Source organism: Amblyomma mixtum, chromosome 10, assembly GCF_055824585.1.
Source record: "Amblyomma mixtum isolate Tamu chromosome 10, ASM5582458v1, whole genome shotgun sequence".
Lineage (NCBI taxonomy): Eukaryota > Metazoa > Arthropoda > Arachnida > Ixodida > Ixodidae > Amblyomma > Amblyomma mixtum.
This window is the reverse complement of record NC_143021.1, coordinates 149,995,177-150,067,042: the sequence shown is the minus strand read 5'-3', so window position 1 is coordinate 150,067,042 and position 71,866 is coordinate 149,995,177. Positions and strand designations below refer to the sequence as shown.

Below are 71,866 nucleotides of genomic sequence, written 5' to 3'. Positions count from 1 at the left end.
AGCCATGTCACCGAAGCAGCGATGCTTCAAAACGAGAGACGCCTACTAGCGGGAAGGACGTCAAGAAGTGTCCACTGCAACCACCGCCTCCACACGGCGGCCAGGAGAAGCAAGCCCGCTCTCAGGAAAAGAATGGCGCGGCCGGTTCCTGGGCCAGCGTCGTCAAAAATGGCAAACAAATGAGCGGTTCAGGCAGGGTTGCCTCCTCCTCCCACCCCATCTCCCCTCCCCCTCGTTCGGCGGCAGACGCTGAGCTCCACAACCTTGTAGCTTCTCTCCGGGCACAAAACAAGATGCTACTTGCCAAAATTGAAGCCTTAGAAGCTAAAACAACTCCCCCTCGCCCTAGTACCCCCGACGCGGACGCTATGGAGAGCGAGACGGCGGTGGCGCCGGCTCTGGAACCTTCCCTTGCCGAACTTGAAGCCCTTCTTAATGCGAAATTTGACACCCTGTTGGAAACTGCGATGGAACGCCTCATCGCTAGAGTCATGGAGGCCATCCCCTCTATGATCGCTCAACACGTCGCGACTAACACCCGCCTTTCTCGCAGAACCGGTCCTCTTAAGGACGTATCTGGTCGGCCCTCCAGATTGTCCCGCCGAGTAAATGACCTTGACGATGACGAAGACAGCTGCCCCCTTCCAGTTGCTGAGCTTCAGCCCCTGGTATCTGGCTCGGGGGCAACCTCATTTCCACCTCTCACCTCTAAATCTGATCATGGCGGGACACCACCGGTGTAGGCGCTCCCCTCTTTCGAAATCGGCTTCCCCCATTACGATTACTCAATGGAACTGTCGGGGGCTCTGGTCCCGTTCCAAGCGGGCCGACCTCCGACTTTTCCTTTCAACCTTTCAGCATTTGCCTGCCGTAGTTGCCCTCCAAGAGCCAGGGAAAGGCGCCGTACTAACAAATTATACGACGTTCCAGCAGGATCCCTCGTCTTGTCTATTAGTCCATAGAAATTATACAGCCAACCAGGTCGACTTAGACATGCAACTTGAATACTCCTATGTAATGGTGACCCTCCTCCCACTCCACAAACAGGACCAACCGCTACACATACTCAATGTATACTGCAATCCGAAATTGCAGAATGTATCATTTGCGGACCTCTTTAGCCGCGCACTGAGAGTTGCGGGTCGAGACCCCCTCCTGATTGTGGGCGATTTCAACGCTCCCGCTCTGATGTGGGGTTACTGCCGTGAAGAGAAGCGGGGACGCAAGTTGGCGGAGCTTGCGTCAACGCTGGGCCTCACTCTTCACACTGACCCAGTCCACCCAACTCGTATAGGCAACTCCGTGACTAGGGATACATGTCCGGACTTGACCTTCACCCGCAACATTCAATATGCAGACTGGGTCAACACCGAGGAAACCCTCGGCAGCGACCACTGCCTCCTGAATACTACGATTAGGACCCTTCCTTTCGCGCGACCAACAACACAAGACCGACTTCAGATTGGACCAAGTTCAGGCAGAATTATAACAATATCACACCCATACATGAGCAGGGCTACCAGTCTTGGTCACAACAATTGGTCTCTGGCCTTCGCTCCTCCGAAACTCAAATTCAGCTCTCAGAGGCGGTCTCGGATGTGGACAACCACCTGCTCCATTTCTGGTAGTCCCGGCATTGCCTCGTCCGTCGGTGGCGCCGGCAAAAGCACAACCGGAAACTTAAAGCTCGCATCGCCGAGCTCACTCAACGAGCGGCTGAGTATGCAGCCCAACTCGCCGACTCCAACTGGGTGGCCCGATGCAATACGGCGGCGCGGCAGATGTCCAGCCGGAACACGTGGCGACTCTTTCGCGCCCTAATTGACCCAACGCAAACACGCACGGAAACTCAAAAACACCTCCAAAGAGCAATACACAGCTTTCAGGGCAACACAAATCAATTGGCGCACAAGCTCCGGGACCAGTACTTGTGCACCACCCAGGACTCCCGCGGGCCGGCGTACTCTTATGCAGGTTCTGAGAACGTTGAGCTGGATCAACCGTTACAGCCCCACCACCTGAAGGCGGCCCTGGCAAAAATGAAACGCGGCACCGCTCCGGGTCGGGACAAAATTACAGTCAAATTGTTAGCCAACCTCCCCGACCCAGCATACCTGTCTTTATTGAATTACATTAACTCAATCTGGCTTGGGGAAGTGCCACTACCCATCGAGTGGAAGACCGCCCTGGTCACCTTCATTCCTAAAGCTGGCAAGGCCATCAACACGGACAACCTCCGCCCCATCTCTCTGACTTCCTGTGTGGGCAAACTCATGGAGACGATGGTACGTGACAGGTTGTCCGAGTTCATGGAATCCAAACACCTTTTCGCAGACACCATGTTCGGGTTTCGCCCACACAGATCTGCACAAGATGTCCTGCTACAACTCAATCGGGCTGTCCTCGACCCCGTGGAATGCCCTCACAATGACAAGGTCGTACTGGCCTTGGATTTGAAGGGTGCATTCGACAACGTTACCCACGAGATCATTCTCACCCACCTTTCTCAAACTAACTGCGGCAGAAATGCCTTTCAATACATTCGGCAATTTTTAACCGACAGACAATCTTACATTCGGATCCAGGATAAAGAACATGGCCCTTTTCATTTAGGAACCAGGGGTACACCCCAGGGCGCGGTGCTCTCTCACCTCTTATTCAATTTGGCTATGATGCGCCTACCGGCCCAGCTGGACGCTGTCACCGGTGTGCAGCATGCGCTGTATGCTGATGACATCACCCTGTGGGCCACGCAGGGTTCTCTTGCAGACATTGAGGCTAACCTGCAGGAGGCGGCGACCATAGTGGACTTTTATGCTCGCCGCTGCGGCCTCCAATGCTCCACCCAAAAGCCTGAATTTGTGCACATACGCCCCTCACCAAAGTGCACAGCCAAAATTTCATTGTCTCTGGAGACAGGTCCAATCCCTGAAAATATCGAAGTCCGGGTACTGGGGCTCTTTATATATCAAGACAGACGGTCAGAAACAACATTGGCCAAACTCCGTCAGGTGGGGGACCAGGTGGGCCGCTTGGTCCACCGGGTTTCTAACAAGCGCGGGGGGTTACGATGTAAGGACGCCTTGCGGCTGCCGCATGCATTTGTAACCAGTCGAATTCTATATTCGACTCCATACCTCCACCTGCGGAAGCAAGACGAGGATTCACTCGAGGTCATCCTCCGCAAAATTATTAAGCGGGCTCTAGGCCTCCCCGTGACCACCTCCAACAAGCGCCTCCTGGGGCTAGGCATGGTGAACACATTTCGGGAGCTCCGGGAAGCCCACTTGATTAACCAATACACACGTCTCTCGAAGACATCGTCGGGTCGCCGCCTCCTTGCCCGACTACACATCCAGCATACCACTCTCATGGAAGAGCGCGTACGTATTCCATCCCAGTGGAGATGCGCCCTCCACGTGCGCCCTCTTCCCGCGAACATGAACCGTGAGGACCACAATGGCCGGCGCCTGGCGCGGGCGGAAGCCCTGGCCCGCCACTATGGATCGAAACCCGGCGTATTCTACGTGGATGCCTCAGGCCCCCACCATGGGGGATGGTACACAGCCGCAGTCATCCACCAATCCAAAACAGTGAACGGCCTTACTTTCCGAGCCCGTGACATAACACACGCGGAGGAGGTCGCCATTGCGTTGGCTGCATCTGATTCCAATTCAAAAACAATTATTTCCGACTCGCGAGGGGCATGTCGGAACGTCGAGCAGGGCTGGGCACCGTATCTAGCCTACCGCATTCTTCAAAACAGCGCAGCGCGCAGCCCGCGAAAACCTCGATGTCGCGCGCATGGAGCAGGCGGATCAGTACAACAAAGGTCGCCGTCACGTCGTTTTCAACACGGGCGACTTAGTACTCAAGAGAACGCACCCACTTAGTAACGCAGCGCGCGGTTTCGCCGCGTCGCTAGCGCACAAGTGGGCTGGGCCGTACGAAGTTACGGCACGGACTACGCCGCTCACCTACCAGCTGCGGTTGTTGACAAACGGCGAAACCGCCGGTCCGGTGCATGTCGCTGATTTGAAGGCTTTCCACCTTCGCAAGGACGATGGCTGCGAAGCGGTGGAAAATCAGCGCGATGCGGCGATCTCACCCCCGGGAGGACGAGCAGGTAGCGGTGCGGTTCGCAACCGACGCTACAACCTGAGGACCAGGTAGCACCCGTGTCTCTCGATTAATAATCACTCGCAATGCTCTCGCCCTCTCAGTATGTCTTCTAGGAAGCTCCAGCGGACCGACGCCCGTGGCTCGGACTCCAGAAGGCAAGGCAGACCACCGTCGAACGGTGGCCGCCATCAAGGCGCGCCACCCGGCTGGCGGCAGTAGCCGCGCGAGTGGCGCAGGTTCCACGGCCGCGGTGGCCCCCACCGCCAGCCTAACCACGTGCCTAACCACTGGAGAGCACCTCCAAGTGTTGCAGGCCAACGCAAGGGCGCCAGGGATCATCAAGCGCAGGGCACCCCTCAGCACCCAGCCGGCGCTTCGGCCGCCGAGCAGCCGCAACCCAGCCGGTCCAGGAGCCATCGGCCGCTTGTACAAAGACGAGGAGCGGGCCGGCCTGTGTTCCCTCTGCGGCTCACTTGTGCACCGGCCCCGCCACGAGGCCGGTGCGCTGCATAGAGCGCGCAGGGAGGCGGCGGAAAAGCGCTTGGCGGCTGCAGCACCTTCCCCCGCTGCGCCACTCCAGAGGGGCAGCCCGGAGGAGGCGGCCCTCCGCATCCTCCAGTCCAGCCGCCCAGACCTGCTGTCCCCGGCGGCCGAGGAGCTTTGGAGGGCGCTGCCGGCAGGGCCCCCAGTGGAGCCAGGCGCCTCGCTCCCCCAGGCGGCTCGTGAGGAGTCCATCCAGCTAGCAGTGAGCGGCCCCCCGGCGAGCACCCCTCCCCCCTGCGACGACTCTATGGACCCGGACCCGGAGGTCATCGAACGCCTACTGGCGGACCCCGGGACGGACGTTTGAGGCGGGGCTAGATGTAGGGTCTGCTCGCGGGCAGGTCAAATCTCGCGCCGCTCACCGCGGGTAGCCTCGGACCCCTTCTTCCCGAGTGGTGGGGCGGGGGGAGCGAGGCTAGGAGAAAGCCTTCATAAGGCACGACCGGGAAGGCCTGCGCTCTCTCTCTGCTCTTGGACCAGCTCTCCCGACACCTGACCCCGCTGCCCCTGCGGCGACCGACCTGCCATGTGAGAATAAACCGTTTTGTACAAAGTCCTGCCTCGAGTGACTGCCTGTGCGTCCCCGCGCAGAGGAATTGCCCACAAATAATGGCGCCCAGCGTGCGGCTTTAATTAACACCTTGTGGACGATTTCTCTGCCGATTTTGGGACGTGCAGCCGGACTCGTGGCAGGCCCTCTTTGTTCGGGGCCACGCCGGACCGATAGGGTTAAGGAGCGGGTCAGGCGGAATGTTCGCGGGGTAGCGACTTGTGTAGTGTTGTAAATTTGTTAGGGGTTTTGTGTTATTTATGTAGTGTCTGGGCGTTTTCTGTTGTGTATTTCCGCGTGTTTGTAGATAGATTGTTGTGTATGTGAATGTTCTTGTTGCCATGAGCAGTTAGCCGGTGCGGCTGGACAGTTGGCGCGAACTATGCCTCCCAGAAAGGATGTTTCAGCCACGGCTTTGGATGGCGGGGCAGCCGGTAGTGAGACGGCCGACGCGGCGGCCGTAATGGGGCAGGTGACTGAGATGTTTGCCGCATTATCCCGTCAGCTCGGTTCGATGGCTGGCGCCAACAAGGCCGCAGCATCGGTAGCATCGGCGACAGCATCGCGTCCGCGGATAAATATGGAGGTCCCCTCCTTTTCCGGGTACACGGACGCGAAATCAGTCCACGAGTTTCTACAACAACTCGAGGACTACAAGATGGCTCTGGGCGCCCCAGATGACGTAATGCTAGGGCAGGTCCTGCCTGTAGCACTCGTCGAGAGCGCGGCGCGATGGAGGCGCTGCCAGCCGACTTTCCAGTCGATGGCGGACTTCAAAGACTGTTTCCGCGCCGAGTTCTTGCCGCCTGATTATGAGCGCCGGATGCTGGAAGAGCTCGCGTTGCGCACTCAACACCCAGAGGAAAGCCTCCTCGAGTATGTACGCGCAATGCAAGAGCTGTACAAGAGGGCAGATCCGGCGGCAACCGACCGAGATCAGGTTGCGCGTCTGATCAGGCAGTGCCATCCACGCTTCAAGCCGTATCTGCGGGGCCGCAGTTTTACAAACCTCGAGGCCCTAGCACAGGAGGCCAAGACCGTGCAGGCGGATTTACTGGCCGAAGTGCGCTACCAGCCGCCCCCCAGGCCGGCCGAATCGCTAGAACCGGGATGCGCATGGGATGGAGGCCGAGATGCGCGATGAGGGCTCGGCGCGCCGAGGTAATGGCCGTGGAAAGGCAGGCGGAACTCCCTGTTGTCCCTCGCGCGCTGGACCCGTACGCATTCTAGCAGCGGCGTCGTGCCGGCCTCACAGGCCGCGCGCCGAGCGAGCGTCAGGAAGGCGCGGAGAAACGGGAGAGTCGTCCCCAACCGCTTCGTGGAACGAGGGGTCCTCCGTCCATGCGGCGGGTGAACGACCGGCTTTGCTGGAATTGCAACCAGCCCGGCCACATGGCACGTGAGTGCCAAGCTAGGCGTATGCAGGGAAACGCCCGACGCTGGCGGTGATGTCTGGTGGCACCGGGCTTTCACCGTCAGCGGGAGAATTTCATGGTTGTCAAGGCGCTAGTCAGGAAAAGAACTCCCGCGCCGGCGACGGGGAGGCCTTTGTCCCGCTTGCCTGCAGAACTCGGGGAGTCGTTCCGTGCTCAAGCCCATTTATGCTAGTGCAGTTAGCGGGTCGATGCTACTCTGCACTCGTAGACACGGGCTCAACGCTGTCACTGGTCGGTGAAGAGGTGTACGAGGCCTGCCGGATAGGTAACATCCGTGTCAGACCGGCCGAAACCCCGTTAAGCTTAGCAGCTGGGGCGGCAAAGGCAAAGGGAGCAGTGCGTCTTACGATGCGCTTTGACGGCAGAAAGCGGAGACATCGCTTCGTCTATCTGCCTGGCTTGTCGATACTAGTAATTCTGGGAAGGGATTTTCTCTCGAGCGAAGGCATTGTGCTCGACATGGGGGAGAATGGCTATCGTTACAGCCAGCTCGCCCCCCTCATTCCCTTCGAAAGCGCATCCTTGCCCGGCTGTCCTGCACAAAAGGTGGGTGTCCACACCTGTGCGACAGAAAGGCAGGGGAGCTCCCTCGAGATGCTGAGAGACGGTCGCCCGTTAGAAGCGATTATTGCGTCTTTCTCAGGACCCAGTAGTCAGCGCCGAAGGCTCGCGGAAACTTTACTCCCGTTTTCGGATTGCTTCACGGAGAAACCGGGCAGAACCGACCTGCTTCAGCACGAGATTCAGAGGGGTGATACGCGCCCTTTCAGGTGTAACCCGAGGCCGTTAAGTGCGCATAAGAGGCAGCTTCTCGACTGTGCCCTTGACGAGATGATTGACACCGGTGCGGTGAGACCCTCACAAAGTCCCTGGGCGTCACCAGTGGTTCTAGCACCGAAGAAAGATGGATCGGTCAGGCTGTGTGTTGATTATCGTAAGCTCAACTCGCTGACGCCTACGGTTGCGTACCCTTTTCAGTCGATCGAGGCTGTGATGTACGCGTTAGGGAACGCGAGGTTCTTCACAGTCCTAGATGCAAGCAGAGGGTACCTGCAGATTGAGGTGGCCGAAGGTGACATTGAGAAAACCGCATTCACCTGCCACCGCGGGCTCTTCGAATTTACTCGACTCTCGTTTGGTTTGTCTAACACCCCGAGCACGTTCATGCGACTGATGGACATCGTGCTGGGCGATGCAAGGTTCAACTACGCCATGGCGTACCTCGACGACGTTGTGATATTCTCACAGTCGTTCGAGGAGCACCTCATTAACCTGAATTCCGTTCTCGATAGTATGAGACGTGCCGGTCTAACCATTAATCCAAAGAAAGTGCAGTTGGCATCGAGGAGAGTGAACCTCTTGGGCTTTGTCGTGGATGATGGCACACTGAGACCGAATGATGACAAACTGCAGGCAATTCTGAACTACCCCTGCCCCATGGATGTGAAAAGCTTGCAGAGGTTTTTGGGGATGGTTGCGTTCTACAGGCAATTCATCCCGCGCTGTTCGGAGCTTGCAAGGCCGTTGAACCTGCTGTTGCGTAAAGGCTCGAAGTGGGCCTGGGGCAAGGAACAGAGTGACGCATTTGTTGCCTTGGCTCGCGCGATAGCGAATACCGCTAGTCTGCGCCTCCCCGACCTGAACAAGCAGTTTGTCTTGCAGACAGACGCTAGTGACTACGGTGTTGGAGCTGTTTTGTTACAGGAACACGAGGGCAAACTGCGCCCTGTCGCGTTCGCTGGTCGCACGCTCACATCGGCGGAGCGGAATTACTCCGTGACCGAAAAGGAATGCCTGGCGATCATGTTCGCATTGTCGAAGTTCGACATGTACCTAGACGGAGCGGTCTTTACCGTGCAGACAGATCATCAGGCATTGTCTTGGTTAAAGAGGCTCAAGAACCCCGCAGGCAGACTCGCGAGATGGGCGCTGACGTTGCAACGTTACGCGTACGCCATCGAGTACCGCCGGGGCAGCTTGAACAAGGTGGCCGATGCTTTATCGCGCGCACCGTGGAATGCTGGCGGAAGCGCTTCAGAGGCGCAGCCCAGCATTGTAAAAAGCGGCGTCACCGCTGTTGGAGAGGAGGAGAGGGCGGGCGGGAGTGTCGCGCCCGGTTTGGAGAAAGAGGAGACGGACAAAGGTCCCGCACGGTGCTGTGACGGAAGGGAAACACAGCAGCTCGTGGCGGCGACCGCTCGCCTGCCTAGGAGCGAGGCAGAAAGAAATCTGTCTTGGGGAGTAGCGGTCAGTAGAGAAGAGCTGATCGAGGCCCAGAAAGCAGACGGTCTTTGCCAGCGGGTGCTGAAGGAGCTTGCGAGCAGCGCAGCTTGCACCGCGAACGCTGAGGGCAAGTACGACGCGTATCTGCTGGGCGATGATGGCTTGCTGCTCCGCTATATTCCCCAACTTGACGAGGAAGAGGCGATAGCATCCCCTTTCCGAGTCGTGGTCCCGAGAAGGTTGCGGAAACGGTTCCTGCAGTACTTCCATGACTCAGCGCTGGCAGGCCATGGCAGCGGCAGTAAGACTTACGACAAGTTATGCCGTGTCGCGTCCTGGCCAGGCATGAGAAAGGATGTGCTGGGATACGCCCGTACCTGCCCGGTATGCCAGGTAGCCAAGCCTCGGGCGGGCAAGCCCGCTGGCATGATGAAGGCGGTAGTTAGCAACTACCCGCGGCAAGTGGTCGCGTGCGATATCATGGGACCCCTCCCTCGGTCCGCGCGCGGAAACCAATTCATCCTGGTAATAACGGACCACTATTCCAAGTGGGTTGAGGTTTTCCCCCTTAGGAAGCTTGTGTCGGAACGAATTTGGGAAAAACTGTTGGAGACTTTCACTCGTTTCGCTTTCCCTTCCGACCTGATTACAGACAATGCTTCTTATTTCACAAGCAAAGTCTTTGTAGACTCTTGTCGGGCGCTTCAAATCCGCCACAGGAGAACGAGTCCCTACCACGCTCAGAGCAACACAACCGAGCGGGTGAATCGAAATCTGAAGAGCATGCTGGTCGCGACGACCGAGCAGCACAGAGATTGGGACGCGCGGCTGTCCGAACTGGCGTTCGCTACAAGGACAACCGTGAACAGGTCAGTGGGTATTACACCCGCTTACTTGAATTTTGGGAGAGAGATCGCTTTTCCGCTAGAGAATGCCCTACTCGACGCGGCGGGGCCTGCGCCCCCCTCCGCTTTCGCAGAACGCGGCAAGGCTCCGGGAGCGCCTGGAGGCAGCGCAGCGCGCAGCCCGCGAAAACCTCGATGTCGCGCGCATGGAGCAGGCGGATCAGTACAACAAAGGTCGCCGTCACGTCGTTTTCAACACGGGCGACTTAGTACTCAAGAGAACGCACCCACTTAGTAACGCAGCGCGCGGTTTCGCCGCGTCGCTAGCGCACAAGTGCGCTGGGCCGTACGAAGTTACGGCACGGACTACGCCGCTCACCTACCAGCTGCGGTTGTTGACAAACGGCGAAACCGCCGGTCCGGTGCATGTCGCTGATTTGAAGGCTTTCCACCTTCGCAAGGACGATGGCTGCGAAGCGGTGGAAAATCAGCGCGATGCGGCGATCTCACCCCCGGGAGGACGAGCAGGTAGCGGTGTGGTTCACAACCGACGCTACAACCTGAGGACCAGGTAGCACCCGTGTCTCTCGATTAATAATCACTCGCAATGCTCTCGCCCTCTCAGTATGTCTTCTAGGAAGCTCAAGCGGACCGACGCCCGTGGCTCGGACTCCAGAAAGCAAGGCAGACCACCGTCGAACGGTGGCCGCCATCAAGGCGCGCCACCCGGCTGGCGGCAGTAGCCGCGCGAGTGGCGCAGGTTCCACGGCCGCGGTGGCCCCCACCGCCAGCCTAACCACGTGCCTAACCACTGGAGAGCACCTCCCAGTGTTGCAGGCCAACGCAAGGGCGCCAGGGATCATCAAGCGCAGGGCACCCCTCAGCACCCAGCCGGCGCTTCGGCCGCCGAGCAGCCGCAACCCAGGCGGTCCAGGAGCCATCGGCCGCTTGTACAAAGACGAGGAGCGGGTCGGCCTGTGTTCCCTCTGCGGCACACTTGTTATGCACCGGCCCCGCCACGAGGCCGGTGCGCTGCATAGAGCGCGCAGGGAGGCGGCGGAAAAGCGCTTGGCGGCTGCAGCACCTTCCCCAGCTGCGCCACTGCAGAGGGGCAGCCCGGAGGAGGCGGCCCTCCGCATCCTCCAGTCCAGCCGCCCAGACCTGCTGTCCCCGGCGGCCGAGGAGCTTTGGAGGGCGCTGCCAGCAGGGCCCCCAGTGGAGCCAGGCGCCTCGCTCCCCCAGGCGGCTCGTGAGGAGTCCATCCAGCTAGCGGTGAGCGGCCCCCCGGCGAGCACCCCTCCCCCCTGCGACGACTCTATGGACCCGGACCCGGAGGTCATCGAACGCCTACTGGCGGACCCCGGGACGGACGTTTGAGGCGGGGGGAGATGTAGGGTCTGCTCGCGGGCAGGTCAAATCTCGCGCCGCTCACCGCGGGTAGCCTCGGACCCCTTCTTCCCGAGTGGTGGGGCGGGGGGAGCGAGGCTAGGAGAAAGCCTTCATAAGGCACGACCGGGAAGGCCCGCGCTCTCTCTCTGCTCTTGGACCAGCTCTCCCGACACCTGACCCCGCTGCCCCTGCGACGACCGACCTGCCATGTGAGAATAAACCGTTTTGTACAAGGTCCTGCCTCGAGTGGCTGCCTGTGCGTCCCCGCGCAGAGGAATTGCCCACACCCTCCAACCCTGCTATCCCCCCTCACCCCAACCCAACCCGGGAGGACTGGGAGGCGACCCTGCTCGGCTTCTCTGACCTGCAGGCCCAACGGGCCTTGGTCGCGCGAGCCTTGGCGGCGGCTGATGCCACTGGGGTCCCGAACTAGGGACCTCCACCTAGTATTTGTAAGGGCTGGCCCCCTCTTGGTCAGCTCATGCATAACCTCCTGTATTATACCTGTACATAAATGTTTTCCACCACCACCACCCCTACGCAGAGTAGCATGTCAGCGAATATACATGCCGGCTAAAATCTGGTTTTCATTAAAGAGCACCTCACCCTCTCTCTCTCTCCTCTCCCTGTCGGGTTTATTTATTTACTCAATGTAATTTTGCTAATTCTCGTTCTACAGAGTTCCACTGAGCACATCCTATTATAGTTTATAAATAAGATCATTTAATATTCTTTAAACGAGTGAATGGCGCATCTATTGTGGTTTACTAGGTACGATCAACCATTGGTAAATCACTTAACTGAAACAGACTTATGAGGTGCAATGAGAAGGCGCTTGGAAGCCTACAAGGCAGAGATGATGCAGGCTGATGTAAAAGACAGCTTAGTGTTCGAATCGCATTATTCAAGAATACGTCCAGGGTGTCGGAACTAACTTCTCAGAAACGTCGTAAACCCTTCGGCTTTCTGAAACTGTGCTAGTTAAATATCTTATGTAAAATGCAAGCTAAGATCGTTCAAATAAAAAGCGAAGCCACGGCAGGCAAAACTACCAACAAACAGGGTAGCTTACCGAAAACAACGCCGGCCAGGAAGCAAAGGAGCACAGCCTGTTTCATCTTAGGTCAGTTCGAGCTGACAGAGTGCGAGTGAAAGTGTGAAAACGCCTTGGCAGTTTTCAGCTTGGTTGTGCGGCGTGCTTTATATACTCTGTGCTACACTTGGGAAATGGTGAGAGTGGACGCAGGTGTAGCGAGAAGTGACTGGGACTCGAAGGGTGCAATGCCTGCAGATAAGACCACGGGGAGATCAATGGTCCCGACAACCGCTACAAAATACATACACAGCGGTGAGAATGAGATAGACAGGGGCAAACACGAAGGGGACAGCGAGAATACTCACAAGACAGGTGTGTACACAATTACACTTTACTCCATGCAGCTGCTCAGGATATTGTGATAACTTATTTATATTCATTATTTGAAGCTCCTCGAAGTTCGAATCCAAGACAGACTTACAAAAGCGCGCAAAAAAACTGCACGAATTCAAGTAAATTCGAGCCATGGTGGTCTCGACACTTCTTTTGTTTTGTAAATAGATAAAAAATGGTTCCAAAACCGGTGTGAACTTGCTTTCAAATTTTTTTTCAAAATTAGCGCTGTTTATTGAAAATACAACAATGTATATGATGTACAGCAGTACTGCCGGCGGACCAGACAAAAGGTCTCTAAAGTACGGCCCGCGATACACAACCGGCCCTCGGAGTTGTTTCGACAGACCCGCATCGGGACACAGTCCCCACAGCGACGTACGGCCTCATGCACGCCGTGACCGCGAGGCCAGGTCTCGCGCAAACATTGCGTAGGGGCTCTTTTGGGTCTTTTCTATTTTTATGCGACCATTCAAGCCCAGTTGTGCCTCTTTTATTTACATAATTAGCGTGGGTCGCACCTGCAATCGTAACTCGAGAAAGAATAAGTTCGCTATAGGGCAGTGGAAGAGAAAGAGAGAAAGAGAGACAAGAAATACAATGAAGAAAAAGGAGGAGAGGTCGTCCGGTGGTAACGTGGACCTGCCCTGCTATTATACACGGGCTAAAGGGCAGGGGAGAAAAGAGAAAGTGCGAATGTGGATTGATGATAGCAAATTCCACGCGTTTCACGGGTGATGTCCATACACAAACACTGGCTGGCACTCGCAACGCGGTGAGTAGACGCACGTGAAACTCATGTCTTGAACACGCGCACCGACGCATGTCATTAACACATACTGGAGTAGGGCCTCCATGAAAGCACAAATGTGCGCTCTCGCGCATGTCAGACCGTAAACTGAGTAAACCGTGTAGGCAGTGCCCAAGGGGAGTGGTATGATGACAAATTCCAAGGAAGGCGTCAAGTATCGTTCCGAAACATGCTGTCAGCTTTAACTGGAAGCGTAAAGAGAGGCTTCATGATTTGATGTTTGTGAAGACTCGTCATAAAATGACGAGCAAGAACACCTTAATTAAGACAGCGATAGCAGCGCTGCATTAAGCATGGTCCGCGTGGAGAGTCTGTTTTGACAATTCATAGGTGACTGTGAAGTATTTTAATACTTCCAGTGCTATAAAATTATGCAAAGTCCTGGCGTGCGCCATGTGCTATATTACTTCATATTATAATGATAAGCTGTATACAAGACAGAAAAATAAAGCAAGAACAGCCGTTTACACATTAAGCCTGTAAATATTTATTGTTATTTTATTTATTCTTGTTTATATTCATGTAAACAGTGGGCACGGGAGTAGTCCTCGGATCATAGCTCCTAACCGTCATCCTTCTCCTATGTAGTTGACTGAAAAGTTTTCTGTGAACATTAATGGTCAGATGATCGTTGTTTGTTTCGGCTCCATCGCCTTCTTTTTTTCCAGTGACACCCTGTGCATATGTTTTTCGATAGTATTGTTGCTCCCACGCTCAGGGGACGTGGAATCCAATACCGGCCCTGGACGTAGTATGCTCTCTGAATCCTTACTCCATATTGAATCTTGGCGGATGACTCTTCTGACCAAATGAGCGATTTGTTTAGGCGTTTGTAAGATGTTCAAACTCGCTTTGCTTCAGAGCTCGAAGTGCCAAACGGAACTAACCACCGACGTAGAAATGCCAAAAAGAACGGTGAGAAAGCATTTGAAACTAAAAGGAAACGCTTTCAAAAATGGCTGGACGACTTGTAAAACAGGACCAAACTCATCAGCCAATTTCAGCATGAAATAACCACCTTGAAACATCTGCCACGCAACTAAAAAGCTCTAATGACGAGCTTCCATTCCGTTTGGACTAACTTGCAGATCGGGCGCGTCGCAATAACTTGATCTCTCATGGGCTCCCTGACACTATCGAAGCGAGGAAAGAAAATTGGCAGTAGTTTAGCTGTGATTAAACCTACTTGTGTTGCGAAAGCAACAGATTGGCTGCGCTTGTGGAGTTAACTTGTTGTAATTGGAGGGGGCACTTAGCCTCCGCCTTAGGGATGTGACATGATATCTTTAGTGGCTTAATGCCCATGTATGCTGAATTGGTAATTCCGACTTAAGATAGATGGCGGCGAGTCCTCACATACCACTACCAGCGCAGTGGCGCAGCGGTTAAGGGATGCGACACTGCACTGGCAGGCGGCTGTTTCTATCCCAGCCACCCGTCGGGATTTTGCGATCCATGTTGCTTTTCCTGAGCAACCTCGACGCTCGTCCGAACTTACCCGAGCTTACCCGAGTAACTCGTGCAAGCTCGGATAGTAAATCGGGTTGCTAGGCAACATCACATTCTTTGATAGCGGCACCACCACGAGCATAAGCGACGAGCCGAACTGGGCTGCAGTAATGCTGCTTTCGCAAAAATAACTAACTATAATATCTGCTCTTGCTTCCGGCATTGACCCCCTTCTTACTGAGGTGATTAAATTTGTGCATCGCTTATGCACTTTTTGGTCGACTAATACCTGCCCAATCATCGTTAAATTTCTAAAGTGCAAGGCTAAAGAACCAGTAATTTCCTCGCGGCAAAATCTGAAGAAAAATAACGCATCTGTCACCAAAGACTACTACTCCATTTCTACTTGCATAGCTCGTAAAAAACTAATTGAGTTCGGCAATAGTCAACCAGCGTCTACTTTTTTAAAACTGAATTTCAAAAAGTTAATTGTAAATGAGAGAAGCTACGCGCAAACGTGAGATTGAGGCGCGTAAGGTTGAGTCACGGGATGAACGCACCGATACCTACGTGACTGAACAGCCTGTTACACTGTAGGAAAAGCCTTTGTTCATTTCCATCCAGATCGCGCGTATCAGTCCTTTTTGACACTCTAAGAAGCACAATAAAGAAACGTGACACTCTTTCATCCTGACTGAGACATGTCCCGCTCACATTATCGCTTTAACAGAAACCTGGCAGTCCGCCATTGTTCTTGAGTCAGAAATGTTTACGAATGCCCCAGTTTTCACAATTTACCGTTGCGATAGAACCTGGCACCTTGGAGGGGGATAATACTAGCTGTATGTAAAGACATATCAACCTCGTGTATCCACAATAACAAAGCTTTGGGTATTATATGGGTTTCGCTTATTCTCCGGCATAGAAAAATAATCCTGGGCGTCTGTTATCATGCACCCTCATCCCTAGCTACTTTCTCTAACGACCTTTACGGCGCAATAAAGGTAGTTCGTACACGTTTTCCCTCTTCAACCCTATTTCCTCTCGGCCATTTTAATTTCCCAAATATTACATGGAAATCACAGCTATTTCAAATGACATCTTTCGCTTCCAAGGCCAACAAATTTTTTAGACCTATGTTCTACAATCTCGCTCTCTCAGTTAGTATAACAGCCCACTAGAATAACATCTAACAATACGAGCAGTCTTAACCTAATACTCCAGCTGCCATTTTGATAACGCATCTTTTGTTTCATATCTTCCTGGCATAAGCGCTCATTGCACACTCTCATTTTTCATAAATGCCCACGCGTCAAAGATATGTCAAGAAGTAAAGATGTTGCGTGATTATAAGCGCGCTAACTTTCACACCATAAATAACGAAGGTTCTGCCTTTATAGACTTTCTGTTTGATGGTATTGATGAGCGGTCTGTGGAAACTAGCTGCGATAGTTTTGCGCCGAAAGTTCACGAACTTATCGCGGGAAACGTCTCTATCTCGGCGCTAAATTTTCACCTGCTGATACCGGCTAGCCCGCGTACAAAATAGCCCCTGAAGCTTACGTCATAGCATTAAAATGTGCCAGATTAAATTTTCTTTCTAACACTCTTCCTTTCATTCCGGAAACAAATGCTAGGAAGTTTACAAACAGTTAACCCGTCGACACCTCCCGGCCTGTCGAAAGGGCACATACCCAGTACGGGGGAGTGGGCAAGACACAGGCTGTGAAGTGACGGAAAGAGGAGAGCTTATAGAGGAAAGGGAGGGGGGAGGGAATAGGCTGACAGATTGTACGTCGCAACGAAAGGAGACCTGTTAGCTGGGAGATCGAACACGGGACAATGGCTTTTTGTGCAAATTCGAATGCAATGCATATAGTGGTTCAGTTTTGCACTGACTGAGAGAGCAAAAAAAATTAATGAAATAAATTTTTGAAAGTTGTAAAAAAATATAAATAATAATAATAGTAATATTAATAATAATAATAAAATTAGCATGGGAGCCGCTGCTTTTCTAGAAGAAAATTTTGAACAGCACAGCGCACACTCCTGTTGCTTCGTCCAAGCGATTAAGCGCCAAAGGAATGAACAATCGCAATGGACACAGGCAGACCCAGTTGGTGAAACGGAATTTCTAATAGGCGCCTCCTCAAAGAAGAGAAGCGGCGGCAGAACAGCAGGTAGTGATCCGCTGTCTCAGGCTCGGCACGTGCCATTTTTACTGGGGAAAGAAGAAGAAGAAGAAGAAGAAGGCGCCTTTCGTGTTCCAGGCATCAGCTTGCGGACGTCCCACGGATCGTGCTTCATTTCTGCCCGCCTGCGTCGGTTCCCGGTTGTGCTGGACGCTTCTTTTTGGTGAGACCATTCCACGTTTAAGGGTTTTTGGCCAGGTTTCAGGGTAGCTCTACTGCTTGAGTGATGTAAGGTTACCTACGTTGTGTTTGCAGGGATGTCTTTCACCTCCCTGGGAGGGGGCTCGGCAGCTTGTTTCCCCAGCCTACCGGTCGAAAGCTTGCCTCCGATTTCATTTGGAGAAAAATGGTGTCGACGCAATTCTGGTGCCGCTTGTACCAATATGCGATGGAATGCTGAAAATGAAGAATCCTAAGACGATCCAGCAAAAACTCAAGTGTCTAAGGCATCCCTATCTAGACATATCTGAAATGCGACTTTTCGGGAGGCGTGGTATTGTTTGCATATCAGCAAACATTGAGTGTCTGTCGGATGTGCTCTAATGAATGCATTCACTTCTATTCTGGTTAAAGCCTCCACTCCTGAACACCTCGCGTGCTCTAGAGGCATTGTAAGAGTAGTGGACCCGTCATCTACCACTCTTGAAATTTTGGAAGGTTTCCAGGATGCAGGAGCGGGGGTTATTTCTGTGTACCGCTACTCTTGCGAGGTGGCTAGAAATGCGTGTTGCTACGGAGTCAGTTATAACAACGTTTGCTCGTCACACATGCCCTGCGGAGTTGAAAATTTGGCTAATTGTGTATCGCGTGGACCCACTGCATTGTTGTACCCTGCAATGTACTAACTGCTGGCGATTCGGACACAATGGTAGAGCCTGTAAGTCGGCGATTAGATGCCGGGTGTGTGGTGAAGGCCACTTTTCCTACAGCTGCACCGCTGGACAACAAAGCTGTTGCTTATGCAGCAACGTTCACGGCGCCGATGATGCCCCTAGCGAAAAACGGTCACAGGTGCGAAGTATATTGGAATTAAGTGAACAAAATAGCTGCTCCCGAGCAGATGCTCATGCATTCCTTAAACACAGGAAGCATACTTACGGCAGCCTTGTGCATTCCTCTGTTCCTGTCCTGGACCCCACAATGTCTACCTCAATTGCGTCAACAGTCGAAAAAGCTGTTTCAGTTGCGGTCCAGCGTATGGTCGGCAGCTTCATTCAGGCATTGTCTGATATTGTTACGACTCAAGCAATTTGTCCACCTCAGCCTGTAGTGTCAGCAGCATCACCTTCACTTCAAGCCTGTGCTGAAAGTTTAATTGGAACGTCATCATCCAAAGTAAGGACTCACGTGCCGCTTCTCGATATCGTCCCTGTCAGTCTTCCTCGCAAAAGTGTTTGCAGTAATGATGTGGAAATGACTTTCCCTACGCAGAAGCGTCGTATTCTCATCTCTCCCTCGAAGTCCTCCGTTCCTCAGGTCTAAACTAAAAAAGGACCTTAGAGTCACTTGCAAGTCTGATATCCTTTCAAGGAGGTTGTTACAGGCTCTATACTCGAATACTGATCATGTCAGGGTTAAACGTTCTCCAATGGAATTGGCTCTCTATTGTATCTTCTCTTCCTGATTCAAAACTTTTATCTTCTCATAACCTTACAAGAACTTGGCTCTCCCCTGGAAAGTAACTTTAATTGAAAAAGGTTGCGTGTTATTTTAGTGGACCACAAAAATGGTAGGGGCGGCAGGTTACTGACCCTTACTTCTTTAAAACTGAGTGATTGGGCATTATTAACTAAAAAAGTAATGCCTGCTCAGTGCGAGTTTTTAGCAGTAGATCTCAGTTTACAGCAGTGCGCCACTGTGAGTCACTAACTTCTATTTTCAAGCACGAGTATGCAGAACAGACTGCCTAGATAGCTAACCTGCCAACTCTAATATATTCATCACTGCAGAGGACTTCAGCTCACATTAAGTTGTCTGGGGGTAACTATACTGTGACTCCTATACGCAGGTGTTGTGGGCATGGATGTCGGTAAATGATGTGCGATGCTTCATTTCTCGGGCCATAACCTTCATCGGAGATATTGGCGTTCAGTTATCGATTTGTTCTTGGCAGAAGGTGGGGTAGGTATAGGGGCAAGGTCCACATTTGACAGTGGTACGTCAAGTGACCACTTGCCAATTATTTTCACCATCTTGGTGCGCCCACTCCGAGACCATGGCTCTGCTCGAAAACTAGTTAATCTGGCAGCCTACAAATCATCGATGCGCGCTTCCCTAACATCTGATCCAAGGTCATATAGGAGCGACGGGGCTCAGCTAGTTTTCTCTTCAGTTTTGAAGGCTGCTGAGAGTTCCCAGTTTAGATTGCGGTCCGCTGTTTGTAATTAAACGCCATCCCCATGGTGAAACGATGCATGTGAGACAGCCTTTCGCCGCAGGAAAGCAGCACGGAGGAGCCTTTCGCATAAGCAGAGTCCGGCAAATTGGATCAAATACAAGTTTTACTCAGCCTCGTTTAAAAGAATCATAGGAAAAGCAAAGTATGACTGCAATAAAATTTGAATGCATTTTTTCAAACCCAGACAACAGGAAGCCTTTGTATAGTATTATGGAACAGAATATAACTCCTGAGCCATGCGGTTAACAAGCTCGGTTGTGCTGTCTCCTCATGATGCGAAAGATGAGTTAGAGCGAATGGCACGTTTCCAGGAACAGCGTAGAGTCTCACTGTTCGCCTTGTACTCCTGTTCAGCCTGTTGTTGCGGTTGACAAGTCAGAGCTACTAACTATAGTTTCTTGGATGAAATCCTCGGCTCCGAGTTGGGACGGTGTCACGGTTGGCATGTTGAAAACCTTAGCTCATAAGTTCGCTCAGGAACTCCTCGATCTGATTAATGAATCATTGGAAACTGCGTGGCTGCCACACTCCCTGAATGTGGCTAAAATATTATTACTCTTAAAACATTCAGGTAAAGATTTCGATATTGGTAATATTCGGCCGATAACTCTAACATCAAATGAGGTAAAGCTTATAGGAAGAGTTGCACATAGCCGTCTACCAAAGAATGTATTTCCGAAATCAACGCATTCAGCACTGCCCAAATTGGCTTTCGCAGCGGATGCTTAATATGGTCTGCCCATGTCGATTTAGAGAGCAGAATCCGCCTTGTTATGCGCAACAAGGAAGCATCAGTGTTAGTGACGCTTGGCATTGCTAAAGCGTACGGCAGTGTTGCAAAATTCACCAAATTTTCACAAAATTGTCATCACCACAAATGTAGTTATACAGCTATGTCTGGATCTGTTGATTTTTAGCAGGACGGCAGTTCTGAGACGCCTCTGCCTAGACCAGAGGTGAGCCGCAAGGGTCTGTGCTTTCGCCACTTCTTTTCAATATGCTTATGCGGAACATTCGCGTACACCCTGACGTTACAATTTATGTTCTCGCATATGACATAGCCTCTTATGCCTCTGCAACAGATATTCATGCCCTATATCTTCCTCTCCAGGCTTACCTCAGTGCACTCCAGGTTTGGTATTAAATTTGGTAAAATTTGGTATGGAATGCGCACAAACTTAGTACGCTGCTTAGTCAATCCAATATGCTTTATATACGTAAATCGTTACACTGAGAACCACAGGTGGTAGAAATTACCGCAGCATTTCACTACGGCAACCCTAATAGCCTGAGTCGCTTTGTGACTTTAAACCCTCATAGACCATAAACACTATTGCTTGGACAACGTACCACACGGGAAATTCTTGAGGTGTCTAGGCGTTATTTATGATGCTAGTATGGACTGGCAGTCCCACATCAACACTAACGTTCAGAAAGGTGAGCTTGCCCTCGGCACGGTACTGGAAATAACAGGAAATTTGGCATGCACCGGGACACACTTCTACCTCTTTACAAAGCCTATTTCAGACTGATTGTGGAATTCGGCTGCGTACTCTTTTTCTGGCTCCCGTAAATACAAGCTTCATCCGTTGCTGCTGCTAGAAAGGCATGTCTTTCGCCTCTGCCTAGGTCTCCATCAATCAGTCTCCACCATATTTCTGTACCTGGAGGCTCGTGTTGGCGACCCTAACTCCCATTTCCACCTTTTAACTGTCAGGACTTTCTTGCGGGCATTTGAGTCTGGTCCTGGTGTGGCTACACTTCTTTGTTTTCTCCCACCCGTCCCTCTTTCTCACTCATCATTGGCCGAGTTTCCGCCTCCCTCAAGTTGTTTTTACTCAGAAATTTATATCGAACATTGTTGTAGATCTAAATTTTGGTACGTAGAGTTGGTTACGCAACGTCAACTGTGAATATTGTTTTTAGTTATATTTTCACACCTAATGAAAAGCTTATGCCTGCCAGGGCAGTAACTTGTCTACTCTGTGATCACCTTCACAATTTCTCGCACCACGCTGTGGTTGCTATAGATGCGACCGGAGCTGGCCAAAAGGCTGCGGTTGGCATTTTTTCAGAGGGTCTCTTTTGGAGTTTCTTGGTTCAAGTCCAGGATTACACACCCACACTTCTAGCGGAGTTTATGGCACTTGGCCTGGCTGCTTTGAAAATTCCTTCCGTTGTTTCTCAGGTCATATTACTCTCGCATTGTATCTCTGTATTGTTTGCACTGGAGCCCACATGGGACGCTCTTTTGTGCCGCTCACTAAAAACTCTTATTTCTAGACGGGTGAAAGACAAGGTGCTTCGTTTAGATTCCAAGTCAGTGAGGTATTTTTCAAAAAGATGCAGCAGACTTCACTGCAAAATCAGCTCTCAATGCACCGGTCGCCTGTAGCGTCCCTACTCCCATCCTATTCGGCATGTCTGGTTTTCAGCGTTGCCATTATGTAACAAACCATGTGCAACGATCCCTTTATCTCTACCGTTGACTACCAACATCTCTTGTACCCATGGGAGGCTCGTGCGTGTGAATCCCGGCGCTGTGACGTAGCGGTGACTGTCATGCGGTGCAGGATCCCCCGCTTAAATCTTTACTTATGCAGATGCGGGTTCAGTCCGGCAAACCTTTTGCGCTGCTTGTGGAGACAGCAGCAACATTGGAGCATTTACTACTAATCCTACTCTCTTGTCGAGGATTTAGGCATCTAGAAAATCCCATTACAAAGTTAGGCCTCGCTTTGTCGGTCCCGCTTGTTCTCTCCTTCGGTGCGAGCTCCAGAGGTGTTGCTTTGCATCAAGTTTGCGAATATCTCCATAATTACGTAATAGCTACCGGCAGATTCCCTTTGTAAATGTATTCAAACTGGCTCCATTTAAAAGATCACTCAGTAATTTTCATGTATTCAATTATCTGACCTTGTCTCCCGTTTTTCTTGTTTGTTTCTTTCCTCTTTAGTTAAACTCTGACTAATCACCCACACCACAACTGTTAGCTTGGCACCAATTTACCCTCTTCTTTTAGCCCCCTCACTGAAACCTGGCCAATCTTCCTTGTGGGTATGTTGCATGTTACTAAGTCAACAATAACAACTCACCGTGGCGGTGATGTCATTTGTTTATGTAGGAGGATAGAACCCCTCCATAAATTTTGACCAGAGACCAACACGATGACGGCCGACCACCGCTGTTCCCGGCAGCTGCGTGACCAGTGGCGACGTGTCGTGCTCGTCGTCGTGCCGGTGCTGCTGACCCCCATTTTCATGTACCTGTCTCCAGTTAGTACGCGCAGTTTTCCTTACTTAGCAGGTCGCTCGTCAAACGCCTGTTAGCACATGTGATTCTTGCCTGGGTCTACAGATTTAGTCCACATTTACGCCACGGCGTATTTCGTACACTTGGCAGCCCATAACGATGTGGACGTGGAAACATGGCGAGAATTATTCGTCGTGCATTGCAGCGAACGGCGTTACGAGCAACTGCTCATATAAGCGCTCATTATGGTAAAGCCAAGGTAAAATCTGATACCTCGACGACTTGGCATTCCGGTGCCGTTGCAGCCGTTGCTTAGAAAAGTGTCACCAGAGGCTATAGAGAGCATATCACGCGGGTACAGCCTTTTTGACAACTGTAAAGGCGGAAGTGTTTGCTTTTGGTGCGTGCTGTAGGCCTTTAAACTCCAGCGTTTCAAGTGTCCTGAAGATGATGTTATTCTTTGTTATAGCACAAAACTTATTTGTAGCATCCACTACTATAGTTTCACCAGAACAAGCTTCTAAGTGGTCAAGAGGTGACATTGTGCGACCATAGCATTACTGCCGTGGCTGATTACACGATATGAAGCTATATTTTACACAGAGTTAGCGGCGCGAAACTCGTTTCAAAGTTCAGTTTACTGCTCATCCGGTGTCCTGAGAAACGTATTTCGGCTAGAAGGTTCAGATATGGAATTTCCCTCACCCCTTTTCCTCTGGTTATTCGCTTCTTTTTCTTTGTCGTAATTTTCCAGCATTCACTGGGTATTATACTTTATTCCTTTTACCTAGCCTAGCTTCCACGTGGACACCTGCCCCTGGTTAATGTGTGCAGGAGCTGCGGTGTGCGTTCGAGATGTGCCTGCTCAACTGCTACCTGTTGCTGAACGAGATACCGACAGCCATCAGCGCGCTTCTGCCGGTCTGCCTGGCGCCACTGCTGGGACCAATGTCCACGGAGGAGGTCTGCGCCATCTACTTTGGGGTGAGGGGCCCTCAGGCACTAGGCTTCGTTCCGTAGTGTTACCTGACTGATCGGTTTCTCAAAGTCCCAGGCTATCTCGTACGCGGAAGCATGCATAAGCGTGAGGGAGAGGAAGCTTTTGCATTTCGTGTTGGTGCGCAACCAGCGGGTTGTTTTCTTACGCAATACGAGAGATTTCCTGAAGTGCGAGAGTTTGAATGCATAAGAAGGAAAAAAATTGATTTCTGGTTTTCTGTTATTGCAGCGCTTGTTGTCTTGGCTTCGTTCCATGGTTTCAACTAGTCGCCGTCGGATGGAGCGCGCTTGAGCGTTGGAACGCGGCCCCTGCCTCGCGCCAGCTTAGCAGGGGGGCACGCGGTCAGAAGAAGACTCCGTCAGATTCCAAGAGACGCCTCCCAGCAAAAGATTCTAAAGACATGAAGGCGTGAAATTCTGCGCACGTAAACAATAGCGACAGCCCCTGTGATAAAATTGCCCCCTGTTACGTAGCACATAAGTCGTACTTCGGAGAGGCCATAAATGCAGCCGAGGCGGTGCACCCTGCTCGGAACGGTACACGTTAGCGGTAACTATAATTAGGGGAAAACAAAGGCGCAGTAAAAGTCACACTCCAAGTAATTACCTCAACCTTACCTAAAAGATGATGGAGGCTATGCAAAAAAGAAAGAGGTGTCGTAGTGGAGTGTATTCGACAATTCACTGCCATCGCCTGCTTAGCATTGCGCTCCATCGAAACAGCCCTGGTGCTGCTGCTGCTGCGAGCAAATGTGAAAGTAAAATTTTCGCGGGAGACTTAAGCCCCGGCCTAAAGGTATGACGCAAGAGCGTTCTGAGCGGCCCTAGGCCCACTTTCCTTATAACTTTGAAGGAACGGAGACTGTTCTTTATTTTATATTAGTTCTCTGTTCATGTTTGTTTTTAATTTACCACAAAGCACACGAGGCCTCCGCATTCAAAGAACGTTCTTCACTGGTCGAGGTGTACCACGTCCTGCCCACGGCCCAAGCGGCAGCTCTTCGAGTCCATGCTCAACCATTTTTCTTATCAGCGCAACAGCCTTTTTTTTCACCATAGGAACTACTGTAATGAAGGTGAAATGACTAAGCGACCCTGCACACCACTCAGGTGAATTGTGTAGTAAAGTTACTCATGTGGCACTGTGTGATTGATTTTGGAGGTTTGAATGACCCACATGAGGAGATGTGGTTGCGAGGCCACGTCCCACTCGACCAATCCCGATTTTCTCGGCAAGCCGACGCTTTCGTGGTCCGCAAACTCTATCGGAGACCCCTAACACTATCGCGGTAAAGTTGCAGTGGCCCGACGAATGGCTCCAGCTGGGCCCCTATTACTGCCGACATAGAAAGAAACTGAAGGAACAAGATTAGAAGGAAAGATAAAGAAATTATTCACGCCACTGCAACCGCGGCATTTTTCACTGCATTGATTCTACTTGACAGTGGTCAGGGCTTTGCAAAGGCGGCGCATATTCTTGCTTGTCCCTCGAAGAACTAATACCGGCTGCTTTCTTGTTGCCTTCTTGTGGCAGCCCTCGCAGCTGTACTTCATCTCAGCCACTGTGATCGCCGTGGCCGCAGCTGAGTCGACGCTGTCCCGACGACTCGCCCTACACGTGCTGGCCCGTCTGGGCCCCGGCACCGGAAGGTTTGTACTCTGTTTCTTAACACATGTTTCTACCACGGCGACTGACGATAATGCACAAATATCTCCCAGCGCAGCGTACATGAAAAAAATTAACTGCGGCTAACATTTACCCACCTGTGTCCTTTCTTCTGTGGTTGCATGCTTAGATTCAGAATGCACCAACTAGAACAAAAAGAAGTCTTGATGAAGTATCACTTAACCGAGGACAAGAACACAACTTACAGCTACGAAAAATACCCTCATTAGTCCTGATTGCCTTTAACCAAGTAGCCTTGCAGTATTCAACTTACGAGCTTTCGATCTATTCACTCATGACTATTCACTCATGCCTTGGCGTCTGCAAAATTGATGTTCCCTCTATTGGTGGTTTTAAGTTTAAATTTTACGTGCTGGCGGTTTTTTCTTTGTCGCGAAATATTTTTGGTAGCGTTTTTTTCTTCCACTGCTAACCCCAACTAGCGTTATGTGAACTTAAGCTTTTTCGCCCTGTTTTTTAGTCACCATGGCGCGTTTCGCTTATTTGTTCTCTGCTTAGAAGAGGCTAATTTTGTAGGCCTTATGTTCAGTTTGAGTGGACGTGATAGGTAAGATACATATTCATTTAATATGATTCTGCATTTAATAGCTTGATGGTGCTAAGTAACATCCTGGTTAATGACATCCTATATCGAAAGGAAAAAGAAGAAATGGGCGCGGGCAGGGCATGTAATGCGAAGCCAAGGTATGCAGTGGTCGTTATGTACAACAGGCTAGATTCCGAGAGAAGGCAAGCGTAGCAGGGGCCGGCCGAAAGTAAGGAGGGCGGATGAGATCACGGAGTTTGCGAGTATATGTGGCCGCAGCTGGCGAAGTACAGGGTTAGCTGGATGGACATGAGAGGGGGCTCTGTCCTGCAGTGAGTGCAGTTATGGAGATAATGATGGTGAGAAAATAACAAAATGTCGCCTTTTGCAGCGTTAGTTTGCCGATGATCTAGGTGCACTTGAAATGATTTTGTTGCAAAGCGGTACACTCCCATGAAGAGTTATCGCTGTAGGCTCTGCCGGGCTGAAATTTCGGGGATCCTTCTAGGCCAGGAGCCCGGGAAATTTAGTAGCTATATTATTTTGTCCCACCTTTTATTCCGATAATCAGCAGCATAACCGTGGTGTACAGCTCGATTCTGTGAGCACTGTCATGTCGCTCCCGCTGACACTCTCGTGCGATATTCTTGTTGCCTGTGGTCTCGAGGGCAATACCGTCAAGTGAATGAGAATATAAACAAGTACCCAATGCCTGCACGACGACGACTGGACCACTCGGCTTGGCCTTCCCCGGTCACCTCTAGACTGGTGTGCGGCACTGTGCTGGGCAGCGTGCTGCTATGCTTCGTCTTCAACTCGGTGGTGACCGCGCTGCTGCTTGTCGCACTGGTGGACAGCATCTGCGACGAGCTCTGCCTTGCGCTACTAGACCCCGTCATCAAAGGTGAGTTCCTCCACACTGCCCGCCCAATCTTCGAGGCTGTGAATTTCAAGGTTAAGCGATAGAGCACGCCGTTCAGGGTTGGATGCTAGTGCGTCTACATCACTGAGTTTTCGGTGTGCATTCATTGCGCTCTTAACCGACTGAAAAGCTATAACGGCCAGCTTGCCGCCCTAGTCTTTATTGCTAAAGAGGGATAGCAGGTCAGGCTTAACATAATTATTTGGCTTTGAGAATGCTACGAACGTTCTTTTTGCGCAAAAAGGTTACTCTGGTACTGACAGAACAGTAAATGAAGCTCATAAGTTACAAATATTCCGTTGTTATGACGTACATGCAACCGGTTTCCTCAATTTCTTCAAGTGTTCTTTCGCGTACACCTTCTGATGACGTCACCGAGAGCATGGCTCCGATCCAGAGCCGTGCTGAAGCAAGCCGAAGTAAACAATGGAGACACCTGACGGAAGGATGCGCTTTGTTCATGTACTGTCGCGCTCAGTATGAGCTACACTGCGCGGGCATGTAACCACGCGCTCTGCAAAGTTGTACAGCGGCGCCGATCGTTGTGTGTTTCCGAGTTCTCAAGAGGCACAGTGCAGCTGTTCTTGAAAGCGCGCATTGTGTTTCAATGACAGCCGTATATTGACGCCCAAACTTTGTGCTGAGGACAATCTGGATTCACACAATCGGTGATATTTAGTAAGCCACTTTGCGATTCATCATCGACTGAAAAGGGAATGCTGGAAGGATCCGCTGCAGACTAATGTCCGTGAAAGCGGCTTATATAAGCGTATATACTTTATATACGCGGCATATATACGCTTATATACTTTATATATGCGTTGCCGTTGCAATTTATTTGCCTCTAATCGTATGTATTTATGTACAATTCGTAACTTATTAATTTCATGCACAATGTGTACGCTTGCTGGTGCCTTTCTTGTTGCGTTAATGCAACTGGTATGCATTATACGCATTATATTCTGTATTTTAAGGAAAACTTTGCGCAGATTGGCACAAGACGGTAGAGAGAAACACGCACACATACACGAGCAAAAACTTGCCACTGTATTGTCAGAAACGACACATCGCCTTAAAAAGCAGACAGTGCGCAAGCGTACAAAATCGAGTGCAACACGTGTGGGAAAAAACAGCGAGCACATGGGTACAGCAAATATTGCGTCAGTCATAGGCACAAGCAATGTCATACCGGAACTCATTGGAAATTCCCAGAAACCAGGAACGAAAGCGGGCTATCTGTCACGACGAAAATCAAGTTATTTTTTGACAAGGCCTACCGATGCCTTACTGACGCAGCCTTCGGTATTACAAATATCGAGGGCCTCCACAATTTCCCGGGTCAGCATATTGGAAGCTCTCCCGATATCAAACGTAGAACGGAGGAAAGAACGGCACTGCTCTTCCTCCTTCTTACTCCTGTCCGTGTAGCGTTTGCATTTCAGGCAATTCAATGACAAGTTCCAGCCGCCATTTGAGCCCAGTGAACTGGCGTGCTCTCTGAGCCTATCATTAAGACAGCGCCCTGTCTGGTCTATGTACACACTCACAGTTGAGTTTAACCTTACACACCTCACCAACACTGCAGGGCACAAACTCAGTTTGGTGTTTGATGAGGAATTTTGCTTCTTTCCTCTTTTACCTTGGCACATTCTGGTCATGGCTACCGCATCTGCATTTTGCCACTGCGCCATTGCTCACCTGCCCACCGCGTGACCTACTTCCCAAGGTTTAGCCGGTGGTAACCAGGCGAGAGCCTAAGGTGCTAATTCGGCGGCACCGCCCCTAAGCGCACCCAGCTAAGCGGAATGAGCAGCAGCGGTTAGAAGGAGAACGTACATCGAATGATGCTTGCACAGTAGCTAAACGGAAGAAGTTGGGGTGGTAATAAGTGGCAGCCTGGTACCACCAAGTAAGTCGTAGCTCCAACCGACAACTGATGTCATGCTAGCTCACATATCCGCATTCTGGTCTAATTACCCAAATCGACAGACTTTTTCTTTCTTCAGAGAGGCATGAATAAAGAAGCAGTATTTGTCCTTGCCAACTGCAAGGTATGCAGAAGGGTTCAAATGCGGGACAGTTGGTACATTGTAAATTGAAAATAAAAACAGTCAGGATTGGGATCAATTGTTTCCGCAATGCACTCGAAAAAAGCTGTCACCACGCTATCAAAAGCAGCCTTGACAATCAATGCACAGATTTGCAAGCCGCGGGGTTCCTTAAACCCCTTTTGAAGCCAGTGGAGGCTGCTTCAGAACCTTAAGAAAGGACGCACGAAGCGGTTAGACGTTGGGGCGACTGAACGCAGGAAATTCGAGGTCGTGCCATACGTGCATAAAGTGAGCCACAACATCAAAAAAGTTGCGGCCAAGCAGGGAGTGAGTGTGGTATTTTCTGCTCCTTGCAAGCTTTCGGGTCTCTGCTCGCGCATTTCTCGAGGCAGGGAAAGGCACCGCGTTTGCACAACGCAGCACGAGAATCGTTTCACGGCGTGTGTCGCACAGGTCGTGTAGGAGTTCCCCCTCACAGGCGAGAGTATACACAGGCCAAACTAGTCGGTGTATTAATGACGGGCTGCGTGAGCACCAATCCACCCTGGGGTCCGATGGCGGTGCAAACTTGCCTCGCCATTGCAATGAATGTGGCTGTTATCCTTTGTTAAGCAATGTAATGATTCTTGGTAGAGGCAAGGGAAAACAAGAGCGAGAAATCATGGAAGCGTACCATATCAGTTTGCCAGGCCATGATTGTACTAATACAGCCTCTGTGCGCTCACTCGAGGAAGAATTCGATTTTTTAGATCGATCATGGTAGATGGAATTCTTGTCTCCTTTGCCCTGTGATTTGTGATGCTGCGTTTGCGCATGCTCTGCGGGCCTTGCTGGGACCATGTATTTTCTATTAAATTTCAGTTTATAGTCCAGTCGCTGTGGCGTGTACGCTCCTTCTCTTGTCCCTTGTCTTGTGTGACTGTTTTTTTTTTCTATTTGCAAGGTTTTGAATCCGTTTTCGCTCCAGTGGATCGCGGCAGCGACGTCTAGTGTACGGAGGCTGCGTTATACTTCTATCGCGATGCGCCCGCCCGCAATTGCGGTGGTATTTTGCATAAGGTAAATCTAATTTTCAGTACTCATTGTCTTTCTGGACCTTTTTACTTCCAGTTGTATAAACACATTTAATTGATCTTGTCTGTTTATCCTGTTACTTTTTATCCCCATCCGTAGTGTCCGTTAAGCCTAGACGAAAAGGTGTTCACCTAAAGCATCGCCTTGAATCATGATTAGGCCAATTCGCTGTCACTCTCGTTGGCCTTGACACATACAGAGGCCAGAGATGGTGCCGTTAACCCATGGCCATGCCCTTTGAAGGGATAAAAGGAAAAAACACAAATTTATATCGCTTTCAGTGGCTTGTTGTCTTTTAAGTGAATCTGCACTTTCAGTTTAATTACCGCCTAAGCGTACTCGAAGCTTTGAGTTTGGATATACGCTTCGTTGATGCTTGAGATGCACCGTGGTTCAGAATTTATTTCAAACGAAACGGCACCCTATCGTTACCAGCGAACTGGGTGCAGAAGAGGAAAGAAGTGACAGTAACAAAAGCCTCAGCGTAGTCAGCACTCTCTTATCCCCAGTCTGGGTGCAGGGCTGCCGGACGGGCGCAGCGAGACCACGCCCGACATGGCGCGCACCACGCGCACTGATAGCAACACTGGCAAGTCCGGCCCCGACGGAATTGTGCCGCGGGACCCCTCCGTCGTCACGCAGGTACGCCGCGCAGCCTTTAGTTTTGGCATATACAGTTGCGGTCAGTTTAAACTGCAACACAAAAAGAGGAAGCAGTCAGAGTTCACGTCAACGGACACGGCGAGTCCTGCTGTACGGAGCACCGTAGAAGCCGTGCTCCTTGATGCGTTCCCTCTCTACAAAGCACAAGCGGCTGTGGTGTTGCCGCTGGTGTGTTACAGGTAGAATCAGCATAATTTTACAAGGCCCCGTAAACGCTCATGTTCAAAGGTGCTTGCGGCAACGGTACTCCAAGTCATTAATAGTGTATTTTTTGCTAAGATCACAGTATGCGAAATTTCTTAGTTGCTTCACGGTACTTGCTAAAGAATTCCATAGTGCTCAAAGCTGCTGTGGACCTGACATGGGAGTGTTGCGCTGTCTGAAAAGTGATATCTGCTCTCCCAGTTCAGCATGGACGGTTTGCACTGAAGCTACCGCCAGTGTTCGCGAAACAGTTGTAACACAAGTGGTTCAATACGTCCTTCACTTACTTCAACCCTGCGGAACTCAGGGTCACCACGTTTTTTATGTTCCTACTATGTTTAGCCCTGCTTTCTGCGCTGAAAAAGAGTAGAAATCGACGGATAGCTGACTTGTCCACGAGTGCCCTGCACCGACTATCCTGCAACATAAAATACGCTTCCACAATTCTGCATCAGTTTTCCTGGAATAAATTCTTAACCGGGCGAACCGCTATGCCTGGGCGGATTCGCCCTCATGAATGACCGCACCGCAGGCATCCGGCGCTACCATTTCGGTCGGTGGCGCCGCCCCGTCACCCGCTCGTTCTCCCGTGCAACGCCGTGGCGCTGATGAGCCGGCCAGCTCGCTCTACGTGACGGCCGAGGACACCACGCTGGGAGAGGGACAGCGCAGTGCCTTCCGACAGCGCATGCGCGAGTGCTCCCTGGTGCCCGAGGGTAACCTGCACATCCTGTGAGTGCGGAAATGGAGGCGCTGATACTGTAGGCTTCGAAATGAACATGTGGACAGCGATAGCGGGCAAATGACATGGGGAGCTTAATAAAAAAGAAGCAACGTGAATTAAACAACAACGAGTACATGACATCCAAAGCGAGAATAAAGAAAGTACTGGGGAGAGGATGGAAGAGAGGACTCGATTTTACTGTAGCGTTATTGATACAGTTGTCCATGACATTATCTGAGACAGTTTTGTCATAAGTATGAGTTAATTTCTGAAATGAAAGGGACGTTGATTTCTCAACAGAGCGCACAGTTCGAAATAAACGCAACATGTAGCCTATATATATGCGAAGCGCAGGGAAGCAAGACCACTGCATATCCAGGCGAGGTCTTCAAGTCTTCAGGTGTGCTTCGTTCTGAGGGATATTTGTATTTTGTTGGCTGGGGGAGGTGGGTATGAAGACGCCTAAGAGCGCCAGTCTCATGCAAATTCAAAACCTTCTTCCGCGAAAAAAATAAGAGACTAAAGGGTGTCGAAACTGCTATTCCGGTCGTAATTTGTCGTACTGGACCATCTCAAGATTACTCGGCAGTTGATCACTTTTCTCGCTCTTGTGCGATACTCAGCAGAACAGGTAATACCACTGCGCTGCAGTAAATTGTTGGATTCTTCACGCCCACAAACGACTCGGCAAGGCGAGATGGGTAAGCGATGACTAAAAAAAACGTGATAGCAGCAAAAGCCCGAGGCGAAGCTAGTGCGCAACGAAGAAATACCTAGTAGGCAGAAGAGAATACTTTCAATCCGTTTCAAATCGTGGATACGGGGAGATGCCTGCGCAGAGTTTTGGCTCGCTGGACTACGATCTCTCTGTAACTAGTGGTAAGGGTTGTATGGGCTCGGGTTGTAAAGTCGCACGCAAGGCGAGTTTCACACGGTGGCAGGAGCTGATGACGCCTGCCACGAGATTACGAGATCGGCAGTCCCAGGGAACAAACTCGTCTTAGTAGTGGCGGGTAACAAGGCCGTGAAGCTCAGCCTGGGAACATGGCAGCAAAATGCGTTCACAGTGTGTGCCCGTGATACATTAGCTTACCATACAAGTGTTGTCACATGCATGCCAAGCAGTATGTGGTTAACAATAATAATAACTGGTTTTTGAGGAAAGGAAACGGAGCAGTAACTTTCTCCCATATATCGGTGGACATCTGAACCGCGCCGTAAGGAAAGGGAGGAAAGCGGGAGTGAAAGCAGAAAGAAAGAAAGAGGTGCAGCAGTGGAGGTCTTCGGAATAATTTCGAACAACTGGGGATATTTAACGTGCACTGACATCCCACAGCACACGGGCGCCTTTAGCGTTCGGCCTCCATCGAGACGCGACCGCCGCGGTCGGGTTCGAACCTGGGTACTCCGGCTCGGCAGACGAGCCCCGTAACCACTGAAACACTACGGCGTATCAGTATGTGGTTCCCAGTCGTCGTTTGTTGCTGATCGGGAATGCAAACTTTATAGAAATGCAGTCTTAACGTTGTCTTTGGCTTGCCTCAGAAGGGTTTGAAGCTCTCGAGTCTGCGAAGCATGCTTATCACGAGCGCGGCTGTTAAAACAGGAGTAGTTGCGCAGATATTTTCTACGCGGCTGCCTCCGCACCATGTGAATATGTGCGCATACTTGTCCACATGAACTTCAGTAGGGAGGCATGCGATAAACGCACATGAAAAGCATACGAAGTTAAGGCATTAAAGCTCGTAGCAATGCTATCGTTCTGAATGCCCTCACAGGCTTGCAGTGCATCAGAAACCCAGCAGTAAATTACGAAGTGACCGAATTTATCCGCCGTTTAGAAACCCGTAAAAAAGCATAGGACTGGTCAGATGTTTCTGCTAATGAAAAACGTGATGCTGGATTCATGTAGAGCTTGCTCTGGTCCTTCGACATTTCCTCTGCGGAAGGCATGACGTTTCTCAATATATAAAGGCAGCCATTCCGCTCTACCGCCGCCTAGTTTCAATTGTGTGAAAAAAAAAACGAAATTCATAACTAAACGATGCTTTCTTTTAATCGACATTGAAAGGCGTCTGTGGTGTCTAAGCATTGAATAGAGAGTGAAATTTTTGTTTATCAGTGAAGTGGTTGCTAAGAAGTTCTGGATGCTAAGTGTTTAGAACGTATACCGCATACATAGGTATGTAAAAATATTGCATCTACTAAAAGCTCTTGAAGAATGGAGTAACAACCTTGCTGAACTGGTCTTAACCTATTAACAATCAAGCTGAACACCAGCTCAGTCTGAATGATGTCTTATACCAACTTCCTCAGTCCCTCTATGCGCACACAAATGGTAGTAATGTAGCATCCGCTTAAACTCCACTTATTCAACACATTTAGCTGCTAAATAAGCATGCTTCACACGATGCTCGAAGCGCTGTTCAATGGAGATATAGTCCAAAATATTCTTGCGTATAATTAACGTTGTATTAATGCAGATGCAACTGGCGAATCACACTGACTTTAGCTACAGTAGAATTTAAGTGACGCACGATAGCAAACAAACGATAGAAACTGAACCAGAGTTCGAGCCACCAGGCTGTAGAACACTTAAAAACAGCTGTAACCAACACAGAACATATTCTTGCTCTTTTCAAGTGCTCGAAGTTCACAAGTAGTTCGTGGTATTCCATCCCAAGTATTTAGTGATTACAAAAAAGTCACCGAAAGACATCCATGCAAAATCTGTGGTAGAGCCTATTTGCAGCTAGGAGATATTGCCCCCTGTGACTAACGCTTTCACGCAACGTCGCGGTTGCATCAGCAGTACCTCGAGGTCTTGCCGACGCCTTCCCTTTTGAAATGGTAACCCACCTAGTTGTCCATTCCGCCATAGAAGCAAGTAGGCTTCGAGGGCTGAAAAAAATATCAGCTAATTCAAAATTTATCCCGAGCCTGCCATGATGCCTGCTTTGTTTCTGAACTATACCTTCGGTTCATAAAAAGTTCAGGAATTGCAATTCATGCTTTCAGAAAAGCCAGTATTATGCTTTAACAGGCACATGCTGTCAGATGGAATATCAGAGTGGTTGATGAGAGATCCAAGTGATCTTTTTGAGAACAGCGACGTTTGCTTTCAATGCGGTTAATATTAGTGGCGCAACGCCTGTAAGCTGAAGGTGCCAGTAAGGTAAGGAGGAAAGAACAAAAATTTATACAGAGGGTTTTCTGCGAAAAGCACACAGCCAATGGAAGGTACTAAGGCTCAAGAACAGTTTGTTAAATCCTCACAAATGCGTAGCTATGGGTCTCAGTTTTTTTTTTTTTTAGGGTCCTCATCTGAAACTATCTATTTCGGCGTCTGAAAAATAGAGGCATTCCGTTTCGTGTTCTTCCCATTTTCATGTTTAGTTTACTTCAGGGGAAGGATTCCATTCTTCAAGGCTCAAGAATAGTGCGACAAAAAGGCAGTGATGCTTTTCGGATTTTTTTTAGTTCATAGAAACCATTCATGGCCTCAAGGCTCAAGAATATTTACAGAAATTCAGAGCCGTCCCTAATGGATTTTTATTTTGTTTAGATCAAGGAAAAGATTAATTTTCTGAAATCTCGCAATATTGCGACAAATAAGTAGCCAAGATTCATGGATTATATTTGTTGAGTTAAGGGGAACGATTCATTTCCTCTAGGCTCAAGAATATTGGGAGGCTACGTTTTCTGGATTTGCTTTTTTAGTTCAAGGACTAATTTTTTTTCTCAAGGCTCAATAATATTCTTTTATTTAGTTGGTGTGCTTTCTTGCGAAACTATTGATTTCTTCATTAATTCGCTAACTATTTTATGACTGGCAGCTACTGCCTCCAGCATCAGATATGATAGCTGGCGAGCAATGTTGCTCAAGGGTTGTGGCATCAAAGGAGGATATGAGAATTGCAGAAGACAAAAAAAAATCACCCCGAAAAATAAATGCTTATCGGACACGGCCCCAAGTATACACTGATGAATAAAGGAGCACCTGTGACATGTAAAACCAATTTACCTAACTGTTTCATGGAGAAGAAACTGGAGGCGTTTCTGGAAAATTAGTCACAATGTTTCGATTTTCGCACTGTATAGATACGTTCTCTCCCCGGCTGCCAACATGGTTCGTTATATGGAACTAGCGTGGGCTGGGACGCCCTTTTAATCTTTTTGACAAAGTATCGCCTTGCTTAAACTAAATTTGCTCAAAGTACAGGGCAGCAGATTTTAGACAAATAAACGTTCTTTACTTTTTGACAGTATTTTCACCGATTGTTCTGTTTTGTTCAACTTTAATGATGATGTGGATTGCTTTCATCGTAAGGGGTAGGTATAGGCGAATAAGAGTATTTATGATGTGTTCATGGCAGTGTGATGCAATCAGATAGAAAATTTCATAACTTGCTTCTGAGGCCGCTTCCATATCGTATTTGCTAGCGCTTAGTAAACACACGGGACAAAAACACAAATACACAGGAGAGGCGCTAGTCCTGTGTATTTGTGTTTTTGTCCCGTGTGTTTACTAAGCGCTAGCAAATATGATTTCAAACGCTTTCCAACTAGCCCAAGTTTCCGCCTTAATAAGTGCCCCTTCCATACTACGGCGGATAATGCTTCAATCTCAGTGGGTTACAAGAATTTTAGAACTTAATTCCATCTAGTCCATGAAAACATTTTGCAGAAAGTGCTGTATTTACTCGCTTAATGAACGCGCTTGGTTAGAGAAGCGCAACTTTCGCTGCCATATCGCATCATTGTGCTTCCCTCGCCTATTTAACGCACCCTTTTATTTTGGCGCGGGTTCTGCTGATAGTGTTGTGGGCATTGTGTTAATGATTGCAAAATTTTTCACTCTAATTTATGTGTCAAAGAACACTTCAGATACATAGAAGGAAATTCAAGTAAATTGGCTTTGCTGTACAATATTTAAAATACGAATGTAGCCGCCGCTTTGGCTTAGTAGTTATGGTGCTCGGCTGGTGACCCGAAAGACGCGGTTTTTATCGGGGCCGCGGCGGTCGCATTTCGGCGGAGACGAAATGCTAGAGGCCTGTGAGATGTCAGTGCACGTTAAAGAACCTCAGGTGATCCAAACTTCCGGAGACTTTCACTACGACATCCCCCATAGCCCGAGTTGCTCTCGGACCTTGAACCCCGTTAAACTAAAAATAGAGTCAAAACAACTAACAGGTGCCATATTTATTAATTTAACAAAATGATTCTGTATAATCAATAACAACATTTTTTTTATGAAATCCTTCAAACAATGAAATCCGAGGAGCCACTGTAGAACTAATTAAAACTTACATGTAGAATCGGGAACAGTACGTTATTGCTAATGAATCAGTGTCTTCGCGATTTACAACAAACGGTGTAGTTTCGCGTAGCTCTCTTCATTATAACAACAAACGGTGTTGGTCAAATGTTTTAGGGGAATCCCCCAAGGTGGAGTAAATTTGTAATAAGGGAGTAATTACTCATTGGCATCCACCCAAGCGCAGCCATACGGCTACCGTCCCGGTTAGCTCAGTTGGTAGAGCGACTGCTCCGGTGTAGTGGTGGTCCCGGATTCGAACCCCGGAGCAGGACGAATTTTTCTTTAAATACGAAGTTTCTGAGAAAGCTGTATAGCTTTCCTTTGTAGCCGTATGGCTGCGCTTGGGTGGATGCCAATGAGTAATTACTCCCTTATAACAACAAACGGTGTAGTTTCGATGTAGCTCTCTTCATTATCCCCTCCATTCATAACATAGAATAATCATTATCAATGCTACATGTCTGCTGAGTGTGTTCTTCATGGAGATGTTCGGAACATTTTTTATCGGCAGAAAACGAAAGGGAGTTGCAGTGTAGATCAAACAGAGCTTAAAAAATGTATCAGAAGAGTTAAAGTAGAGCAAACTTTCAGCGCATATTACTAAAAAAGCTATACCGTCCTTGCTTCAAAGTTCACATAATTAACAAAAAAAAACGATTGTTTGGTTTAATAACTGATTGTTGCAAACTGTAAAAAAGAGATTTTTGGCACATACCTTGAATCCTTGCTGTCATGGCAGCGCACATTTATGACATCGCCCTTAAGATATATCACAAAATGTCTTTACTTTGCAAGCTGATGTATTTGGTGCAGCTTAGCTCACTAATAATGTTTTATCGCACCTGCATGCCCTCGCACATCGCCTGGGCAGTCACAGCACGTAGTCTAACCCTTTCCACTAAGCTTCGTCCAGTTCAAATCGCTCAGAACATAGCACACTGAGCGCAAATGTCCTTTTCGAAGCACAAAATTTAGTCGCTTTTATACAAAGTGGTAATTATTCAGCCTTTAGCGTCATGCATTACCATGTGCTCGTCTCAACTTAGAAAGTGGTTCGTAGCATAGTAAGCTGTCTCTCGATAACGCTCACAAATAGCACAAAACACAATTTCACCCACCATGATATCCGCACCACCTATTCGAACAAATTACGAATCCTTCTCATTTTGGTTTTTGCTTCAAACATGCGGAATAAGTTACTACGAATAGTTACTTGAGATATGTCGTTTCGTTCATACAGACAGTCAATCGCAACAATTTATTTTCAAGGAGGGTATCAATATTATGCTGAATTGTACGCATTTTCTTCTTACTGGTCTTAGTTCTTCTACTGATCTATAATTTTGAGGACCACCTGTGATGTACTTTATTCAATTTAAGGGCCTTTGGCACACCTTATGTGCGAAATTCTTCAGTTTTTCCTTCGCAAAAATTGCATTCCAAATCCGTAGAATAACAATGCAACTAGGGTTTTGGTTTGGACCAGGTGGTTAATTACCATCAACAGATTAACCTAGCGCGAACTATAGAAGACCCGAAAGAGAGCACATAAAGAGTGCCAGACCAGTATTGTACTTTCTTTAGTGTTGTCGATCCTTCTCGCTAGATTAAGCGGTTAATAATAAAACATTTGTCACTTTGAGTGTCAGGAAACATACTTTTGGCACCGCAGAAAGAACTGTGAATTACTGTAAAACGTTATCACTCGAACGTCGATCCTGGTGTACTGATATCCTACGGAACGAAGAGCCCATGAGACTGCTTGCGCAGAATCCGACGACCAACAAACCAGGACTGGTCACGAAGGGTTCAATGTGCAATGTTAAGGATAGTAGCACCTTGCAGCGACTTGGATTCGCCTTGATTGCTGTTGGTTTTACTAGTGTGAAATGTAGTTCTGCTTTCTTTGTACAGCATTATGGGGCGCGCGAGAATCAAATCTGGACAATCGCTTCTAGTTCATGCATCTGCCACAACGTGCTGCATGACGCTGAGCATCACAAATTACGGCATGGATTTTTAACCTTGGGTGCATCCCATTCAGTTCCTATGGCCTGGTGAATTAGTCTTCTCGAGAGCAGAAAGCATTTATGAGTCATATTCTGCGGCGTGAAAGAAGAGTAGATTATTGGTATGAACATATTTTGGCACCATCTCTCCACTATATTTGCTTTTCCCTCAATCGCAGATTAAAATATTCATGTTGAGTTACGCACTGTTCGCTACTGGCAGCCGACAGATGGCACTAGTAGTTGGTGCTATTCAGAACTAGTTGGCATGTCATGAGCGTGGGTTTAAGAAAATAGAGGTTGATTGTATTCGCGAGCGCGGAAACATTCTGGGTAGTGCATCTCGTTCTATTTAGAAGGAGAGTACCGAGTCACATCACATTTAGAATTCATTTCGCAAGCCTACCTGTAGGACAATTTCTACCTCTGCAGATCTTTTTTTTTTCTCAGCATTTTGTACCGACAAACTAACGCACTGTCTAAATATTCAGAGATTTTTTATTTAAAAAAAGTGCGTTCAATAGCGTATTGAGAATAGGAATCTCACACCGCTTCGCCATTGTGCACTTTTTTTCCGGCTTTCTCTGCTTCCGCGCATCTGCAGCAAGTACCGCCAGAAGCTGCGTCGGTGCCTCCTGATGGCGGTCGTCTACGGCTCCACTCTGGCCTCGACGGCGCAGCTCCACTCGCCGGCGTACACCGACCTGCTGGCCTTCTTGGGGAGGTAAGGGGGCGGTCTCGATGAAGACCTGTGAAATACAGGCTCTTTTACATTACAGCCAAGCTTGTTCAATGAAGTCAATGAAGTTGCCAGACTGGCAGACGCGCCCTCTAGCTGCATGTGTGTGAGATCTACGGAAAAAGTACTCAGAAGAGCTAGATATATGAGTATTTCTTGTGCAAGTATGTATATGAAACAGTGGGGAATTGCGGAGACCTACGATTTACTACAATATCTATAAGGCCTAGTCTGGTTGCTGTGAGCTTCGTTTATATTAACCAGTGCGCACATCAATGAAGCCGATCTGCCGATTGAACCAGTGAGCGCAGCGAAGGTAAACGTTTCCTCCATGCAAGCGGCACAATCCGGCCGCTTAGAATACACATCATATTCATCTTGCCGGTGTAGGAGTGCAACAATGCGGAACGCATTTTACGATAGCAAGAACATTATAGGCAAAAAATTGCAAGCCTGTCGATGGGAGATCTGCAGATATAATGACTGTTGTAGTGAGTTCTCACAATATATGAAGAAATTACTTTCCTACTCTTTCCCATTCAGAAACGCTTTTGTCCAGGATTGATGGGTATGAGAATGTCAAGTGAGCAAAGAAGTCAAGTGTAAAGAGATATAAAGTAGAGCATGAGTGAAATAAAAGTAGATGTAAAGAAATTGTGTGAAGTATCGTGTCAAGATGCGAAGGGGAATAAGTCTACTGCTCCACATTTCCATCGGATCGTCCCATCGATCACCTAATTTTTTTCCCACCCTAAGAGAGAGGTCAAAGCACCCCTTGCTAAAGTAGCGAAGCAGCCTGTCAGAAGGAAACACTTTCTGGCACGCATACTGCATGGAAGACTGTGCGCGACAGTACTGCGTGAACAGAAGCGTCTGGATGTTGGCCGTACAAGAATTGTACGCGGCCAAAAAGTATAGCTGTTTTTTCTTGAATATCTTTTAGTTTTGTATTGTTTAGTTTTTGAGCCCTAATCTGGCACGCAGGGAGTATCCTGAGTACCACGTCCTTGGAAGCTTCACGTTCATGTTCTACTCCATGCTGACCCTGATCCTCTGTTCCTTCTATCTGGGCTGCTACCTCCTCAGCAGGATCGGCACCATACGGTAGGTTACTGAGAAATTCATTTTGAAGCAAAAGCCTTTAAGGCCTCATAGCTGTCGACAGAAGCTTCTCAGCAGGGCTATCACGCTTTTCGATTGGTCCAAATGGTTATAACGTCAGAGTGCGCGGATTCGGAGTAATGACGTCACTCACGGTAATAAAAGAATATTCAGACGAAATAAAAAAAAGCTAAAAACGAAATCAAAATAATTAAAATGAATCAAAATTGTAACAAAAAAAACTGAAAAATTAAGAAAGATAACCACAAATAAAAATTCAAAAAACAACGAAAAAGTTAATGAAAAATCAGGAAAATAAAATAGGAAAATTAGAATACAAAAAGAAATCAATACAACATACAGAAATGAATGCCAAACAGTGCGCTAGGAAAGGTTATCGCCTTGCAGCACTTTACAGGGCCAAAGTGCCCCCTGAATTTTGTATTTTGGCACCTGCCCAATACATTTGTCTTATGGAAAATAACTGTGCGTCTAATACAACAGACACAATGAAATCAGCATGTTGGGGTTGTATTTCTTTATTCTTTTTAATTCCAATAACTTGCCCTCTCTCGCAAAAGTGCAATAGAAACGGAAAACAACCGCTTTTTATTAATATAAAGGTGATCCTAAAAATACAGCTCAGCTCATGAATACGAGTTTAAATGTAGTCAGTGCGTTCTCTGTAGAGCTAGGTGATACAAAATAAATGTGTATGCTAGCTGAACCTGATTGGGCACCCAGATTTGTAGGCCCTCTCGCTGACCTTGCTAGGCGCTGTATGGCCCGGTCTGGTGCCTAGTCTTGGTGAATGCTGCATAGCTCTAAAGCCTGATGCTCCTTCACACGGATGACTTTCTAGAGTTGATGGTTTAGGCCGGCAACATCATCACGTTCAGTAGCTTTGTAAGGAAGAGTTATACCACTTTAGCAGCCATCTCTCAAGGTCCCATGGCATCCGCTCGCTAACGCATACTGACTAACGATGGCCAACGCAACGCATATTTTATAACGCAAACTGGGCTTATTACAGTGTGTAATCATGTTTTTGTACTTTTTCTTTGTTTCCACATACATTTCACCCACCTTTGCGTGCTCATTTTCAAGCCTGGACTCACTTGGATGTTATGCTGCAGCTCTAAGCTAGAACCGTATAAATGGAATCCTTCCCTAGAGAGTTGTAAAGTGTAATGTCGCTATGATTAGACATTTCGTTACGAAATGTTCTGCTGCGCCTACACAGCGCATCTTTGCCTCCATCTTCCCACTCTCAGTTGGCTCTCTTTCTTCCAGGGCCAAAGTGCGCCAAGAGGAACGGCGACTGCCCGCCGCTGTCTTTGAGAACAGGCTGTCTCTGCACGGAGGCTGGACGTGAGTGGTAGTTTTTTTCGGACAAAGCTTCACTATGGGACCTCGGGCTTCGCGGCATTTGGTGCTTTCAGCTTCATTTGACCTTCAGATAAAGCAAAGGAAAGGAGAGTGCATAACTGGCCCCCTGGGCCAGTGGGCACCTTAGTCGCGCTTTAAGCTACGATACCGATGAAGAGCGGGAGCTTACAAAGCAAAGGATAGACGCATAGCTGGCCCCGTGGGACAGTGGGTACCTCAGTCGTGCTTTAAGGTACGTGGCGCTAGTGGTGGTGGTGGTGAAAACATTTATTACGAATGAGCAGGAGGTATGTTTGGATCAGCCCGTAAGGGACCGATCCTTACAAACACTAGGTGGAGGTCCCTAGTATGGGACCCCAGTGGCGGTTGCCGCCGCCCGGGCGCGCCCGACTAAGGCTTGTTGGGCCTGTAAGTCGTGGCAGCCGAGCAGGGTCGCCTCCCAGTCCTCCCGGGTTGGGTTGGGGATAGGGGGAATAGCGGGGTTGGAGGGGCAGGCCCACACCATGTGATAAGTGTCAGAAGACGCTGCACTAGAGTGTGGGCAGCTGCCGCTAAAGGAGGGGTCAAAATGTTTTAGCGCTGCCGGGCACAGCAATGTATTGGTGAGAAGGCGGAGAAGGAGCCGCTCATCCGCCTTCTTCAGGCCTTTACATGGGCTAGGGTAAAGGCGATGACAATTTTGATAATATGTTGTAATATCTTTGAATGTATAGACCGGACTAAAATCGGGTTCCTGATCGGACGGGGAGGAGAAAACAGCCCGGTGAGAGAGCGCGCGGGCGGCTGCGTCTGCTGCCTCGTTTCCTGCCAACCCCTGATGAGCAGGGGCCCATATGAGGTAACGGTGTGCGGGGTCCGTATCCCGTATGCAATTTTGGTATATTCGATAGGCTAGGAAGGAAGTGCAGCCTTGTTCGACGTTCCGACAGGCCCCTCGCGAGTCGGTGATTATGTATTTTGAATTGGAATGTGAGGCCGCGAGAGCAATCGCGACCTCTTCTGCTTGTGTTGCACTGCGGGCTCTGAAAGTTAGGCCGTTAACTGTGTTGCTGTTGTGAACTACCGCGGCCGTGTACCATCCCCCGTGGTGAGGGCCGGAGGCGTCCACGTAGTATACACCTGTTTTGTTGCCATAATATCGGGCTAGTGCTTCCGCTCGTGCCAGGCGCCGACCATTATGGTCTTCATGTGACATGTTTGCTGGAAGAGGCCGCACGTGGAGGGCACGTCTCCACAGTTCCGGGATGCGAAACCTGTCTTCCATTGGAGGGGTGTGTTGGATATGGAGTCGAGCAAGAAGGCGGCGACCCGACTCCGTTAGCGACAAGCGCGTGTACTGGTTTGGAAGGTGCGCCTCCCGGAGTTCCCGGAAAGTATTCACCACCCCAAGAGCCATAAGCCGGCTGTTTGAAGTAGTGATGGAGAGGTCAAGGGCACGTTTAACAATTTTGCAAAGGATGACCTCAAGGGCGTCCTCCTCTTGTTTCCGTAGGTGGAGATAAGGAGTCGAATAGAGAATTCGACTGGTTACGAAGGCGTTTGCCAGCCGCAAGGCATCCTTACTTCGTAACCCTCCGCGTTTGTTGGAAACCCGGCGACCATGCGGCCCACCTGGTCCCCCACCTTACGGAGTTTGGCCAATGTAGTGTCTGGCCGCCTGTGTTTGTGGATGTAGAGTCCGAGTACTCGTATCTCATCACTTTCGCGTATGGGACCACTCTCAAGAGAGAAAGATATTTTAGTTGTGCACTTCTGTGGGGGGCGGAGGTGCACAAATTCCGATTTTTGAGGGGAACATTGAAGACCGCAGCGGCGGGCGTAGCGGTCTACTATCGTCGCCGCTGTTTGCAGGCTGGTTTCAATGTCTCCTGTGCTGCCCTGCGTGGCCCACAGGGTGATGTCATCGGCGTACAGGGCGTGCTGCACGCCGGCGACACCACTCAGCTGGGCCGGCAGGTGCATCATGGCCAGATTGAAGAGCAGCGGGGAAAGTACCGCGCCTTGAGGGGTTCCCCGCGTGCCGAGTAGGTAAGGACCATGGTCTCTATCTTGAATTGGAATGTAGGATTGACGATCTATTAAAAATTGGCTTATGTATTGGAATGTATTGAGGCCACAGTCGGTGTGACTTAGGTTAGTGAGTATGATCTCATGTGTTACATTGTCAAATGCCCCTTTAAGATCCAAGGCGAGTACTACCCGGTCATTATGGGGGCATTCGAGGGGGTCAAGGACTTCCCGATTGAGTTGCAGGAGGACATCCTGTGCGGATCTGTGTGGGCGGAATCCGAACATGGTGCTCGCAAAGACTTGTTTGTTTTCAAGATATGTAGATAACCGATCCCGCACCATCGTCTCTATTAGTTTGCCCACACATGAGGTAAGAGATGGGGCGGAGGTTATCTGTGTCAATTGGTTTGCCAGCTTTAGGAATAAGAGTGACCAAAGCCGTTTTCCATTCGATTGGCAGGGGGGTGTCCCCGCGCCAAATCGCATTGACGTATTCCAGGAGGGACTGGTATGCAAGTCGTGCAGGTTCGTCAAAAGTTTGACGGTAACCTTATCCCGTCCTGGCGCAGTGCCCCGTTTCATTTTGGCGAGAGCCGCCCGCAGATCATGGAGCTGGAAAGGTTGATCCAGCTCCGTGTTCTCTCTGCCTGCATAAGAGTACGCAGATCCACGGGGGTCTTGGGCTGTACACAGATACTGGTCCCGAAGTTTCTGTGCCAGTTGAGTCGTGTTGCCAGAAAAAGCGTGCAGGGCTCGGTGCAAATGTTTTTGTGTTTCGGTTCGTGTTTGTGTTGGGTCGATTAGGGCTCGAAAGAGACGCCACGTGTTTCGGCTGGACATTTGTCGCGCTGCCGTGTTGCATCTATCTACCCAGTTGGAGTCGGCGAGTTGGGCCGCGTACTCTGCCGCTTTCTGGGTAAGCTCGGCAATTCGAGCTTTAAGCTTTCTATTGTGTTTCTGGCGTCGCCAACGGCGGACGAGGCTGCGACGGGCTTCCCAGAGGTGTAGAAGGTGGTTATCCACGTCCGTGACCGCCTCTGAGAGCTGGATGTGTGTTTCATGCGAGGAAAGGTGTGCCAGCAGCTGTTGAGACCATGCTGTGTAGCCTTGCGCGGAAATGGGTGTATTATCAAGTGAGTTAAAATTTTGCCTGAATTTCGTCCATTCTGGGATATGGGCTTGTGTTCTGGGACGCTTGAGGGGGCTTGTGCGTAGTGTAGTGTTAATGATGCAGTGGTCGCTACCGAGGGTCTCCTCGGTGCTGAGCCAGTCTGCGTGTCGTATGTTGCGAGTGAAGGTTAAGTCCGGACACGTATCCCGTGTCACGGAATTTTCTAGCCGGGTTGGGTGGACAGGGTCCGTGTGGAGGGTGAGGCCCAACGTGGACGCAAGCTCCGCCAGCTTACGCCCGCGCGACTCCTCCTTGCGATACCCCCACTGCTGACTGGGAGCGTTAAAGTCGCCCACAATCAGCAGGGGATCGCGGGCCCGCTAGTCTTAGCGCGCGGCTAAAGAGGTCCGCAAAAGTCACTCGCTTTAGTTTGGGAGAGCAGTATACGTTGAGTATATGCAACGGTGGGTCCCTGCGGCGGACTGGTAGGAGGGTCACCATTACATAAGAGTACTCTAGTTGGAGGTCGAGATCCACTAGGTTGGCTGTGTAGTCTTTGTGAACGAGAAGAAAAGACGCGGGATCCGGTTGTAACGTCGTGTAATTTGAAATTGTGGCGCCCAGGCCTGGCTCTTGGAGGGCAACCACGGCTGGTAAGGACTCGAAAGTTTCAAGGTAGAGGCGGAAATTGGCCCGCTTAGTGCGGTCCTTAAAGCCTCTAGAGTTCCACTGTGTTATTGAAGTTGACATGGCCGAATTGGATATGGCGGAACTCCTTTGATTAAGGTGTCTCGCCATGATTTAAAATTCTTGGGGGGGAGGAGGAGGGATTGGCTGCCTCAGAGCCAGCTTCTTGCGCCATCAAGGGGGTGATGACGGAAGGAGCGGGGCAGCTGTCCTCATTGTCCGAATCAATAATCAGACGGTTGAATTTTGAAGGGCGGGATACGTCCCTAATGGGTCCCGTCCGACGGAGGAGGCGGGGGTTGTCCGAGATGTGTTTTGAGACCACCGCGGGGACGGCAGATTTGACCTTTGTCAAGATCTGGTCCATGGCGGTCTCGATCATATATCGCAATTTAGAGGTTAAGCGCTCCTCCATCGCAGAGATGGCTGCCACGAGGGCAGGCGAGATCTCCGCGTCGCTCTCCATTGCGTCCGAGTTCTGCGGGCTCGGTGCGGCGGACGCCAATTTTGACTCTAAATTTTGAATTTTGTTGAGCAAAAGCTCATTCTGTGCCCGGAGCACGTCTATCTGTTTTTTGTACTCCGCGTCTAGTGCGGAGACGGTTACGGGGGAGGGTGAGGGATGGGAGGAAGAGAAGGCGATCTCAGCCCAGCTGCTCACCTGTTTGTCGTGTTGAGGCGCTGATGCCCGGGCGCCGGCTGCGCCAATTGTCTTGAGGGCCGGGAAGTGGCCAGTGTCTCTGCCGCTGGGCGGTGGAGGCGCCGTCTTCTTCCCGGGCGCTGGCTTTACCGACGGTGAAGAAGGTGACGATGTCTTGTGGTCGGTGCCGTGAGCACCACGCGGCGTTCCGCCACCGGCACCTGGTTTTGAATGACTTGGCTGCTTGCCAGGTCTGTGGTTTTTTGGCACCTCTGGGCGTTTAGCCTTGGGGCCATACACCTTGAGCTGCCGGAATTTTCCCGTGCAGTCGCGGGAGTTGGTAGCGTGGGCTTGCCCACAGACTGCACAGGACAGAGTACATTCATGCGGCGCCTTGACTCCGTCGACGGTCGGCGCCGTTTGGCCACACAGGCCGCACTTTTCATCCGGGCAGGGGCAGGTGTCTGCTCGGTGGCCCACCGTGCCGCACCGCACGCAGGCCGGAATGGTTCTCTTGTACGCACGCACAAGGGTCACCTCAGAGTTATAATGCACATATCGCGGCACCACTTTTCCCACGAAGGTGAGCGACGCGACGTCGGATTTGCCAAGCTTGCGGATATCGGCAAGCTCTCCAGCACGCCACTGGATCTTGTTTTGGAGCGACTCACTGGTCTCGTGCTTGGCCACGGTGATGACGCCGCGGCACACGTCTCCAGTGAGTTTCAACTGGCCGTACATAGAGAGCTGGCCCTTCGGTGATGTTAGTTGAAAATCCCGCAGAAGCTTGTCAGCGACGTGCGGGTCTCTGGTGCCTGCGACGATGAGGTTTTGCTCCCATGTGGGGCGCAGGCTGAGGGATGCTGCGGCTTTGGCGCCCAGGTAGGCCGCGAACGCTGCTCCCAGCTCGCCATGTTGGTACACATTCCTCAGAGCGACGGTCACCCGGGGCTTCAGGATGATCACGATGTCTTCTGGATGAAGACGCGGCAGTGGCTTTGGTTTCCAAGAGGGTCCCGTCTTAGACTGGGCCCCTCCGTGAAGCGCTGCAGCGCGCGCAGCAGCGTTGTCCCGTGTTGAGCGGCCTGCCGACGTGGCGTCCGCTTTCTTGGAGGCGGCGTCCCGCTTGCGGGAGCGGCGTTCCACTAGTTTGAAGAGCCTCGGGTTCTCGATGGGCGCAGAATCCGGACTCTCAGGCGTTGGAGCTGAAGGAACCTCGGACCAGGCCATGGCGGCCGGGTCGTAGCCGCGTTGTACTTTTTGGGCAGCCATCTTGACACGGGTGGGCGACTCACTCACGGCCGAGCGTCGGCGCAGGCGTTAGGCCTAGCGCCGTCGCCACGAAACGCAAGTGAGGATCGGCCCTAAAATGCGTAAATGTTGTTGCCCCACCTGTGTGTGAGTGGTGTCCACAGGTAGCTGTCGACTTCGCGAAGACAGACGCGGCTGCGTTGACGGGGTTCCGGCCGTGGAACCGTGGCTCCAGCCAAAAGTTGGCGGAGACGATGCGCTGTCGCGCTAATGACAGATGCACGCTGCATGCGTTGGAATTGACAACGTTGCGGAAGAAACCCGGCCTGAAACCATAGGCCATCGGCGTTCATTGTGTTCATTGGCGTTGGAGTTGACAGCGTTTTCGACTGTGATGATTTTAAGGAAAGCAAGTGCGCATAACTGGTAGTCTGCGTCAGTGGACGCTTGAATCGCGCTTTGAGGTGAGTGGGGTGATGAGAGAAAGATGTGGGCTACATGCATTGGCGCTGAAAACGGTGTGGAAGACACGCGGCACTGCTGCAATAGACCGCAGCGTTCACTGGGTGAGCAAACTCTCGCGATCAGCCATTAACTGCCACCTGCCAAGGTGGCAGGGCGGGTGCACTGCCTATCCAGTGTCCAGAACGTACTCAGCGTTACAGACGCCAAGTCGCGTACAGTTGCCCGATGCGCTCTCTAACCAGGTTCAGCAGCAGTGAAACCGCAGCTGATTTTTTGCCCTGGGGAATCTGGAATCAAGATCCCCCGGATCAAAAAGCATGTGATATGCTTGGCCTTAGCTGCCTATGTGCCATGAGACCTAACAAAACACAACAGAAGAAAGCACGTGAGGATTTATGCTTCGCGGGCTCCTAATTACATTCTGTTAGCGGCTTCTTTTTGCCTCTAAACCAATTTCATTTCATTTATTTATTTTCTCCTTAAGGGCCCGAGGCATTACATAGGGGGAGGCCAATTAACGTGATGTACATTTCTTGAACTTGGAAAAATGTGAAGAGAAAGATATAAAGTGCAACGAAAGCAAGTGAAAAAAAAATGCAGTAAAAGATGCAGAAATACTTCTAAGTGAAATAACAGCAGACAAGCGAGCGTAAGAGAAGCAAAAATTGCACTAAGGAGCAGAAATGCAACTAAACGAAGTAACAAAAGATTACCAAGGGTGCAGTATTTTCACGATGGCTGAAGCTTTAGCTTATTACGGAATTCAGTTCTATCTGTGCATTCGACTATGTTTTCGGGTCAGGAATTCCATAAGACTATTGCATGAGGGAGAAATGAACTACTCATTGCAAGGGTGCGGGTGGAAAATTCGTGCCAGGGTCTAGCTGTGGCTTAAATGGGAAAATCTTGGTAGTGTTGTTAGTAGCTCACGCCTGGACCATGGGTGATAATAAAATGTGGGAAGAAGGCACAAACGCGATATGATGCGGCGTGATGCGAGGGACCGCAAGTCGAGGTGTCCTTTCACTGAGGTGACGCTTAAATGTCTTGAATAGTTCGAGGTGATAAATCGTGCTGCGCGCGGTTTTGAATGCTTCGGTGTTTGTGGCGAGGTATGATTGTAACTGTTTCCAGATGGAAGAAGAAGAATACTTTATTTCCACCATGTACAGTACACAGACGGAGGACGACGGAAAACAAGCCGTCAATAGGCGGCTTGTCGAGTCCGGCGCCCCACTCAATGTGCAGCGTTTGGTCAACAGCAATGAATTCACACAGTCAAACAGAAGAAAATGAAAATACTTGAGCAGTGCAGAATAAAAGTAAAACAGAGTGGTCCGAAAAAGAAATCCCAGGATAAGAAAAATCAGTTATTCATTCTGAGGGAACATAGATCGAAGCTTTGCAGTGGAGCAAATTAAAAAGTGAAAGTTAGTTGGTAGATAATAGTTTAACAGCTATGGTAAAGAATAACATAGGCATTCCGTGTCAGAGTTCAAACCGGGTGCAACGATTCTTCAATATTCTCTACGTCTTGTAGCATAATATTCCTCATTCTTTTCTAAATACTCCAGAGTACCAAGGTTATGTATAATATATCGGACTTCATATTTAAATCTAGTACTGAAACGGTAGAGATATAGTTTGTGAGCCGCAATAACATGCGCTCTATGAAAAAAAAACCTGCAGTTGTTGCATTATAACCAGCGTTGTACACATGACGTAGCTATCATCCCTTCTGCATCACATAAATTTTTTTATGTTGGAGAATAAAGTTATTCCCCAGACAAGTTTGCAATAGTTAACATGTGAATAAAAAAGCGAATTCTAAACCAATAGTTTAAGTTTTGTGGAAAGAATGCATCTGAGACAAACAATTATTCCAGTTATCCGAGTTAAATTTGTCACCACTCAGTTCACATGAGTTTCCCAGGAAATGGGAGCAGTAAATCTCACACCAAGGCTTTTGAAATGGTCGACAATGTCAACAGGACGAGAGTTAAAAATAATATCAGCATGAGGAAGGAGTGGCTTATTCTTTGCCCGAAAGATAATCGCTTTTGTTTTATTTGAGTTAATCGGCATAGAATTATAGAACGACCATTGTTGTAGTGTTAACTATTGTGTCATTACAATACGAGATAAGTTGATCGACATTATTACCACAGAAAAATATGCTGGTGTCGTGTACGAATATGATAAATTTGGCATCCTGCTTAATATTAACAATGTCATTTAATAAAGGTTAAAGAACAAGGGCCCCAATATGCTGCCTTGTGGGAAACACAAATCAGTGGTAGCACTTGTGATCGAGAGTTATTAATTTGTAGTACTTGTCGCCGGTGGGATAAATATGACCGCAGTAAATGTAACGCACATCCACGTACACCGTAAATATCCTACTTATTCAATAAACCTTCATAATTCACCAAGTCAAAAGCCTTGGAGAAGTCGACACGATTTTCTTCTCAAATTGCGTTAAAATATATTTTTGGGGGGGAAGCAAGGCTAATTCCGTTGACATATTCTTCCGGAAACCAAATTGGTAAGGTGTTTATACATTGGAGCTTTCGATGAAATTAAAAACGCTGCAATGAATTATTTTCTCGAAAGCCTTTTAAGAATACGGCAATATAGATACAGGCCGACAATCGCCCAATTCATTTCGATTCCCCTTTTTAAAGAGCACTACTACTTTGGCAACCTCCAACTTTACTGGGAATTAAGATGTAGTAAAACACATATTAAATATATTCGCAAGAACTGGTGCAATTACATCTGCAACATATTTCAGGGGTTTTATTCGAATTTCATCGATATCCCTTCTGCTGATGTTTAAATTTCTAATTGTTGAAATCACTTCCTGCACTGTGACTGGCAGCAGAAATAAAGTTCTATCATTCCTCCTGTTCATATATTTACATACACTGGGGGGGGGGGGGCAACCTGGTGTACACATATTTGTAAAAAAAGTGTTGAAAGCATCAGCCAGTTTCACCCATTGCAAGCCCTTCTCTTAAAAATAAGTTTGGGCGTGCAGCTCCTGCTGTTACCCCGACGTAGTAACATATTTAATTTCTTCCAAAGCAGTTCGCTAGGTGCACTTTTGACATCTCCAAAAGATGAGAAGTAATCTTTGCGCGCAATGCCCAATTTCCTGTTTAGTTTGTTTTGTTATTGTTTGAAAATCGTCAACTCATCAAGATTACGAGTGTGAACAAATTGTCTGTACAGCCGGTCTTTTGTTCTCATTTGTTGATGGAGTTCATATATTACCCATGGTTTCCGAATTTTCCTCTTTCTTTGGCGCTTTTTTACAGGGAAGTGAAGTTGCTAAAATCCTTTAAAGATATATAAAAATGCATTATAAGCATTTTCAGCTTCGACCAAAATCAGGATCTTGCACCAGTCTACTTGAATCAATTCTTTTATGAATGCATTTAGAGCTGCGTTAGTTACTTTCTTGTAAAGGTTTTCAGCACGCTGATGTTTAGGAATGCTGGCAACATTTAGGGAAAAAAAAAACACCGGAAGATGGTCACTAATAGAACATGCTAATGCACCAGCTTTTACATCCGATAATAAAAAATTTGTTATGAAGACATCGAATGCCGACTGACAATCAGTTGTTATTCTTGTTGAATTATTTATAACATTATTAAACCCATTTGACAGCAGAATATTTGTAAAATTGGTGAAACAGGAGTACCGATACCCATATCAATGTTGTAATCACCTGCAGCTACCAACACACACCTACTTTCCGCAACAAACGAAAGAAAGCTTTCATAAATTTCAAGAAATGTTGGAACATGCCCACTTGGCGGCCGATAACAAACCGAATACAGTACTTTATCCCCAATTAAAGGTAACACTTCGTAATCGGGAGTTACACTACTGAAAGCGTCTACTAGTTCGCCATCCTTTTGTTCTAATGTTAGAACTGCAACACCACCACCGCGACCACAAGGTCGATTGAGGTAATGTGTATTATAGCCTTCCATTCTAAAGACGTCACTTTCATTTTTTTGCTCTATGTTTCACTGAACATGATAACTGAAAAATTGAAAGAAAATTGGCTAAAGAATTCTTCTGACAGAAGTGCTTTGTTCCGGATAGATCTGGCGTTTAAATGCATTTCAACGCATGACATCCCAAATCAGATACCAGATTGTTCAAGTCATCTGGTGAATAGAAATCGTGTTCATCCATCTCTAGATTCTCTCTTCAAGATTGATACTAGCTAGGCGCATCACTTCGGTTGAAGGCGGTCGAGGTCATCACGGCGTCTAACGTGAATTGCGTTTGCACCATCAGATATTCTTAAAAAACATTTCCATGTGTATGCCACACGTGTTTAAACCCAGCTTCTTTGGCCCAGTTCTTTGTTGCTTGTAGCAGGTCTCTGATGTGGCGGGTCAGGTTTTCCTGTATGAAGATGCGCGGATGACTATAATTTAGCTTAAGCAAAACAAGGGAAGGGGAACGAGGGCCTCGTTATAAATATGAAAGAATCCAACAGCCACCACAAAATAAATAAATTAATTAAAATTCCGTGCCCCTTGGTTTCTGTGGCTGTTGGCTTCTTTCATATAATTTAGCTTGTTGTTTTTACTTGACAAAGATTCCCTTGTCGACTGCCTTATGAAACGGACAATTATTCCGGGAGTTTTAGGGTACCCTGTGTACTGAGGCAATGTCATGCTCGACCAGATGTAGCGTATGCAGCTGGTGTGCAACTCCGTTTAGCACTTTATGCAAGTTTTCACCTGGCACGAGAGGCACCCCATAGATTTCTAAATTAAGCCGCCTATTTCGGAATTCAAGTTCAGTCACTTCCCGCCGAATGTGAGCCTGAGCAGATTGGTGCGCATCCTCCTTTATCTCCTGTTCCTGTACCTGCTTTCTAAGTAGCTTAATTTTATTTTCCTGCACACAAATTCTTGTTTCAGTTCCTCAAAAATAAGACGTGTGCAACAGACTCTTCCATAGTTTCTACTCGAGGGGCGAAAGAAGGTAGGCATTCTAGCTTTAGATTAATAGATCCAAGGGTAGTCTTTATATCCATGTCAGTCTTGGTTTCATCAGTCCTGCTACCACTTTGTACCGTGATCCGACAATTTCGGCATCGCCATGTTCTCTTTTCAGCTTAAGTTATTCATTTGAATGACTTTTCAGCTATTCCCGCGCATTTTCCAAAATGGTATTCGTGTACACACTCAGAACAAGCTACACGCCCCTCATTTTCATGAAATGCTTCATCACAATTGAAGCAGACAAGGGACATTGTTTCCACTACAGCAGAAAACCGCAATAGGCCCGGCAATACAGCAAAATATACAAGTCTTTGGCAGCGACAGAAGCATAAGCACAGCTACGCGTACATTAAAGAGGGGAACAAACTAACCTGCACAGTTGAAATAGCAGGTCAAGAGATGTTCGCTGGATGCTGCCGCCGCTGCCAAATGACTGCCTGCCAGTGTGCTCTTGCTTTATCCGCCTTGGATTCCTTCGCCAGGGCCGCAAGCGCAGTAAGAGCCTGCGGCGCTGATTGCTCCGGTGACCACGGCGGTGAAGGTATACGCAGCAGGAGCCTGAGCGACACACAGGTGTCGGAAGTGCTGTGCTGTTTGAGCGGTAGAAAAAACCCGGCAAATCCGCAATGTCCGATGGATCCTCCACCGGCCAGAGCTTGACGATCCGGGAAAGAATGCCAGTCGTTGTACCTGCACAGTTGAAATAGCAGGTCAAGAGATGTTCGGTGGATGCTGCCGCCGCTGGCTGATTCGTATTCAAGCTTTGGTCTGACGAATGCCAGATAAGCTAGTTTTGTAATGTCTGGGGATGAGTCTCAGAGACTACGCCGCATGTAGCCCAGAACATCGTTTATAGATCCTTTATAAACGGTGGCCCAGAACACGTGAGTCTTCAGAGCAAATGGTTTCGATATGTGTAATCCATGATAGCGACGGTGTCATGTGCAGGCCAAGATATTTGTATGATGATGCGTAGGCAACGGGGTAGAGTTGAGGTAGTATTAATCTGTTCGCGAAGGCTACAAAATGCCATGACTTTAAATTTGGTCGTGTTTAAAGGCATGAGCCATGTTTCACACTTAAGTGAGATAGCGTGTAGGTCTTGTTGGAGGGTGCACGTGTCGTCTTGGTTAGTTATGGCGCAGTACAAGACGCATGCATCGGCGAACAATCTCAGTTTTGGAGTAGCATGCTTTCGGTACTATGAAATGTTATTAGACCATGCACTTCACTGTGCATAAACCACGTTACTTCTTGCATCTGCTTTGTAATTATTTTTTTTTATCTATGGGTATTTACCCTCCTGTCTTTCTGTCCATTTTTTTCAGTATGATTGCTAACATCCCTTTTTTCTTACGGCTTATGATGCGAAATTGTTTGTCGTGTCCTTGTAGTGTTTTATAAGGCTGTCGCGTGAATACTCGTATAACTCAGCGTGCTACGGATTTACAGTAACACTGTATATATTAGGAATGTAACCAATTATGCATTATATTTGAGGACCAGCCGCTTCACACCGCGCTTCCGTGCATACGGGTTATGTATGTGTAAAAGAGCAAACGAATGACTCTAGAAGTGCTTTCTTGCAAGCGACAACCGTGCAATAAATCCAGTAACAAAAGATAAGTAAAAAATATACTTCATCCTATTTTGCTTGACAGATGCGTCGGCGCTTTCGAGGAAGTTTGATTTGGTTTATAGGGTTTAACGTCCCAATGCGACTCAGGCTATGAGCAATGTCACAGTAAAGGGCTCTGGAAAATTGCACCACCTGCGGTTTTTTAACGTGCACTGAGACCGAACAGTATACGGGCCTCTAGAATTTCGCCTGTATCGAAATTCGACCGCCGCGGCTGGGACTGAACCCTTGCCTTGCGGGGCACCAGCCGAGCGCCATAACCACTGATTCACCGCGACGGCTTTACTCTGAAGAAGTGGTAGCTTTACACTTGACAGGAAGGTAGAGTTCGTCATTTAGTCTTTTGATGCGAGTAAAATAAAAATCACTACAAAAGGAACTGACCATAGGAGTTTACCTTCCTGCTCTTTACGCAGCTTCCGGGAACTGTCCGCGTTGGCGGTGGCTGTCATGGCGCTGGTAATTGCGGCGATTCCCAAGAGTACCTGGACTTTCCTCTTCACCAAGAGGTTGGCCACAGTTATGGAAAGTTAATCACCTAGTTAATACCTTTTTAATGCAACAGCTGTATTCGGAGACCTTTTTATTTGCCTCATGCACCCTCTGTAGATGGTGTTACCGCCATGATGTACTCCATGGGGTTGCTGGTATTAATAACAGAGGGCTAAAAGTAAGGCAAACGAAACGCCAACTACTCGGCATGAGTATTGCTGTGAACGTATACATTGGAGGACTCGGCGTCCGTCCCGACCGCATTATTTTGCGCAATCTTTTGTTAGTTCGGCATGGAACAAAATAGAACACTATATCCTAGTACGTTTGGGAAAAGCTTAAAATAAAAATATATCAGACAAACAATACATATGTCGTCTAATCCATTGGTTTATCGTCTACCTTACTGCTTGGTAACCTTCCTACGCCTCACAAATCTTAGCCGATCTTTCTGTGTTGGTGGGTGCGACTACATGCAGGGATCATAGTAACAATGGCATCTTTGAGAACACTGGGAAGGACAATGACGTCTCCAACCATCTGGTGCTGTGCAGTGTAGAAAGGTTTAAAATAACTGACACATCTCCGAACAGAAATTTTAATTTAAGATCCAACTTTTTGGATCCAGCTCGGCTCTCTCTTCAGCGGTGACTGGGGGAAGTTGTTAACGCATTTGAGTATGCATGGAGAGGAGGAGGAGCTCGAAAGAAGAAAAACGATTGTGCAAAAGTCGTGAGGGAGAGGGAGGTAGTGCGTGAAGGCATTAAGGCCGTGAATCACGAGTCCGACAATGCGAATCACAGCCTTTACCCTTTCACCCCCTACCACCCTCTCTCCCGCGCCTTTCGCATCACCACTTCCCTCCTTCTTTCGAGCTCCTCCTCCTCTCCATGCATACTCAAATGCGTTAACAACTTCCCCCAGTCACCACTGAAGAGGGAGCCGAGCTGAATCGAAAACGTTGGGTTTTAAATTAAAGTTCGTGGTCGGAGGTGTGTCAGAGTTTATTATGTCATCAAACCTAACCAGAGAGGCAAGTATATCAACTTTGTTAGTTTTTAGAGTATAAAATAGCATTGATTCAGTAAAACAGATTCAAGCCAGCATGTGCACAAAATATCTTAGTGTCCGTCTGCCGTGGCCTCTAGCTAGATAAAAGTAGAAGTAGGCCAGCGCAAGAAATGGGGGAAAGAATGAAATCTGCAAAGAGTCATTGTGGTCATAAAATAGGGCTATAGACATTTGAAACTGGAATAAAAAATTTTCCTCAGCATTGTCCAAAATTTAACTCTCCACAACTCAAGCCACAGAGCTCACATACAAGGCTTGCATTTGTTTTCGTGGGTTTTGTCTTTCTTCTTCGAAATACGTAGCGCGAAAAACAAGACACAGGCAAGGTGAAGACAGGACACGAGCGCTTTCTCACGACTCGTGAGAAAGCGCTCGTGTCCTGTCTTCACCTTCCCTGTGTCTTGTTTTTCGCGCTACGTATTTCGAAGATGCAATTGCTCCGACTAGCCCAGTTTAGCTTACTTGTCTTTCTTCCCACGAATGCTTCCTACGATCGCTTTCGAACTAGCCCAGCTCGCCTTTGTTATTCATGGCCGTTATCGTGGTCGGGAAAGAAAATGTCTAAGAACAGAGGTTTGACAACCACATGTCAGGTGAATGTGCCCGCTGTCCAGTGAATTATAAGGGCGTAGCAATCATTCTTTTTGCCTGAAGATCTCCTCTGTTTCCACGCTACTAAAACATCGAAAAACAGTCGTCGAAGGGAGCTCTTTCAAACAGCTGTCTGTGAACATATGCTAAGGAATATATCGTAAACGTGGGAACAACTGAGTAGCTACGTATTACGAGGGGTTAGTCCATGAAGAAACTAACTGTTCTGTAAGGTAGTGCTGACAATAGTCCGGCGGGCAGGAAGCGAGCGAAAAGGCTTCCAAACGAAACTCTTTATTGGGCTGACTCGTACCCACAAAGAACAGAATGAATCGGCAGTGGAGTAGCAGTAAGCGTGCTTGGCGGTCGTCAAACAGAATGCCCGCCGCTCTTTGCCGTGCTAGGTTTGAAGCTGACGAAAAACATTAGAAATACAGCGTGCAAAGTAAGAACAGCTTTCTAGAAGAACAGAATCACCTCCGCCTGGATGCGATCAATGGCGATTAATCTGGTCGCGTCTCGCATAACAGAGGAAGCGATAAACCCGCGTGCCCACGGCTTTAAGCATAAACAAACACACAGTACAAAGATTCGCGGCAATGTGCAATGCTGAGACACAGAAAGAGTACAGAGTGGGCCACGGAGCAATCGCACTTTGATAAAATCCTAGTCGAAATCAAGAGGAAGAAGTGCGCTTGGGCAGGGCATGTAATATGAAGGCAAGATAACCGCTGGTCCTTTAAGGTAACGGAGTAGATACCAAGAGAAGGCAACCGTAGCAGGGAGCGGAAAAAAGTTAGGTGGACGGACGAGATTAAGAAGTTTCGGGTGGACGAGGCGGGCGCAGCTGCCAAAGGACAGGGTTAGTTGGAGAGATATAGGAGAGTCCTTTGTCCTGCAATTGGCACAGTCAGGCTGATGAGGATAAATGTTCCTTGGCAGTTACTACACGAAATGTTCCTCGGCAGTTAGTTTTCACAGCAGTATCCTTTCTCTTTCAGGGATTAGAGGTTCACGTCAACGCTGTTAGGTCTCGAAGGACTAATCTCTTGAGAAATTTTACTCCTTCTTGCTGGCAGTGTCATCCCAAACAGTCTCGCTTCCTTCGCTCCCTTTCTCTTCCCTTTCCCGCAGCCAGGTGACGCCCGAGACTCTGGTGCTGCTGCTGTCGATGGCGCTTTTCTCGCTACCCGCGCAGCCGGGCACTCCGTCGGCCCCACCGGTGCTTCCGTGGGCGGCCGCCAGGGCACGCTTCCCCTGGAGCTGCCTCGCCCTCACCGCCTGCGGACAAGTGCACGCAGCCTTCTTCGTGGTACGACTGCTTTCCTACATGGCAGCTGTTGTATCTTGCTGCCTGAAAAAAAGAAGGGATACCCGATGATATTGTTCTTTTACGGCGCAAAGAGCTGGCAAATATTGCCTTTCTGCGCTCCCGTCCATTAGTCCTGGGTGGGCGAAATTAATCCAGAGCCCTCTGCTGCAGTGGCTGTCATAACTAACAGGTAGCTTTGGAACGCTATACCCCATATCACATACTACGCCTTATCCCTGAGATTAGGCTAACACCCGTTTATGCAAACTTCCCCCGGCCTACGGATTCAATATTCGGGGCAAATTTTTAAAATCACTTTCTTTATAACATCCTCCCTTAGCAGCTAGTGAACGCGGGAGCATTCGGTTACGCGATGACGTCAGATATCTCTGATTTTTCTGCGCAATCACTTAAGTCATGTCCGGCATTCTTCGACAAAAAATTTTGAATATTGGAAAATTGTAGGGTTCTGTTGTTGAAAAATTGAAGGTAATGGTCCATTATTTCGACGTGCAGCAAAACCTATGTTTTAAATTTTTGCCAACCCTCGCATAGAAGCTAAGACTGCCATATATAACAAATCGGGAACACTTTCAACGACAGCAGAAACGACTGCAGGAAAAGAAAAGACAAAAAATAATGCATGCCTGCCGAGCGGAAGAACAGCGAACATATTGATTGTTGTAGTGAAAGCTCACGATATATGACAAATTGCTTTTATAAACTCTTTCCTGTTCAAAATTTATGTCTAGAGTTGTTTGATATGTATGTCAGTAAGCAGCTGCGCCCTTGGTTAGTGATCGTGAAGCCTCATTGGGCCTCAGCGCTGCAGCGTTACTTTACTTACGGGGGAACAACAGGTGTTGGTTTTCCAATCTGAGAGACGGAATTTTTTTTTGTTTTTTAAACCCTTCATCCAAGTCTTATTATTGAGTCGAAGGAAAACATTAAAATACTGAGAATTTTAAAACGAGCAAGCCTAGATGATGAAACTGAAGAAACTGAAGAAACTCGGCTGGTCTTAATGGCTAAATATGTTTTTTGGAATAATAGATGACATTGTTTCTTCTCAACCTTATCATATTCCTTTGTTTCCGATGGTCTGTGCTTTCTACAGTGTTACGTGGAATTGGTCACAGCATTTTTGTTGTGATTATTCGCTGTAATGTGTGTATTCTGTCTTACGTTTACAAATTTTCTAGGATTGCGAAGCGCTATAGCATTCCTGTAATTTAGATAGAATGGCTACTGGAACATGTGGCGTTAAAAGTTCAGAGGGCGTGTCGGACATACTTTTCCTCTTCAGCCTAACCGAGACGATTATCTCACCTACACGCAAAAGTCCGGCAGGGGCAGTCTATTCTGGATTTAGACTTTTGTTCCAGTAGCGTAAATAACTGTAGCACCCAGCTGTACGATCGAATATCTGACCACAAGTTAGCCTTTTTCCGGCGTCTTCTTACAACATTTTATAATACTAACTCCTCGAAATACGTCACTGTAAAAAGCTGCGCTTAGGTGACCATGTTAGATCATCATCTGCCTGACTACGGCCTCTCCCATGTCTCTCCAATTAGTCCCGTCCTTTGTTAGTTGCGGCCACCGTGTCTGTTGCATATCCATAGCATGCCCGCAGAACGCCGAACCAGGGAAGCAGCCGCGCAGCCAGTAGAACCAGAAAAATGAACGTTTATTCAAAAGTGTAGGACGTATTTATAAGCAGCCGAGTGGCCGGAAGATAGGAAGGAGCACGTGTACATAGTGATAGCTCGAAGCTATGAAGGATCGCCAGATAAGGCGATAAAAGGTGCGCGCACATCTGAAACACACGTGAAGATGCCACAGTGTCCTCGTAAATTTCTTATTCTCATCCACCCACCTAACTTTCTGCTGTCCCCTGCTACGCTTGCCTTCTCTTGGAATCTTGCCTTTGCATTACGTTCTCTTCCGAAGCTCATTTCTTCCTCTTAATTTCGACTGGAATATCATTAACCATCTCAGCCACTCTGTACTCTGGGTGTCTCTTAACGTTACCCCAACCATTTTTCTTTGCAAAGCTCGCCGCGTTGGGCTTAAGCTGAACCCTTTCCGTTAGCCTCACCGTTTCTGCCCCATCTCTTGAGGGATATTGGTGATAAGGATGCCTTTAAGAGTTTGCGTCGCGAATTCGCGACAAATTAGCGACGTATACTCATTTCTGCACGGGCCTCGATAAACATTTCGATCAAGCCGTTCTCAGTGGCGACTGCTTTCTGTCGAAAGTTTTTGGAGCTAACGTGAGGACCCGTTAACAAGAGAAAGGGCGCGACCAGCCTTCAATGACTCCTCGCCTCTCACCTCGTGAGGATTACTCCGGAAAGAATGCAAAAAAATATACAGGTGAGGAACCAGGAGGCAGAAGAGCATTATCTGAAAATACTAGAAGATATCTATAACGGCGGCGTTTACCATAGTGGTCCATAAAACCAAGAAAAAAATTCAATAGGGCAGGGTATCATGCAGGGAGATACGATATCGTCATTGCTATTAGCCGCCTGTTTACAGGATATATTCACAGGGCTGGATTGATGCCACCTTCCCGCACCGCTTAGACACCCTTAGAGCGTGCGGGGGTAGCAGTCTCGGTCTCAGAGGTGATGCCATTGACTCAGCGTGGCAAGCTCAGCCAGAAACCAGCCACCAAGTGACAAGGGGGCGGTCGTTTAGTGTTCAGCTTTCACCGGGCGCAAGACCTCCTGCATGTTTTCCAACAAACGAAAGGGCGCTGCAGTGGCCGGCGGGCACACGCTAGGCAAGACGTCAAGCAGCGGCTGCGCAGGGGATTCATGAGCGCGGGTTTTCAAAGCTTGTAGGCACGTCTTCAGTTTCTTAGAGTCGAAAGAGCGGTTGATGCAATGAGCTTAGCAATTCCACTCAATGTTCACTGGCTCGCGTTGGCCATATGCGGCGTATACCGGGAAACACTTCGGGAGTGTATTGTATAAGTGGTTGATGATAAAGGGACATAGTTGCTGTCGTTTATTCTGTGCTACACATAGAATAAAATCACCCGTCTGTGGCACTCTCTACTAGCTGTCAAGATATTATATCGGACAGTAGTGAGGAGGAGCGCTTTTATCGTCTCGGTCGAACAAGCGTGCGATCGCGGTCTGCTCACACACCTACCGCACAGTGCGTTGCCAGCTACAACGCTGCACATAATCGGCTTGATCCCTAGTATCACGTAACACGGTCTCACCAGTTTCCGTTAGTTTACCCCTTCAGTTGATCGGTTGCCGAACAACGCAGGTGTTAGAAAGACGCTGCAGCTCAGGGCTAAAAGTATACAACCGCCTGCACACGACGTGCCATAGCTAGGCTTGTTGGCACTTGTTTCCACGCGCTTTATGGTACCTTTTGTCCGTCACTGTCATGCGATAGAAAAGCAAAAACAAAAGCGCACTGCAATTCGGGCATTGTGCGCCCGCGGCAGTATCCTTTCGAACAAGCTTCGCGTTCACGCACCTTTTCATAAAACGTCACGCAATTTTTTATTTCATCAGAAGATACGTTGTCTGAAGGTTTCAAGTGGCTCGTGCCAAGCTGAACGCGCTTGCGTAGCTCTTCGCGCACGTTAAAGTATGCTATTGTAATCATACCAACGACCCGTGCAAGAGTGACACGTACGAACAAATTATGTAGATCATATTATGAATAGCCCCATGTGTAGAGAAAATGACATAAAATCGTTTTTATATGCTCGTATAACTTCCCCACACGTTAATACAAACTATGCTATCTACAAAAGAACGCATTCCTTCGTCGCAAGAGAGTTGGCCGGCGCCCCACTGACACCAAAACGGCTCCGAGTGACAATTAAGTGCGGAACTAAATTGCATTTTTTTCTTGCGCAGTTTTAGGCAAATTATACGTATTTTTAAGCGTATTTTAACAGATACTCCTGACCACAAACTCTACACTGCGCTGTTGTAAGGCTACTTTTTCCTCACAGCGTATACACTGTAAATTATTTAAGTTCTCATGTCCTCGAATAATAAGGTAAAGTTTTGTACCTGAAAGGGTTTAGGCAGGTTGCTCTGTAGCCGATCATAACGTTGTCCCTACGGCATCAATCGAGGGGCGGGGTAAAATGACATTTCGCACTCTTCTCCACTCTTTCCACAATCACAACACCAGCGTTCGGGAATGCACGATGTGCTGATATCGTGGGTCAAGAGCGTCGGCACACAGCCTTCCATCGGGTTCCTCTCCATGCTGGGCTTGGTGGCGACGCTGACGGCAGAACTGACCAGCCAGGACAAGAGCATCACATTTCTCCTGCCCACGCTAGACGCCATCGTGAGTGTCTTTGGCTGCCTACCGGCACATGTGTTCCGAGCTCGTATCGCAACTGCTCACGTTGCATCTCACAACATGCAGCACAGGCCAGCTGAATAAATTCGCGGACATTTATCATCCTATCTTGTCAACATGTGAGCAATGTGGCGTGAGCCACTTGAAGGAGTAATTGTCTTTGCTGCAGAATACGTGCACCGAGGTTTTGCCGAATTTATTCTGTGTCTACCTCAGAAGAGAGTCATTAAATGTCCGTGGCCAACAACTCAACCAGTAGGCATATCGTTTATGCCCAAATAATCATCATCATGTCATGTAAATTAGATTACTCACAAGCAAGCGACTGCACGAACTGAATACCAATATTTATTAAGACGGACTACTGCATATCGCAGGGGAAAGCACACATCACATGAGGGCACACGAGAAAAGCACTAACTAACAACTACTGGGAAAAAATGCACTTACATAAATACTCTCTTGTAATCATACATCATGTCAAACAACTACGACGTCAGACATGTGCGGCCGGGAAAAGCTGTTCTTTTTGTTTCAAGCACATTGACGTGCCGCTTACGCAGTGTTGATCCATTTTCGAATAAAAAAAGCTTCTAGGAGTTCACGTGCCAGAGAGATGTGGCTACTGCCTAACATCCTTGTAATGGTCCACTTTGGTTCACATTTTTTCTCCAGTTTTCGCAGTGCTTCGTCAGATGTAAGTTTGCACCATTTTGTAGTGACTGCTCATGTTCACGCGCCCTATAGTTCCCACGTAATCAGTTTGTCCACTGTATACTTTGTCCCACGAAAGGGGCAGTTCGTACACAACGCCGCTTGCACAAAGCGCAGAACCTCGCCGCCCACTGAAAACGCGTAGGAATTCCCTCGCATCGTTGCGAGTAGGTAATAACATTCAAAGAGTTCCTATTGGCGAACGGATCACCGACGACGAGGGTGTTAAGCCGCTTCAGCAGATAGCGGCTGTCCTGATGCTGCCTTGTCTCCCACCCACTCACGAAGCACCAGAGAGGGAATCGGTATTATGTATCTTGGTTGCAAAAAACAACTTCAGGCTGCTTTTGCCCCAATCTTCGATGGCCTTTGCAAGCTTGTCCAGCTACAGATATTTGATTTTTCCAAAGGTAACCAAGATTTACCGATATAAATGTGTGAGGTGCAAGACACGACGCTATGGCACGTGACCTCCTTAAAGGACTTTTTATGTAAAAAGGACAAGAATGTACCAGCGCTCCACTGGTGTGTTTGAATCAAGAACAACAAATTTTTCTGAAGGCATATGTGTGATAAACCTATTTTTGGACATGATGCATGATTACAAGAGATTATTTATGTACGTGTGCTACCTTTCATTAAACATTCAATTGTTATCGCTTTTCCTTATACATTATTTGATCTGTACTTTATGTCCTGCTAAGCAGCATTACATCCAAAATTATCAACCAACTGACTCTTCAACAAACTCTACTGAAATCAACACAAATATATGGAAAAACAGAACAGGGTTAGGAATAGGTTTGGTTTGGTTTATTGGGGTTTAACGTCCCAAAGCAACTCAGGCTATGAGGGACGCCGTAGTGAAAGACTCCGGAAATTTCGACCATCTGGGGTTCTTTAACGTGCACTGATATGGCACAGCACACGGGCCTCTAGAATTTCGCCTTCATCGAAAATCAGCCGCCGCAGCCGGGATCGATCCCGCGTCTTTCGGGTCAGCAGTCTAGCGCCTTATCCACCGAGCCACCGTGGCTGGGCATGGGGTTAGGAATATCTAGTGAACTCTATCTGATGTGGAATTCTTAACTGCAGTGAAAAGCCTGAGATCAGAGGTGCGCAGCATAGTTACCTGTAGCAAAACTACACAACACAAGCGAAATCTTTGGCGTAACACGTAGACTGGGAAGAAACGCATCTTCCGTGGCTTATAGCCGAGCTCTGCTCTAGCAATGAGTGTTGTTTAGCTTGGCAACGTCTTTCTTTGTTTCACCAAAAAGGGTCAATTTCTTCAGCCGACTTGTCAGGCCAACCTGCCGAACGTGTTTGGAAAGGGGAGACGTCTGGAGAGACACAGAGTTGTGCTCTCTTCTTCGCAGGTCCGCGTCCACAAGGTGAATCCCCTGAAGCTGATGCTGCCCGTGTCCCGCCTTGCCTCGGCCACCTTCTCCATATCGACGTCCTCGCAGAACAACGCTCTGCTGAGGGACTACGGGGGCATCTCGGCTCTCGACATGGTCGGTTCGAGGCAAAAGTTTTGTCCTCTAATACTTTGATATATGCCCTCTCCTACTAGCCTTTCGCAGCTTTATGATAGCGTGCGGCATTTGAACTTGCTATCGGCATTTATAACTGCCCCAATGCAAGACTAAAAGCTGTGCAATTTATTTATTCATTTATTTCAAATACCCTCCTGGTCCGGCGGCCATTATTGAGGGGAGCGGAAGAAGACGCACAATAACACAGATCACAAGAAATGGGAATAGATTTAGGAGTTACAGCACTGCATATTGCTCACTTGCAGATTTCAGCAATTGCGCACCTCAATGGAAAGCTACAAGTAGAGAAAAAAAACTAGAGAAGAGAAAAAAAACAAAACGTAACAAAGTAAACTACAAATCAGCAACGCAGAGTCCACGTGGCACTACTAACCGAAGGGCTCACATGTCATGAGCAAGAAAAGCAAGCACTTAACTTTTTCTTAGAATGCTCGAGATAGTCGGTGAGTGCCGCATTTGCTTTTGCACTCACTTGATAATAGCCCACTTGATATCACGTCGCATGAGATTTTTCATAACAAAATTAGTTTCAATAAAGAATGTAGATACTGTTAAAAACCCCCAAATGCTAAACATCAGCGCTGGAAAGGTGATTCATGCACTGGCGTGACCTAATGTGGCAGGGATTAACTACGGGTACCTATTCATGGCACTTAATCGCACCTGCTCAAAAACGCAATAGGCGGAAGCGGTGGAATGGTCACTGTTGCAGCTCAGTTTCTCGAGCACTGCACAGGACAAGAGAATTGACGTCACGTCATCTCCACCGCTTACTTTGGCCATACCATTCTCAGAAAAAAAGTCTTCCATTTAAAATGACCCTCAATATTGCAAAGCTCGTTGTGCTTAACTCTTTCAGGCTCCGTTCATAATTTAGACTGAAATTAAGTTTCCCCCTCAATTGTGTATCTCCTCCAGTAAAGCCAATTCTTTATTTTCTAGCAAAAAAAATCAGTGCCTAATTGTTTTCACAAGGACCGAAGAATAAGTTTGCTTTGAAATCGTAAACAAGGCGAAAAATTCAGAGAAAATACCAGTTAGTGCCAGTAGCCAGATCTGTCTGCTGCAGGAAATTTCAGGACGTGCTGTTGACCTCGCCGTTTTGATTGACATCATTTGCTGCTCTCGCCAAATCGCATAATGAAGCCAGCTAGTGCAAGATGAAGGACGCTAAATATGCCGGCAACGAGATATCAATTAAAGGAACAGGACAAATAGTAACAGATACGAGTTTGCAATGCACACAAATGTGTACAAAGTTAAAGCGTTAAAACCAGGGCGGATAAATCTTCAGCCCTTGGCTTTACAGAGGATGAACCCGAGTAAAGTTTACCAGAGCTGAAAAGGAACATTCACATGAACAGTGTGACACAAAGCTCAGTTCTACATCCTCGCTGTACAACTCAGTCGAATAAAAATGCCAAGAATAGCAAAAGCAAAGCGATGAAAGCTGAAAACTTTATAAACAACTTTCCAGTTAAGTACTTCACCGTTCTTCGCCTCTTTTAATTCTTTCTTTCACATGCAAAAGGACACATTAGCGGTTAATTTAGAAGTGTTGTTGTGAAATATACCAAGAGCCTCACATGAAATGGGTATTACTTTCTCAGATGATCATCGGCGGGCAGCTGCACATCGTTTTCGCCGTGCTGGAGCTGATCAGCCTCTCAACCGTCGGCTACGCCATGTTCGATTTGGACTCCTTCCCGTATTGGGCGCTGCCTAACGCCACGAGAACAACTGGGCGCGTATGATCGGCCGCTACCATTTATGTTGTAGAAATGCATGCTTTCCTTGAAATGTTATCTTCGTTGTGTGGAGTGCAGTTTTTGGTGTTTTGGACAAATATATTTAAAAGGAATAAAAGTGCTCGCAGCGGCCATATGTAATATGATTACATAAACTTGGGACCTGCCGGTCTCTTGCACACGTCTGAACTGCCCACAAATGCGAGGAGTTTTGATTCTTCCTTGGAAGCGCCATCCTGCCATCTAACATGGCAGCCACTTAAAGCGTTTAGTGCAGGACATCGGTTCTGTAGGCTTTTTAGTAGCAATAACAATGGAAGCATAACTGGGACGGTGATAAATCTCATCATCATCATCACCCTGACTACGCGCACTGCAGCACAAAGGCCTCTCCCATGTCTCTCCATTTAACCTTGTCCTTCGCCACTTGCGGCCATCGTCCCCGCAAACGTTTTAACCTCATCCACCAGCCCAACTTCTTGCCGCCCCCTGCTACGCTTGGCTTCGCCTGTAATTCACTCCGTTGCCTTTAAGGACCAGCGGTTATCTTGCCGTCGCATTACATGCCCTGCCCAAGTCCACTTCATCTTGATTTCAACTAGGATGTCATTAACCCGCGTTAGTTCCCTCACCAACTCCACCCGCTTCCGATCTCTTAACGTTACAGATATTTTTCTTTCCATAGCTCTCCACCAAGTAGAAGGAAGTTACACATAGGGGCATGAAAAGAATATAAATTTGTGCCCAAAATGACGTCCAAGGCTTTCATTCAAAAGGTAACAGCATATACGGGCTGATCCCAAGCCTCACAGAGTAGAAATGCGTGCGAATGGTTTAAAGGTTTTGCGGCCATATGCCCGTGAGTGCATTTGACGCTTGGCTCCTGCTCCCCAAGTCACGTGGTCGAATCTCTGCCGCAGAGGCTGCATTTCAGTGGGGGTGGAAAAACACCCGTGTGCTGTGCAACGTATGCGCACGTTAAAAGCTCTTAGGGCTGCTAAATAGTACCGGCTTGCTCCACTAAGGCATCCATTACATCGCATGCATTGCTTGAGGATGTTAAATCTCCCATACTAACACTACTTGTGCTCTATACTGTCCTTACTGTGCAGCAACTAAGGAGTTGCGTTTCACAGCCGGTGCTCCGTTCTTGACCTTCGCGAAGGAATGCTGAAAGAGACTAAGCGGTGTTCACTAAGCCTTGCAGAAGAACTTGCCCCTCTTCGTCCATTCAACAAGTCTTTATTGAACAGGCCATCTACAGCGGTGTTAGCAAGCTGCTGCGCATTTAGGGCCTATCACAGGTTGACTTGAATTGACTGGCATTCCTTGCAGCCTCAAGTATCATTGACATCCTACTGCACTAGAAGTGTACGCAAGCTAGCGCGGGCTTGCATTCCCGTGAAATGACGATTCAAAGGTCTCTCGCTTCGCCCAGTCGTCTCAGTGGCTATCAGCCACCAAATTTCTTCGGAGGCGAAAGCGGGAAGGCCCGTGCGCTGTGCGATGCCAGTGCATATAGATAATAAACATCCTCAGATGGTCGAAATTATTCCGGAGCCCACAAGTACGGCGCATCTTTCCCTCTAATTTCCCTCCCTCCTTACTTGCTCTTCTACGCCGTTGTTAAGGTGTCCACGTGAATTAAAACGATTATTGCGCTTTTTATTTCATCAAAATTCATTTATTTCCTCTTCCTGTAATCATTGTAATCCTGTACCACTGAAGCCTTTGTGTTCCGTCTGTGTTTAGCGTGATGACGAGATCGCATGCAACTGCCTGTCGATGGTGAAGTGCGAAGGAGTTCCTTCTCCCGGCTGCACTTAGTAGGCCATACGTGTAGCAGCAAGATTTTACAGAACGTATGAACTTCGAAGAATACTGACACTAACCATTATTTATCAGCAGCCCAACGCTTCGCCACCAACTCGGTTCCTCCTTCATAGAGAGGTGACCGAGGGGCGACTGAGAGGTGAGCGAGCAGCAGCAGGGAGCAGAGTTCGGTTCCTTTTTCTTGTCACGTGGCGAAGGCCATTAACATAGGCTGAAGGAAGCTTTCGTGGAAAAAGGTTTAGAGTCGCCTTCAATTTGGGTGAGATACTCTCTCATTTCGTTCCGAAACGCGTCTTGTCAGTCACGACAGGAACTCAAATATTGACAATGACTGGGAATAGGTTCACTTCCTCTCACCCAACTGAAGTGTTTGGTGTATCAGTTAAGTGAAAAATAAAAAAAAAATCCTGCAGAGCTACATCGTGAGCAAGTTCAAAGCAGGTGAAGTGTTCCACTTAAATTCAGGCCTGAGGAATCTGAACCGAAAAGCTGCAGTATTCCATGTAAGGCGACCTTGTCTTTTAGAAGAGAATAAAATGGACCGAATTGTCTTTTGGACGCAATCCAAACCCCTCCGCCCAATCTTTGTTAATCCTGCTTGCACGGTGACAGGAGTGGTTGCGAAATGCAGCCGTTCCTTGGGACTGACGACGGCTTCTTTGGTTGAATGAGGGCACTTCGTCGAGTGCACTCGGTTACATGCGGGGAAAAGTACGGAATAGGAGCAGAGCAGCTAATGCGGTCAAAGCGGTATTGCCTGAGTAAATCAAAGTAAACTGCTGCTCACTCAACCAACTGCATATCAACCAACTTCCTCACTCAAGGCTCGAAGATAAGGCGCAAGGTGGCCTTACGGCCCTTAAAGGGAAACGGAGGACGTTGGTTAGGGTGAGATATCAAATTAGCGTATATGGCTACTCCGGCATCGCCATTGGCACAACGGGCATCCCTGAGAGGACCAATAAACGGCCTCAGCAGCGAGGATGGCGAACACAATTGTTCGCAGGGAATGGCACTAGCGACCCTGCTCTAGACAGTGACTGCGCGCACTCTTTAATGCAGTCCGGAGTTACTGACGCTATCCGACATCTGTCATCTAAAACGCCTTGTGGTGGTGATGGCATCCCTTTTTTCATCGTTAAAGGTTTTCGCGATGAATTGGCATCAATTCCACTATATATATTTTGGTCTTCCCTTTGCACGGCAACTTTTCCGCCGCATGGAAATAATCTCTGGTACTAGTTTTACTGCCCTAGCACGCACTGCTCCTGGCAATTACAGGCCTATATGCCTTATGTTTTCCGTCGCTGGGGGGTCTGAGATTGCCATTCATGCACAGCTGTCATTTGTTTTCGAAAGTTGCCTACATTACTATCAGCATGTTCTTGACCAGGTCGTTTAGTTGAAACTAACCGTCTCACTTTTTTTTTAATTTGTTGCGCCGGCAGTCTCGTGCCGTGAGTAAGTTAATGCTGTTTATTTTGACCGCATCAAGACCTTTGATGCAGCGGACCGCTGTTTCCTCCTTGGATACTGTCGACCTAGGCCCCTTGTAAATGCTATTCTAGCTGTTTTGCTAGCTACCTAGAAGGTAAAGAAAGCTGTGTGATGTAGGGTAGACAAAAGTTTCGTCCGTGTAGTGTGGCAAGTTAGGTTTTAAAAAGATCCACCTTGAGGTCTCTGCAATGCAGTCTCTTCATCAAAGACTTTCACGAAGTTGCCGCTCACTCTGAGATGTCCCAGTAGGCTGACGACCTATGTATATTCCACATAATCCGTTTCCCTCGTGACTGCAGCTTAATCCAAGATGATGTGAAATCTGTGTATTCGTCAAACAAGTTTAACGCAAATATAAATGTCATGATATCGTTTACGGGCAACACTTATTGCACTGAGTTTTCTAACGCCGTTAACAATCGGGCGATTTTGTGGGTTTCTGTTGTCCACTTAAATCCTAAGTTTTGTTTTTCGCCTACATTCTGGGTATCAAGAGAAACGTCTGCGAGTGCTTGACATGATGACCAGTGTATCAGGGGCCCTACGCATTACTGCATGATATGTTGCCCTGTGCTGGAGTCTTGCCCCTGTTGTCGTGACTTAGCTTGCGACTCGCGTTTGACCACGGTGGCGGCAACAGCAGAGGAAATTTCGACAGGTCGTTTGACCCCACGGTGACCCTACCAAAAAGGATGACTGGCTGGCAAGTAGCCGGTGGAATTCTTCCCACTCTCGGCACAGTGCCAACGACCTTCCCTTTGGTTCCCCGCGAGAAGCGACCGACGATGGAAAGACGGCAGGGGAAGAAGGGATTTACCACATCTGAGAAGAGCCGGCTCGACTCCGACAGAGCCAGCGGCAGTGGCGGCCCGCGGCGCCAGTACGCCTCACCTGTGTTCGATAGACACGTGCTGCTTGCAGTAATGTTGAACCACAGTGCGAAAAAGCTGCGGACTTTCGTTTCCTCCTCGCCAGTTCTCACGCGTGGACACCGCGACAGGTGCCTCCGTTTGCTGTGCTGTGCTTTGCCGATCTGTGCGTTGTGTTTAATTGCCCACCGCCTGATGATGGTTGGTTGGTTGCGACTGAGAGAAGGATGAAAAGGAAAGGTGCACGGGCCTGCCAACTGGCTCAAGCCGAGCCACCACCGCTGCCAGGTGCAGATAGAAGAGAGTTGAAAGATACAATGACAGAGTAAAAGAGAGAGTAAAGACACGCGTCGCAACAACCGCGTCCGCCGGAACGGACGCTGGTAGAAAAAACAGATACACGGCCGCAGCCCGAAGGCTGCAAACCGATGAAGGAGCAGAGCCTTACGGTATTTAACCAGCGCCATAAGTGAGAACGGACGCTCTGGGCCTTGCCGACAAGGCTCATCCAGTCGGTCGACGCTATGAACTTTTAATTCTTTACCGTTTGCTTTTTTGGAAAGTATGTAATTAAGTTCTTAAAAGTGCCATCAAACCCGCTTGTTTTTTCGTTTCAAAACTCCGAAGCTTCAGACTTTCCTCAGCCCTACGACTCAACACGCTACCAAACGGAGTCCGGGTTCGAGCTTTCCTGTGCGCCACAACAACTGGTGGCAGCGGTGGGATGCGGCTACCAGGACTTATTGCTCAGCAGAGTAAGGAGAGGACAGGTTTAAGCCCAGAACGAAATGCCAGCTCGGCAGCTCCAGGGGCAGTATCTGCTGATTTGGAGGCGGAGAAAAAGAGTTGCAGCACTGCCAGCCGTAATAAAGACACAGGATATAATTTGATGGAAGGTGCAGGCATTAAGGAAGGAAGTGAGAAGGCCGGTTCTAACC

At 48.5% G+C, this 71,866-nt stretch overlaps 1 protein-coding gene across 1 annotated transcript; it reads left to right on the top strand.

The window, feature by feature from the left end:
- Positions 1-22,554: 22,554 nt before the first annotated feature.
- On the top strand, positions 22,555-66,735 carry LOC149327344 (solute carrier family 13 member 2-like). Its single transcript, XM_089564850.1, has 14 exons — positions 22,555-22,662; positions 23,474-23,623; positions 25,173-25,288; positions 26,616-26,755; positions 30,419-30,540; positions 31,298-31,497; positions 39,426-39,545; positions 40,545-40,664; positions 41,955-42,032; positions 55,306-55,398; positions 58,178-58,355; positions 62,532-62,693; positions 64,802-64,939; positions 66,592-66,735. The coding sequence occupies exons 1-14, from the start codon at positions 22,555-22,557 to the stop codon at positions 66,733-66,735; spliced, it is 1,869 nt and encodes a 622-aa protein (XP_089420976.1).
- Positions 66,736-71,866: the final 5,131 nt, after the last annotated feature.

What these genes read in the sequence shown, in the direction of transcription:
- LOC149327344 (XM_089564850.1), top strand. Translation starts at nt 22,555, where the DNA reads ATGACGGCCGACCACCGCTGTTCCCGGCAGCTGCGTGACCAGTGGCGA. An exon ending in TCTGCGCCATCTACTTTGGG is followed by an intron (nt 23,624 to 25,172) that starts GTGAGGGGCCCT and finishes TTCTTGTGGCAG; the next exon opens with CCCTCGCAGCTGTACTTCAT. An exon ending in GCATCTCGGCTCTCGACATG is followed by an intron (nt 64,940 to 66,591) that starts GTCGGTTCGAGG and finishes TTACTTTCTCAG; the next exon opens with ATGATCATCGGCGGGCAGCT.